The sequence below is a fragment of the Nelumbo nucifera genome, chromosome 2 (assembly GCF_055504915.1).
Source record: "Nelumbo nucifera cultivar China Antique chromosome 2, China Antique-T2T, whole genome shotgun sequence".
In the NCBI taxonomy this organism is placed as follows: Eukaryota; Viridiplantae; Streptophyta; class Magnoliopsida; order Proteales; family Nelumbonaceae; genus Nelumbo; species Nelumbo nucifera.
Genome location: NC_142650.1, coordinates 87845576 through 87917664, shown reverse-complemented (window position 1 = coordinate 87917664; position 72089 = coordinate 87845576). Strand labels below are relative to the sequence as shown.

Here is a 72089-nt window from a genome sequence, read left to right as displayed (position 1 = left end):
GAGCAATCTCACCGGGTTCCTCCCTGGAGACTCCCCACTTTCTTCTCCGTTTTAGTCCGCCTATTGCTCCAGTCAAAGGCAAGGTCGTTGACAGTTAGGACCGGCTGGATTGCACACCATCAATTGGCACCGTTTGTGGGAAACGCTTCTAAAAGCCTCCCTCTAAAACTCTCATAACCTCTTTTTTCCAAAAACCCCAACACTCATGGCTTCTTCCAGCAATGCCGGATGTGGCACGGAGATGAACACCACCGAGGAACAACTTCAAGTCCCCGTGGTGTGCATCGGACAGTTCACCATCCCCCTTCCGGTGGATGGGATCCCCAACCTGAATGCGCCACAAGCAGTGGCGCCCGTAAACCTTCCTGCCATGAACGTCCCCTTTCCACTCCTTGTCGAAACAACCTTTACTGAACCAACTGTTGTCCCCCTGGAGACCAGCCAGAACCAGTTGGACGACATGATGCAATGCATGCGGGCCATGCAAGCCCAAATGCAACAATTCTAGCAACATCAGCTCCAGCAGCACCAAGTACTGCACCACATCTCCTAGTATCACTATCAGTAGCAGTTCCCCCAACTGCCTTTGAACCAACCACTGCTTCCACCTCGGCACCCTGCTCCAAAGCCGGTTAAGCCCTCCCCTCAGGGTGGACGCCGTCACCGAGGAGAGGCCTCCCAACCTCAGAACCCCCACAAGAGCCAGACCTCATCCCCGGGCCGAGGGGAAAGAAAGATCACCCCTGCCTCGCAGCTCGCCGGCGGGTCAGGCACCTCGCCCGCCAAGTCAGTATCTCGACACTCCAAGTCTGAGCTCCCGTTGACAGAGAATCAATTCAGCGTCCTGGCGGCAGACTACCAACAGCCCAGGCCCATCGAGCTCGGCAACACAGAGGCCAGCAGCGCCAGCACCAGGCCCACTCAGCAATGAAGGCGCCGGCGAAGTTGTCGAACTGCCACTCGTGTCCTGCCCGAGCTCAGAGGTAAAGAAGAGACGAGCTCGGACGAGGTAAAAGCTGCCCCAATTCTCTCAGTTTCTTCCCCCCTCGCATCAAAACTCCTTGCAGTCCCTATGCCCAGAGACTTCAAGCTCTCGCCTTTGGACAAGTATGACGGGTCCTTCGACCCCAACGACCACGTTGATGCTTTCCAGTTCCAAATGCACCTAGCTAGGGCCAGTGAATCGTGCATGTGCGTGGCCTTCACCACCACCTTCAGGGGGTTGGCCCGCACTTGGTACAGGAACCTGGCCCCCGGGTCGATAAGAAGATGGACCCAGTTCGTGCAGGTCTTCACTGCACACTTTGTCACCAGCAAATGATGCCCCAAAACCGAGGAAAGCATCTTTGGAGTAGTCCAGAGGGAAGGAGAGTCCATCCGGGGCTACATCAAGCGATTCAATGATGCGTGCTTGCAGATACCGCGATTGAACCCCGCGATGCAGCTTGCGGCGGCCAAAAGAGGAGTAACCCACAAGGAGTTCAAATGGCACATGGTAGCTAACCAACCCGTAACTGTGGCCGAATTCCTCAAACTCGCGGATAAGTTCATGAGAATAGAGGAAGGGATCAACCAAATGACCAAAAGCGGGATCGAGAAAAGAAAGAGGGAAGGTGAGCCCTCCAACCCAATCGACAAAAGAAAAAACCTAGCGCGGGAGCCGAAGCCGAGCCAACCGTTCCGAGCTCCCTTAGCAGTTCGGACGGACGACACACCATTAAACACGAGGCGGACCGAGATCTTGATGACGATCAAAGACGCCCCATACGTAAAATGGCCACCTCACCTAAAGGGGAACCCAAACGAGAGAAATAAAAACTTGTATTGTAATTTCCATAGAAATCACGATCATAGTACCAAATAGTGTAATAATCTCCGGGACGAGATAGAGGGATTCATCTGTCGCGGATACTTGAGAAATTTTGTACAGCATGATAATTATAATAACATAAGGCAGATCGACAAGGGGAGCGCGAAAGGGATGCCCCCGAATCCAGTACCAGGCCAGCCGAACCGTTGCAACGACAGCCTCCAGAAGAGAGGCCAGTTCGGGGAACCATCCATGTGATAGTGGGAGGTTCGGTGGTAGCAGGTTGTACTTCGGCAGCGACCTGGACGTCAGTTCGCGAAGCAGCCCGAGAAGACCAGAACCCTCCAAAGAGGCCGAAGACGGAAGAACCGATCTTCTTCACGGAAGACGATGCGCAAGAGGTCCACTACCCCCACGATGACGCACTTGTCATAAAACCAAGAATCAACGGCTCAGATCAAAGCCAATCCGACGGCCCGTAGTTGCGCTGACCGCACGTCTCCTGAGACCGAGACGTGACTGGCCACACGTCTCTCGAAACTGGAAGCGCATGTCTCCTCACATTAAAGGCGGCAGCGGCGCGTTTTTAAATTTGAAAAGACGCCCGCTGTCATGTCTCTCAGCGGTGCGCTTTTTGAATTTTGAAATAAGGCGCGCGCTGTCACGTCTGTCAGCATTTGTAGGCAGATTGGCGCGTTCCCGTCTTTTTGGCGCTCGACAAACCCAAAAGAATCTTGACGACACGCACCTCACGCTATCAGTCAACCAATTCGAAGTACGGGACAAATCCAACCGCCACCTCGCAAACTCCCCGCGCCAGGGCAAGACCCTTAGCACGAGGAGTGGGGGGCAATTGATGAAGGAAGATTTGGCCCGACCTCGTAACCACTCAACACGTGGCAAAGGCAACAGCTTGGCACAACAGCTCGCCAAGGCGCGAGCTCCGAAAGGAGGAACCAGCGGTCCGAACTCCCTGTAAAGAGCCCGAACTCCCCGTAAGGAGCCCGAGCTCTCCCTTAGGCCCCGAGCCTTGCGAACACAAATGGCAACAACCTGAACTGCCTTGCCCCATGGAAGTTCGGGCCACACCTCTATCCGAACTCAAGACTTCACCTCGCACACCACTCCAGCACTTCGCCTCCAGGACGCCGAACTAGACAAACCACACTGTACCTAACACCGAAGGAGTCTGTATCCAGGGGCGGCACACCTGACTGACTTGGGATCTGACGCTTGACAGCCGCACTTCAACGGCCACCTGCCACCGCCACCTGCCACCGCCATCTCCAGTTACAGAGACGGCTCTGACAAAAAGAGCAGTGGCGGTTCTGCCCCAGCAGAGGTGATGACACCCGAACTGGCAGAAGCACGGAAGTAATCATACCCGACCTGACAGAAGCTTAGAAGTGAGTACGCGAGGTGGTTATAAAAGGCTCTCTACCCCCCAAGAACGAGGTATGTGAACTTTGCGCCATCTGTTTTTATCTTGCCTTTGAGAGAATACTAATTTGAGCTTTGGAGCAATCTCACCGGGTTCCTCCCCGGAGACTCCCCACTTTCTTCTCCGTTTCAGGCCCCCTGTTGCTCCAGTCAAAGGCAAGGTCGTTGACAGGTAGGACCGGCCGGATTACGCACTATCAATAATCATTTCAAACACTTTTTTTTTTTGAATTTTGTACTTAAAGAACCAATAAAAATATCAACAAACAAATACTAATAAAATATAGGATTAATATATGTAATGAAAGTTGAGTTAAGATCTAAGATTATGAAGTTCTTCAAGATTTTAAAGGATGGGAAGAAGGTTGGGTTGGGCCCAACCCGAGCCCAGCCTAACTTGAAGTTGACTTTGGGTTGGGTTAGGGTTGAAGGAATTTAGTTAGGGTTAGGGTTAGGGTTGGGTAGGTCAGGTTGAAGGTCGGATTCGGGGTTTAGAACTTAGGGTTGGGATAGGGAGAAATTGCACGCCACGAATAAGTTGTGAAAGATTAATAAGTTTCTAGAATAAAGAGATCTTTGTACGCCACCATCACAAGGGAGAAATTGCACGTTCACACAGTCATGGTGGTGGCATTTGGAAGACGAGTGGGAGAGAAAAATATTTGAAGAACATCGGCTTCGAAACCTAACGAATTAGTGGTTCCACCTCAAATGAGGAATGGTGATTGTAGAAATACAACTAATGAAGCTGGAAAAGACATATAATTAAGGGATCGAGAATTAACTCAAACCATATTTATATTAAAATGGAAAAAAAAGCAAGAGAAAAACCTGAAAATTAGTTTTTCCACATCCACAGTGACACTGGCAGCCAAGAAATCACAAAAACCAAACAGATTCAGAGGATAAAAAATACAAACCACAAAGGACCAAACTTATTGTGGATTACATGATCTCAACCAGAACTGCTTCAGACAATGCCGAATGGATGGTTGAAGCGGACGAGGGCTATCGAATTGGTGGCCAGAGCAATGGGTGGTGATGGTGCTAACTGAGAATGGGAGAGGCTGAGATTAGGGCTCGATTAATAGGGCTGAGCCACCACGATGAACGGTGTGGTGAATAGTGACTTCGGTGGTGGGAGCTACGGAGAGTGAGAAAGTAAAGGTTGAGACTAGGGAGAGAGAGGGAGTAGTGTCAGAGAGTATGAGAGTAGGGAGGAGAGGGAGAGCAAAGGCAAAGAGAGTGAGAGGGTTTTCAAATCAAATAAACCCCTCTCATTTGGGGCTGTCAATGGGTCGGTTTTTCCAAACCAACTGAACCAAATCTAATTGATTTTGCCAATACAATTCTGTCCCAATCAATGTAATATTTGATTCAATATTTTTTGAACATTATAGAATAAATTAATGCAATTTGATAGATAATTATATGGAAAATACTATTTTATTAATTTAGTATCCATTTAAAATTAATTAAATTCATAAATTCAAATTTTATTTATAAAAAATATATTTGAATTAATATATAGTCATTTTCAAATTAGCTATAAATTAACCTTATAATTAATTAATTTCAAAACTAATTGATAAATCTTTAAAAGTTAAATAATAACAATAACAATAATAATAATAATAATTAATATTATTTAGACAAAGAAAATGTGTTATTTATCCTCAACCAAAACGACTGTTGCTAAAGGGCAACCTCATTTTTCTATAAACTATAGACATGGATTTTTACTTAATCTGTGGCTATAGCTACAAATAGCCTCATGAACATATTGATATTTCGCTACGGACATTATGTTCGTAACTATAGGTAAACTTCAATCTTCTACAACTTGTAGCCACGAATATTACAATACGTGGCTATAAATAGGTTTTAGCCACGGGCAGCATGACATTTAGCTACGGACGTCTGACTGTAGCTATATATCAAGTTTTAGCTATGGATAATTTATGTCTGTAGCAATAATAGCCTATGCTTTAGATATGCTTTTTATGTAAACCCATTTTCTTGTAGTGTGAAAACCAGATCAAAGTTAATTTAAAAAATATGTATAACCAATTATCAATTGACTTGGTGATGACCACTAAATTTTTTTACCACTTATCCTTTTAATAGTTGAAAAGGAGCATAATGACATAAAAGCTTCCCCCTTTCTCTTTCTAATTGAAATAAATGAAGCTTAAAGAGAAATCTATACTCATTGCACTATAGGACAGAAGAAGAATTACAAATTATTCACAAACCTTTCTTTTCTTCTATATATTACATACCTCCCCATGCTTATCAGATGCTTGGTGGTTTCTTAACAATCAAGAAACAACAAAATCTCAACTTAAGTAATAGCTATAGATTTCAATATGGCCATGCCTCCATGGAGACAACTATATAGACAGCCCTTAATACAAGAAGGCACTGGTGAGGAAATGGATACTAATAGTTCTGGAGTTGTTCATAGGCATTCCTTGAAGAAAGTTTAGTATACTTATATGAGCATCAGCAGAACTACGTATTCGGTGTGGTAATGAAAACTTCCACATTTACATTTCAACAGTAGAATAGGCTCATTGTGCACCTTATTTTCTTCCCTAATTGTTTGTTCCCATTGCTCAGTTTGGAAGGAGTACAAATACAAATATATACAGTGCAAATACATATAAAATAATAGAAAATACAAGATTTTGCACTCTACATATTTGTATTTGTACTCCTTCCAAACTGAGCCCATGTTTCTATCTTATGTTGCAAAAACAATATTGGTCCATCCATTTACTCCTGACCAAGGTTGAGATTTATCCTTAGCTCCTCATTCCTTCATGAAGTTCCTTATCTACATCCTCCCACCATCTTTTGGATAGAGAATAGATATTTGAGAGGGCAACATATGTAGCAATAACGACCATATAAATTCATTTGGGTGGACTGGTATTTTCACTATGCCACTGTGGCTTCATGTAGTGAAGACTCCTTCAAATGTAATATGGTTGGACTATAAATTTGACATTTTGAGCAACTTTTTGAATTTCCTTTTGCTGCTTCAGCATATTCATGTAGTGCTAGCTAGGTCTCTCATCATGGCATTTCACAAATCTAGGGTCTCATACTGGCATTTATCAAAGACTTCTTGCCTCAGTTGTGTATCATGTTTGGAATACATATCCACCAAGCTACTTTTCTTTTTTTTTTCTTTTTTTTTTTTTGAGAAAGGTAACCATTTCATTAAGAGAAGAAAAGCAAGTACAAAAGAGGGCCTAAAAGAAAAAAGAAACTAGGTCCACTCAAAATTGTGGAAAACTATCTGCATTATTCAGAACATTTCTCTCTGAACCAGATTTAGCTAACATATCAGTTCTTTGATTGGTCTCTCTTGGAATCCATCTGAAGATACATCCCAGGGAAGAGTTAATCTAATGTCTAGAAGAAAAGGGTTTACATGCCAAGGGCCTGTATCAGAGTTGGTGGTACATCCAATCACAATTCTCGAATCACCCTCAACAAGGATTCTAGCTGCATGGATTTAGCTAATTCGGGACCCATCAACAGAGCTTTCACTTAAGTTTCTAATGAGGGGTAATTTGACCCTCCCACACAAATAGCAACACGTGGACATTGTCAATAACACAACGTCAAACCAACAGACCAGCTCGACGGATCTGTTGGACATTTTTTGTATGCCTTTAGCTTTAATCAGTTTTGATGTACTTTTGATATTTAATGTAAATAAATAAAGTACATATTTAATTCATGCTGTGTGGTATGCTTCTGGGTAAGACCCTAAAACTGGACACTCAATGAGACTTGTGTTGGTTTTAAATGTTCATAGTCGTTGGATAAGTCTGGGGAGATTTATCCTGCCAAGACTGACATTGGTGTGCTGCCAACTGTTGGGGCGGCTTGTCTCAGCCCCTAGGGTGAGACCCAAGGCACACAGAGTGTAGGATTACTTGAACCCTTGAACCGGACCAGATTTCCAATATTGCCCTGGACCTTGGAGATTGATGGGCAAAATTGGAAAGTTACACCTGACCCCTAGACCCGATTATGGTACTGCACTAGGTGTTGGATCGGGTTGTCTTTGATATGCCAATCAGTGAGATCCTTAGTGGGGGTCAAAACCTGGGTATGTTGGGACAGTCTGAGAATTCATCTGAGTGGGTGATCATAGTGACGGGATCAGCCCCTTTGTCGGACAAAGGTAATGATCGGAGATGCACTCTCTCTGATGGAAATTGATGGTGCGTGATCCGATCACTCCTAGCTAGCACTTGCGTGGCTCCCGAAAGGTACCTGAGATGGAGAAGAAAAAGAATCCCCGGGGGCTTGCCCGACGGAAACACTCCGATGCTTAAGTTAGTATTCTGTAGGAAAAGCAAGGAGAAGATGAAGGCTAAGAGTGCAGATAGCGTGAGAGTCGAAGATCATACCTCTCTTCCTTGATAATAAGCTCCTTATAACAAAAATCCGTTGCCTCTAGCCCACTGGCCTCTGATAGGGCAGGTATAACTGCCACTGTCAGCCTGCCGCAGCCGTTACTAGCAGGGGCTGAGGTGGCACGTGCGGGGCCGTCATCGCAGGGTACATGCCTATCAGGTGTGAGGCACCCTCTAAAGGTGGCAGGCACGATGCTGTCTGACAAGGGATATGGCTGTTGAACCCAGATTTGTCGGGTACGATGGTCGGGCAAAAGGTCTTCCTGCGATATGCCAAACTACCCTTCCGCGAGTTACCCTGTGTCGGGCTATCTCGTAAGCGGCGAGCTGCCTGTGGCAAGCTAAGCCGAGCTGTCTGGCCCAAGGTGACTTCACCTCGGGTATCTATAGGCGGATCGGCGTGTTCCTGTCTGGTAGAAGCTTCCTGAGGAGTGCCCATGCGGCTCATTCCCGAGCTACTTTGTAGCGAGCTCGGAATACTTTAGGATTACCTTTAACAGAATTGGTCCTTGGGATGACTTGTCTGTTTGGGAGCTCGGGCGAGCTAGTTCCCCTAGCTCGCGAGCTAAAGTTGCCTCAGAGTATCCCTTCAAAGGTAACTTGGGGAACCCGGAGCTCGCGTTGTGGCGAGCTTCTCCTTTTGTGAGCTACGATGTAGCGAGCTACTTTATGGGCCTGTCACTTGGTCGCACTAGGCTGCAATGCTGAGCTGTTGCTCGTGCTGAGTCAGTGTCCACGTGTCACCGTTTCATAGGTCGGGTCAAATCGTCCCCCATCAATTGCCACCCACTCCTTGAGCTGAGAGCATTGCCTTAGCGCGAGGAGTCCATGAAGCGTGACGGACTGATTTGATTGAAATTCAAACTTGATTGACTACTCACATTAAATGCATCCGCGGGAATCAAGAGATTTCCTGACTTTTCAGACTTTTCGGATTCCCAAAACGTGCTGAAGTGGCTCTTAATTTCGAGCATCGTGCAACCGTCATTGCCTTAATCGTGGAAGACGTGCTGCCAATCACCTTCAATTTTCAGAAGGCGTGCGGTCAGTGCGCCTGCAAGCCGCTGGATTTTCTTTGATCTGGGCCATCAATTCGGAGACGTGAGGACTATAAATAGGAGGGCCCTCTGGGCCTCGTTTCCCTTTATGCCATTTTGCTGTCTTCGAATTCTGAGGTCGCGCACCTATCAAGTCTACTCGAGTTCCTCAACTTATTTCATCTCGTCCCCTTTCGGTGAGTCTTACTTATTGTCAGTCATGTCGGGATACCTGTACCATGTCCGTCACAAGGGCGGTGACCGGGACGATGATGCTCCCTCGAGCTCGGGGGGAGTTTGGGAGCAGGTTCCGGGGGCCAGGGAGGTCTCTGGCGAAGGAGCGTCTACTTCGCGGGGAAGGGAGCCCGATACTTTCGGCCCTTCCTCCTTGACAGAGGGGAGACTTAGGTCTCTGATTAGCTATTTCCACCTCCCTAGGGACCTTCTCTACTGCATCCCCACTAGTAACTTTCCGTGGGAGCATGGCCCCAGTGATATAGTCATTTACCAGGAGCAACTCGAGGCTAGCCTGCGTCTCCCCCTACACCCCTTGATAGTGGAGGTGCTAAACCACTTCAATGTCACTATTGACCAGCCCCATCCCAATGCCATCAGAAACTTGGTTGGAACGATATCCTTGTGTTGGGAATACAGTCTTCCCTTGAGTCTGGACATCTTCTCCGCTATCCTCTGTATAAAGAATGCCACTCCCGGGGCCCCGCCGGAGAGGGGTCTGTACTACTTCTCACCCCGTCATGGCTACAAGCTCTTGCATGAGCTCCAGAAGAAAATCCCCGCCTGGAAGCGGGATTATTTTTTGGTCCGCAACCCCGAAGGGTGGCCCTTCCCTACTTCTTGGAGGGGCGCCATCCAGGACTCCGGGGTCAAGATGGACCCCAAAACTCAGAAAATGATGCTGTCCTGGGCATCAATAGGCTTCCTCTGTTCGGACTACTTGGCTGAGGAGAAGCTTGTGCTGGCCGGCCTGAGCCCGAGTAGGTTGTCCTTTTAGGTTGTGTGGTTTTTGTCACGACATTGTGTCCATATGCATATATATCTCGTTCTTACCGAACTAATACTGTGACTTCTCCTTGGCAGCCATCATGTCTGGTATCGACTCGCGCCGCCTTCTTTCAAGCAACTAGGGGCGCAAGGTGAAGAGGTCACGCCCCGACCGAACTCCCACCTCGGGGGGTACTGAGTCCGGATCTGCCGAGCCGACTTTTTCCTCCCCTCCGCCTGAGAACCCGCCGCCTGAAATCCCGGCACCTCTATCCGAGGGAACCAGTGGGGATGGCCTCAGAGGGGGCGAGCTCCCACAGCAGGGGGTGACTCCCCGTAACCCTCTCCAGCCATTCCCTTACCCTCCATTCCCAGTGGGGAACTGGGAAGGGGTGAACGACTACACCGTGGCCTGCCGGAGGAGCTGGAAGGCGATTAACAATGACGAGGTTGCCCAATGGGGGAATATGGAGCCCGGGGACCTCACTGCATTCGCCTCCTCCCACTGCAGGTTGGTAAGTGATTCTTTCCTTTCTTCTCTCATTTTGCTTCCTTTTGCCGTCCTTTGATCTTCTCTCTATTGGCAGGTGAATACTGCCATCCATGCTATGGCTCTCTAGACGCGCATCCACCATGTCGACACTCTCGACCAGCGGGCTACTAATAAGAAGCTCTAGGGCGAGCTCGACCGGATTCGGGGTGAGCTCTATCACACTCGCAAGGGGAGTGAATCTCAGGAGCTGCTCGTCCGCGACCAGGAGGCCGAAATTGCCCGGCTTTCTGAAGAGAGCACACATTACCGGGAGGAGTCATCGAGGGTGGCGGCGGAGAGGGAGCTCCTTCGGCAACAGGTACGGGACCTGGAGTCCACTCTTCTAGATCAGACTCGAAATTTTGACAAGATGGTGGAGGCCAAACGAGAGAAGGCGGTCTGGGATTCAAAGACTCCCAAGAATACCACGACCTCCAGGTGGAATATGGTTCGAGTTTGTACCGCTCTGGGTTTAAGCTCTGTCGGTGGTTGGTTCGGAAGAAGTTCTCCGGGCTCAACCTCGATGGCATCACTATGAAGGGCCCGTCTCCCGAGACGGTGGATCAAGCGGAGGAAGAGGAGCCTGACTCCCCGGAGGACGAGGATGAGGAGGCGGATTCCTGAGGTGGTGTTTTTCCTGGACTTCTGGTGGCTCCCGAGTGCCATAAACCCGGTCTTTCAAAGATCTTTTGTTGGGCGGTTGTGCCCTGTGACTGTTAAACTTTCCCGAGCTGCTTAGCTCGGTTATTGCCTTGTCATTTTTCTCTTTCTCTTTTTTTTTAAATAGTAATGAAAGTTCTTCTTTTTCTTCTAAGTATGGTGTGCACTCTTTATCTTTGCTAAAACGATCTCAACACCCGAGCTATTAGAGTTACATACCCGAAGTAGGACTTCTCGATAACCGTTATTTTGAATTGTCCCTTAAATCATTCAAGGCATCTCTATGGTACACGGCGAAGTGATTACCATGCGTGCCCGAACCATATACTCGTCGGTTATTCTTTAGTTCGATCAACATACCGGAACGAGCTATGCTTGTCGGTGTTTAAACCCGAGCTGCTCACGCTTTTCATACTTTACCCTCATCGTCGAACTGGCTAAGTCCTTCTTGATGTCGAGGTGTTGGTTAGCTCGGTGCCTTAGGCCGTAAGCCGGGGGGAGACTTGTGGTCTACCCTTGAAGTTCGCCCACGTCATGGAGATGACTGGGTCTTGTTGCGCCGATGTCATGTTAGCTCAGCATTTTGGCCCTTAGGCTCTGGGAGCGACTTATAGCCCACTCTTGGAGCTCACCCATGCCATAGAGGCGACTGGGTCCTATTGTGCCGAGGTCATGTTAGCTCGGTATTTTGGCCCTTAGGCTCGGGGAGTGGCTCGTGGCCTACTCAGTTGTTACAGATAGTATTGTCTTAAGTTGACAATATTCCATGCCCGAGGTACTTGTTTCCCTTTGAGGGTCTCGAGCTCGTGCGTTCCTTCCCCGAGCACTCGTTTCACTCGGTAAGGTCCTTCCTAGTTGGACCCGAGCTTGCCAGTGTCGGGCTCAGCTACCATAACTTTACAAAGGACCAGGTCGCCAACGTGGAGGTTCCGCTTCTTGACCCTAGCGTCATAGTACCGAGCTACTCTCTGCTGGTAGGCTACGATCCTGATGTACGCGAGGTCCCTTACTTCGTCGAGTAGATCGAGGTTGGTACGCAGCTCATCTTCGTTCGTCTGATCATTGTATGCTTCTAGTCGCAGCGTAGGTACTTCGATCTCTGCGGGGATAACTACTTCAGTGCCGTAGGTGAGGTTAAAGGGGGTTTCTCCCGTGGCGGTCTTTTCTGTGGTCCGGTAGGCCCATAGAACACTGGGTAGCTCATCTGCCCACAACCCTTTAGCTCGGTCTAACCGTGCCTTCAGTCCGCGGAGGATGGCTCTGTTTGTGACTTCTACCTTTCCGTTTGCTTGAGGGTGTGCGACTGAAGTAAAGTTCTGTCGGATCCCCATGTCTTGGCACCAGTCCTGGAATTTGATGTCATCGAACTGTTTGCCGTTGTTAGAAATCAGTACCCGAGGTAACCCGAAGCGGCACACGATGTTCTTCCAAAAGAAGTTTTGGACGTTTCGGGCTGTAATCGTTACAAGGCGTTCAGCCTCTACCCACTTGGTGAAGTAATTCACTGCTACTACTAAGAACTTCCTCCCACCCATTGCTGGCGGTAATGGCCTGAGTAGATCGATGCCCCATTGTGCGAAGGGCCACAGGCTAGTGAAATACTTGAGGTCGGCAGCAGGTTGGGGGTGGATATTGGCGTGCTTCTGGCATTTGTCACATTTTTTAACGAGTTCAATGGCATCTGCCTTCATTGTTAGCTAATAATACCCCTGTTGAAGTGCCTTTTGGGCGAGGGCCCTGCCCCCCAAGTGTTCGCCGCACAGACCCTCATGAGTGTCACGGAGTACGAGCTCGGCTTCGGTAGGTCGCAAGCAACGCAGGTAGGGGAGCGTGTAGGATCTCCGGTATAGCCGTTCGTCTATCATGACGTATTTGGCTGCCTGGCGCTGCACCCTTCTGGCTGCATTGCGATCTGCAGGGAGGATCCTGTGTAGCAAGAAGCTCACGAGCGGGTCAATCCAGCTCGGCTCTGCTTGAACGACGGGAGCAACCTCCTCTGCCCCCCGAGAATGCTAGGCCAAGGCAGGTCCTCTATGTACACGGTTCTCATGGTGATGTCGCTGGTGCTGGCTAACCTAGACAGGGCGTCGACCTCAACATTCTCCGACCTAGGGATTTGTCTGATGAAGTGTGACTGGAAGTTGAGCAGGGCCTCTCTGACTTTGGCTAAGTAGGCGACCATGGTTGGCTCGCGAGCTTCGTACTCTCCAGTGACTTGGTTGACCATGAGCTGGGAGTCGCTGCAGATAACGATGTGCTTGGCCTTTACTTCTCTGGCTAAGGCTAGTCCAGTTATCTACGTCTCGTACTCCGCTTCATTGTTAGATGCCGCGAACTCAAAGCGTAGCACGTACTCCAGTTTCGTGCCACTTGGGCCGTGCAGGACTATTCTGGCTCCGCTGCCCTGTTGGTTCGAGGAGCCATCTACGTGAAGGATCCAGGGCTCCTCATCCCAGCTCACGCTTGGCCGAACTAAGAGAGATGCCACACTGGCTGCTACCTCACGAGACTCGGACTCAACCAACCTGGGAGCTTCGGGCTCACCCGAACTGGGGACCTCGTGCTCAACCGGCCTGGGAATTTTGGAACTGAATGTGCATTCAGAGATGAAATCTGCTAAGGCTTGAGCCTTAATGGCAGTTCGCGGCTTGTACTAGAGGTTGTACTCACTGAGCTCAATGGCCCACTTCGTCAACCGACCAGAGACCTCGGGCTTAAGTAAGACTTGCCTTAGAGGTTTGTCGGTGAGGACGATAACAGTGTGAGCCTGGAAGTATGGGCGGAGCTTCCGAGCTGCAATTACCAGTGCGTATGCTAGCTTCTCTATCTCTGGATATCTCGTCTCTGCTCCCTACAATACTTTACTAACATAATAGATGGGTCGCTAGACCTGATCTACTTCCTTTATTAGTACTGAACTGACCACTTCGTCGCTCGCTGAGAGGTACAGTTCTAAAACATCACCCTCCTTGGGCCGAGTTAAGATCGGCATGCTGGTGAGGTATTTCTTGAGCTCGTCAAACGCGAGCTGGCAGTCTTGGGTCCATTCAAACCCTTTGCTCTTTATTGCCTTAAAGAATGGCAGATAGCGGTCCACCGACTTGGACATGAAGCGGCTCAGGGCGGCTATGCGGCCATTCAACCTCTAAACCTCCTTCAACTTCCGGGGTGGTCTCATATCTAAGATGGCCTTAATCTTATCCGGGTTAGCCTCAATGCTGCGCCGGTTAACGATGTACCCTAGGAATTTACCCGAGGTAACACCGAAGACACACTTGTTTGGATTCAACTTCATATTAAACTTACGCAAAATTTCAAAAACAGATTGCAAGTCTTGTATTAATTCATGCGAAAATTGGGTTTTGACGACCATGTCGTCTACTTAACATTCTACTTTTCTGCCAATTAATGGCCCAAACAATTTATTTACGAGCCTTTGAAAGGTTTCCCCTGCGTTTTTCAACCCGAAGGGCATAACCTTGTAACAGTATAGACCGAACTCCGTGATGAAGGTAGTCTTTTCTTCGTCTGTTGGGTCCATCTTGATTTGGTTACAGCCTAAATAGGCGTCTAAGAAACTCAACAACTTGTGCCCTGAGGTCGCATCCACCAAACGGTCAATTCTGGGGAGCGGGAAGCAATCTTTTGGGCAGGCTTGGTTTAGGTCGGTGTAGTTGACGCACATGCGCCACTTGCCGTTAGTCATTTCTTCACCAGAACGGGGTTGGCTACCCAGCTCGGGTAATGGACTTCTCTTATGAAGTCAGCTGCGAGGAGCTTCGCGACCTCCTCGTCGACCGCTTTCCACCGCTCAGGGGCTAGGTTGCGTTTCTTCTGTCTAACAAGCCTAACTACAGGATCAGTATTGAGCTTGTGAGTTATAAGGTCAGGGTCTATACCGGGCATCTCTGCCGTGAACCATGCAAAAATATTTAAATTTTGAAGTAAGAAACTTACCTGTTCGGATCGTAGAGGTTCCTGGACGGAAGCACCGATCTGAAGCGTCCGAGCTGGGTGCAGCTCGTTCTTCACCTTGCTCTGTAGGCCACTCTAGTTCGAGGTCGTCGGCCACCTTGGTCTTTCCCTTTAGGGCGACGACATAGCACTTACAGGACTCGAGCTGGTCACCCCGCGCTACCCCCACACCGAAGTCTGTAGGGAACTTCATTGCCAAATGGTAAGTGGAGACCACCGCCTGTAGGACGTGGGTGATCAGCCGACCTATTATGGCATTGTATGGGGAGGGGGTCGCGACCATTAGGAAGTCGTGGTTGAGTTTGACTATGCAGGGTCATGTGTCGACTTCCACAGGTACTGTCACTTTCCCAAGGGGCCTGACTTCTTCTGCGATGAAGCCCACCAAATGAGTGTTCGCGGGCTTCAAGTCACTTCCCTGCAACTGAAGCTGATCGAACGCGGCTTTGAAGAGAATATCTGTTGAGCTACCCGTGTCGACTAGCACGCGCCTGACCTCGAAGTCGTTGATCCTCAGCTTTATCACGAGCGCGTCGTCGTGGGGGTAGTGGGCCCCTCGTGCATCGTCCTCCAGGAAGAAAATTGGTTCTTCTATCTTCGGTCGCTTTGGAGGGTTTTGTTCTTCCCGGGCAGCTTCACGAATTGACGTCCGAGCTGCTGCTGAAGTTTAACCTGAGACAATCGAACCTCCCACTATCATGTGGATGATGCCCCAAACCAACCTCTCTTTCGGAGGCTGCTTCTGCGACTGTTCGGCCGGCCTGCTGCTAGACTCAAGAGCATCCTTACCGTGCTCCCCTCGCTGACCTGTTTTATTATTACCATTATTATTATTTTGTACAAAGTTCCTTAAATATCCGCGACGGATGAGCTCCTCTATCTCGTCATGGAGGTTCTTGTAATTTTCGGTACTGTGACCATGATCTCTGTGAAAACTACAATATAGATTCTTATTTCTCTCATTGGGATTTCCCCTCAGATAGAGTGGCCACTTCACGTATGGGGCGTCCTTGATTGCCATCAGGATTTTGGTCCGCTTTGCGTTCAGTGGGGTGTAATCAGTTCAGTCCACTATAGGAGCTCGGAACGACTGACCCGACTTTACCCCCCGAGCTGCATCTTTTTTCTTTCGGCTATCCCCTTGGCTAGAAGGCTCTCCTTCCCTTTTCCTCTTCTCGGGCGCGCCCTTGCCCTTCTGGTTGATCTCTTCCTCCGTGGCTATAAACCTGTCCGCGAGCTTAAAAAACTCGGATATGGTCGCCAGTTGGTTGACGACCATGTGCCATTTGAACTCTTTATGCATCACGCCTTTCTTGGCTGCTGCAAGGAGCACGGCGGGGTCTAGGCGCGGAATCTGCATGCATGCATCGTTGAACCGCTTGATATAGCCCCGGATGGACTCTCCCTCTCTCTGCACTATGTTGAGGAGGCTTTCTTCAGTTCGCGGGCATCGCTTGCTGGTGACGAAGTGGGACGTGAAGGCTTGCGCGAACTGCACCCAACTTCTTATCAATCCAGGTGCCAGGTTCCGGTACCATGTACGGGCTACTCCTCTGAAAGTGGTGGAGATGGCCACGCACATGCACGACTCACTGGCTCTCGCCAGGTGCATCTGTGACTGGAAGGCTTCTACGTGGTCATTTGGGTCAAACGACCCGTCATACTTGTCAAGAGGGGGGAGCTTGAAGTCCTTAGGCATTGGAACTACCAGGAGCTCGGGAGACAGGGGGGATGGAACTGAAAGGAGGGGACCCTTAGCTTCGCCCGAGCCTACCTCTTCTCTGCCTCCGAGCTCGGGCAGGTTGTGGGTGGCAGATCGGCAAGCTCGACGGGCTCCAGATTCGTGTTGCTCACCTCCGTGCTGTCAGGAATGGTTTGCGTAGGAAGTAGCTTGGGCCGCTGGTGATGGCTGCGGACAAAGGGATCCTGCTTGGAGTCTGCAGCCAGGATCTCAAACCGGTTCTCTAGGAGCGGGGTTTCAAACTTCGACTGCCGAGGTGATGTAGACCTGGTGAGCTGGGGTCCTCCCGACCTGACCGCCCGCAGCGAGACCGGGGTGGCCGGTCTTTCTTGTCTATCGTGGGAGGAAGCCTGGATCTTAGGAGGGTTTTGGGAGGCTTCCCCTTGGCGAGAAGGGCGTTCGTCCTGGTGGTGAGACCTAGCCCTCTGCGAGGCTGGGTGCCGAGGAGGGAGTTGCGGCTGCTGAAGCTGAGGTTGAGGCAGCTGAGGGAATTGCTGCTGGTAGTGGTACTGGGAGACGTGGTGCAACACTTGCTACTGGTAAATCTGGTGTTGCTGGAGCTGCTGCACTTGAGCTTGCATGGCCCGCATGCATTGCATCAGATCGTTGAGCTGGCTCTGGCTGGTCGCCAGAGGGATGACAGTTGGTTCAACAAAGGTCGTTTCGACCAAAGAAGGTAGGGGAACACCCACAGGCGTCGTTGCTCGCGGCATGTTCAAGCTGGGGACTCCGTCCACCGAGAGGGGAATGGTGAACTTCTCAATGCAGACCGTGGGAACCTGGGGTTGTTCCCTGGAGCTTCGTCCGATATTGCTTGAAGAAGCCATGAGTGCTGAGTTTTCAGTAAAGAAAGAACTATGAAGGTTTAGAGGAAGGCTTTTAGAAGCGTTTCCCACAGATGGCGCCAAATGATGGTGCGCGATCTGGTCACTCCTAGCTGGCACTTGCGTGGCTCCCGAAAGGTACCTTAGATGGAGAAGAAGAAGAATCCCCGGGGGCTTGCCCGACGGAAACACTCTGATGCTTAAGTTAGTATTCTGTAGGAGAAGCAAGGAGAAGATGAAGGCTAAGAGTGCAGATAGCACGAGAGTCGAAGATCATACCTCTCTTCCTTGATAATAAGCTCCTTATAACAGAAATTCGTTGCCTCCGGCCCACTGGCCTCTAACAGGGCAGGTATAACCACCACTGTCAGCCTGTCGCAGCTGTTACTGGCAGGGGCTGAGGTGGCACGCTCGGGGCCGTCATCGCAGGGCACGTGTCTGTCAGGTGTGAGGCACCCTCTAAAGGTGGCAGGCACGACGCTGTCTGACGAGGGATATGGCTGATGTCCCCAGATTTTTTGGGTATGGTGGTCGGGTAAGAGGTCTTCCTGCGATATGCCTAACTACCCTTCCGTGAGTTACCCTGTGTCGGGCTATCTCGTAAGCGGCGAGCTGCTTGTGGCAAGCTAAGCCGAGCTGTCTGGCCCGAGGTGTCTTCACCTCGGGGTATCTATAGGCGGATCGGTGTGTTCCTGTCTGGTAGAAGCTTCCTGAGAAGTGCCCATGCGGCTCATTCCCGAGCTACTTTGTAGCGAGCTCGGAATACTTTAGGATTATCTTTAAGAGAATTGGTCCTTGGGATGACTTGTCTGCTTGGGAGCTCGGGCGAGCTAAAGTTGCCTCGGAGTATCCCTTCAAAGGTAGCTCAGGGAACCTGGAACTTGCGTTGTGGCGAGCTTCTCCTTTTGTGAGCTACGATGTAGCGAGCTGCTTTATGAGCCCGTCACTTGGTCGCACTGGGCTGCAATGCTGAGCTGTTGCTCGTGCTGAATCAGTGTCCACATGTCACTGTTTCATAGGTCGGGTCAAATCGTCCTCCATCAGAATCCAAACTGCCGGTAGCTGATTTCAATCATTGGAATTTGTTTTACAAAATTTATATATATGATATATAGATATGTATGGTTTCAAAATGTTTGTAAATGGTTTTAATTCCTGGGATCCATGTGAGTAGAGAGTGCAGCACTGTTCCTTACACTCAAGGGAGAGGTCCTCTCTTGTCGGGCAGTGCTTGATCATTATGGGCTAAGAGGTTGAGTGTAAGGCCATTTAGGATAATACCTAATGGGCTAATCTTGCATCTCCCCATAGTCCCTGGGTTTTTAAAAGATGGTTTGGCCTAGGGACCACTTAGTGTAAGTGTTGGGCCCATAGGGTCCATGTGATGGGCTCAAGGGGTTCACTGGGCTTTTCAGTGAATTCGGCTAGGCCTTGTAACAGAGGTTGGGCCGAACCCATGTGGCTGGTGTGTAGATCAATGTTTTGGTCCCACGCCATACAAAGAAGCCCAGCTGGGCAGTAGTTTGGAAGACTATTGAGCACTTAATACATATTGGGCCTAAAGCCCATTTCGCTCTGGCTGATTTGATCAATCACTTAAGGGGGCGAATCTGAGATTAGGTTACGCCCAAAAAGCTGATCTAATCTACAGATAATATTAAGAAAATTCCTAATCCAAATATAGATTTGGATAAGGGCAACTCCTGATATGATTAGGAGGTTTTCTTAATCATTAAGAAAGAGGAGGAAAACCCTAATTTGAATTACTTGAATTCGAACCCTAGGAGTTTCAGCAGACAACTCTGCATTCTTGAGATAGGATCTCAGATAACCCTAGAGAAGAAAATAGCAGTTCGCCATCTTCTTCTCTAGCATTGTCCTCCAGCAACCGCCACCACCCTTTTCTGCCAGTTCGAGTTCTCAGTTAGAGAAGATCAAGAAAGGTTCTTGATTGTTCGCATGGTGCTCACAGTCTTCCATCGAGTTCTTCAGAAGAGCCTGGTTTGTGGAATGAACACTGCTGGTTCGGCTCCATCATCACTCTGTCATCTTCAGTGGGAGCTGATCTTGGGATCTTCTTTGGGCGTGAACACCAACTTTGGGAGATACTGCTTCTCTAGATTAGGTATAATCCCTCCCTTGTCTTTTGGTTCAAATCTGATTTGGTTTGGTTCAAGTAGGATCCTTGAATTTTGATTCTAAAATCAGGGAATACGATTCTCAGTTGGAAGGAAGGTAGGAAATTTTTGAAATTCGCCCACCCATCCGCAACAGTTTTGGCGTCCATAAGATGAATCCTACCATTCTTTTCAGGATTAGCCTATAGAACCTCATGTAGACCAACCATGAAGGCAGCCGAGTTGGGGTGAGCTTGAGCAACCAACGAGGCGAGCTCGCCTAAACCGTTTCATGATCCCCACCCTCGAGGGCGCCAATATCAGTTCGCCGAACTGTGCGCCACAATTTAATCGAGTGACCTGTAATCGCTGTGCTAATCCAGTAACTGATGCATTAACACATCTCATTTTGTGGAAATAGCTCCGCCAAAGAATGATAGATGTTATCCAAAGCACCTGGACCCTCAGATAACTATAAAAGGACAACGAATCCACCCAGAGAGAGGTATGTGCACTGATACACTCAAGCTCTCTCACACTCTTAAGAGATTTTTGTAACGTCTCTCTGACTTAAGCATCAGAGTGTTCTCTGCGGGTAAAACCTACCTAGGCACTCTCACCCTTCTCTCTCTACAGCGCACTTCAACTCGAACACCCAAACATCAGCTCGGTCATATAGCTTGGCTTTGCCAGATTGGAACCTTGTTTGAACTAAGTCACAAGACACAAGGGAGCGGTCAGATCGCACATCATCAGCTTCCAAAACATACTTGGAATCTGTCCAAATTTACTAGTGGGGTTTAGAAACAACCCTTTGATTCCAGCTCGAGTCTTTGTTGATATTCTCAAACTACCATCAAGGCATCAAATTGAAGAGAGAAGGCTATAGCAGGTCTGGGTAGTAATATAATTCTAGGTCGAGGCACCATATGAGAAGAGTTTAGGATCTCAAAAATGTTTCTGTCCTGATCATTACACTACAAGAAAATTGTCATATACAACGGCTATTTTCACCGATGGAAAATAACCGTCGGTGTAGGTCTACATATACCGACGGATTAGAGTCCGTCGGTGAAAGATATCTATATCGACGGATCTTAAAAATCTATACCGACGTGATATGGCAATTTTCTATACCGACGGATAAGGATATTTATACCGACGGAATAGCATAAAAGTAAAAATGAAAAAAAAAGAAATGGCGCGTGAGGGAATTTGTGTGTTTTTTGGACTCTTTCATTCGCGCCTCTCCCGCCCCCCCTCTCTCTCTCTCTCTCTCTCTCTCTCACTCAATCATCTCTCTCCTTTTTTTTCTCTCTCTGTCGTCCCTCTCTCACTCTCCTTCGCTCCCAAATCATCCCTCTCTCGCTCTCTCTTTCTCAGTCGTTTCTCTCTTTCTCTCTTTCTCTCGCTCTCTCTCTCTCTCTCTCTCGCACTCACACTCTCTCTATGTCTATCTCTCTCACACATGGTTACGCATCAGTAATGCTCTCTATCTTTTGCGGTTTCTCTCTCAGACACATCCACAACATTTGGTTCACAGGTAAATATCTCACTCTTTCCTATCTATGCTGTCTCTTTTTCTCTATTTGTTAGGGTTTCTTCATTATTGCCACCATGTATGCTCTGACTTCTTTGATAAATGCTACGCTGTTAGTCTAAGTACTGAGGAATTCTAAAGGACAACTTCGATTTTCCAAGGAGGTACTAAACTTCTCTCTTGCTGTCTCATTCGCATTCCTCTGTTTTTATATTTTTATATTTTTATATTTTTATATTTTTATTTTTTATTTTGTTCCTCTATTTCGAATGAAAATTATACTAGTTGTTATTTTGTTCCTAGTCAGTCAATTACATTTGTGTCTAAGAATGGTTGGTTAGTTAACCAAATCTCTTAGTAGTTGGATTTTACGTAAGCTTGGGTTTTTCTTTTGCGCAGAATTACCAACCACATAAGATATACTTTTTTTTTGGGTAATGAAATTTGTTGTACAAGGATCTTACTTCTATATTGGGCTGTATACTATAATGGGTAAAAAACCCCTGAAATGGGTAAAAAACCCCAAAGAATGAAAATTTTGCGTATTGATGGGTCACTGATATGTTGCAAAATTTTGATCTTGGTACATACTATAATGTTATTTAACTCTGAAGATTTAAAGTTTATGTATTCTCTTTACTCTTTATGGCATAAGCTTAAAAGCTCAGCAATTTAGTCAAATCCAATTAGGGCTACAAATTGTTTGGATTCAAATAGGGTATACTAAATGCATCAGAACAGGTTATATATACTGAAGAGAACACTGATGTGGGCCCCACTGTGTTCGTAAGACAGCATATGTAGTTATTTGTTTCAGTTATAGTAGTGTCAGTTTGCTAATTCAGTTGTTATTTATTTCAGTTTTTATTTATTTTATTTATCATGTAAGTACTAAGGGCAGATCTGTCCTTTCCATTATGTACTGTGAAAGGATGAGAGATCCATCCCATTGACGCCCAAAGATTGCGGAATAAGGGGGCGAATTTCAAAAATTTTTCTCTCCCTTCAATTGGGAATCCCATTCCCTATTTAGAAAATCATATTTTTAAGGATCATTCTTGAACCATAAACTGAACCAGATCTGAACCAAAAGGAGTAGGAGATGATTGTACCTGATACGGAGAAATAGTATCTCCCAACGAAGGTGTTCACGCCCAAGGAAGGATCCAAAGATTGCTCCCACTGAAGATGGCGCAGTGCAGGATGGAGTAGAATCAACAGTGTTCTTCTCCAAGAACTCTGTCCTTCGCAAGAATCAGCAGGATGGTACGTGAGCACAGTTTCCTTTCAATCCTTTCTCAAAGAACTGATGTCAAGATCCAATTTTGACTTCTCCCACAACTGGAGATCGAACTGGCAAACAGGGCGGCAAGAATAGGGAGGCGGCAAGAGAGTATTTGCAGGGTGCAGAATTCTCTCTTCTTGATTTCAGCATTGAAGAAAATCTGATGTGTGTCTCCTTCTTTTGTTAACCTAAAAAGATCAGCTCCTAATCTCATTAGGAGCTGCTTATCCAAATCATATTTGGATCAGCCTTCTTTTCAGGTGATAAGGATAAACCCTTATCTTATCTGCAGATTAGATTAGCTTTCTCCTAATCTCATTAGGAGGTTTTTAGATTTGAATCACATTCAGATCTGTACTCTTTGAGTGGATAGGGTCAAGACCCTATCCTATCTGCTAATCCATCTCAGAATTCATCCCATTATTAACTAATAAAATGGCCCAGTTCGAAATGGGCTTTAGGTCCATCAAGTTTATGTACCCACTTAACCTTCCTAACTACTGCCCAGTTGGGCTTCCTTGTATGGCATGGGACCCAAGTGTTGATCTACACATCAGTCACATGGGTTCGGCCCAGCCTTTGTTACAAGGCCTGGCCGAATACACTGTTATGGACAGTGCACCCCCTGAAACCCGTCAAATGGGCTCTATGGGCCCAACACTTACCCTAAGTGGTCCCTAGGCCAAGCCACCTTGTAACACCCAGGGACTGTGGGCAGATGCAAGATTAGCCCATCAGGTATTATCCTCAATGGTCTTACACTTAACCTCTCAGCCCATAATGATCATACACTACTCGACAAGAGAGGACCTCTCCCTCGGCTGCAAGGAACAGTGTTGCACTCTCTAATTGTATGGATCCCGGGAATTAAAACCTTCTTGCAAACATTTTAGAAATCATAATAATATATACTTTTATATCTCATATGAAATATACTTTGCAAAACAAATCTCAACGGTTGAAATCGGCTGCTGGCAGTCTTGGTTTCCATCAGTGAGAGTGCATCCCCGATCATTACCTTTGTCCAACAAAGGGGCTGATCCTGTCACTATGATCACCCACTCAGATGAATTCTCGGACTGTCCCAACATACTCAGGTTTTGACCCCCACTAAGGATCTCACTGATTGGTACATCAAAGACAGCCCAATCCGACACCTAGTGTAGTATCATAATCGAGTCTAGGGGTCGGGTGTAATTTTCCAGTTTTGCCCATCAATCTCCAAGGTCCAGGGCAATACTTGAAATCTGGTCCAGTTCAAAGATTCAATTAATCCTACACTGTTTGTGCCTAGGGTCTCACCCTGGCAGCTGAGACAGGCCACCCCAACCGACTTGGTGGCACCACAGTGTCAGCTTTGTCAGGATAGGTCTCCCCAGACCGACCCACTGGCTGTGAACATTCTAAACTAACACGAGTCTCATTAAGTGTTCAGTTTAAGGGTATTACACAGAAACATACCAAGGGAACATGAATCAAATATGCACTTTTATTCATTTACAATAAACTCATAAAGTACATCATTCTGATTGAAGCTAAGGGCATACAAAACTGTCTAACATACTGAACATAACCTATAAATAATAAGAGAGTGGCGGCGGCAGATCTGTTAGAATCTGTCCCTCCTTTCAACCCCTTGTGTTCTCCTGTTTCTCTTCTATTCCTTCTCCTTTCTCTTACTTTTCTTCTGTTTTGTAAACCTAAAACCTATTAGGATTCAAGACTAATTACAGTCTTGATCTTCTACTTGGTATCAGAGCCTATCTACGGCTTCTCATGTGTGTCTAGTCCAGCCGATCACATGAGGACTAGATAGGGCTGGAAGCTTATGAAGAAGTATTCGGCGGTTGAATCTTGGAGATTACCAGGAGAGGTTCGCAGCAGTTGAGGACTTGCCGCGGCTTGCAGAGAGTTGGTAATCAGGAAGAAGCAACGAAGGTTAGGGTTCAGGTAACCCTAGAAGGCAGTAAACCGAAATCCATAAGTAAGTCTTTTTTATTTAGTTTCAGAGACTGCAATCAGTCGAGATAGGTTGGACCTATCTAGAAGGAGATGCCGAACTGTTTTAAGTTTGTTTCTAGGGTTTGACTGTTGGGCCGAAGCCCCCCTCTCAGAGGTGATCAGTTTGCTTGGAGAGTGTAGTTGAACACTTTTTTCAGACCTATAGTTGAAACCCTAATTCTGCTCTCGCAGCAGTGGGCCCCACAGTAGTGATTTCAAAAAATAACATCTCAAATTGACAGGCTGCCTGGTACTGTGCATGCCGATTGATTTCAGATCAGATTTGGGTTGGTTTCAGATCAAATCAGATTTCAGATCACATTTGTGTTGGTTTCAGATCAGATTTCAGACCTGCTTGATTTTACTCTGTTTTCTGGTATAGTGGCTCTAACAATTTGTAGCTATTGATTCTTGATCAAAGATGGAGTTTAAGGGTCAGGGAGAAAGTAGTTTTGGAAACAACAGTTATGGTAGTGTATTTGAAACCGGGTTTCAGATTACAGCTATGAGATTTGATGGGTCAAATTACTTGGAGTGGGCTCAATCAGCCATGATGACTATTGGAGGAAGGGGAAAACTGGGTTACCTCTTGGGAGATGTGAAAGAACCTTCCAAGGAGGATCCAACATACACCAAGTGGGTTCAAGAGAACTATTTGGTTATGACATGGCTGTGTAATTCTATGCAGCCACATATCAGCCAAAATTACTTGTGGGCAAAGACAACCAAAGAGATATGGGATGTTGTGAAAGAAACCTATTCCCAACCCCTTAATGTTGCCAGAGCCTATGAACTGAAGTGAGGTGAACAGCCTTAAATAAGGAGAGAAGCCAGTTTCTGTCTACTTCTCTACCTTGAAATCCTTGTGGCATGAGATTGACCATCTAGAGACCCTTGAGTGGGAGAGTCTCAAAGATGCACAGACTCACAGAAAGCAAGTCGAGACGAATAGGGTATTTGAGTTTCTGATTGGTTTGAATTCAGAATATGACATTGTGCGACAACAGATATTGACAAGAGATAGTATGACCCTTTCTCAAGCATACTCCCTGGTGCATAGTGAAGAGACCAAAAGAAGGAAGATAAACGGGATCTGGTATGTGAACATTGCAAGAAACCCAAGCACACAAAAGATACTTGTTGGAAGCTACATCCTCACTTGGTCCCAGCAAAACTAAGAAATAAGAAGGGTAATGCTCATGTGGTCGTGAACACTGATTCAGCATCCTCATAAGGCACATCCCTAGAGACTTTAGCCGTTGTTCGGGCTGCCCTCATACAGTTGGAAAAGGAAGTTGGGAGTTCAGCTCAGCCATCTCAGTCACCATCTTCAGCTCCAAGTAATATTGACCACTACTGGGTAATAGATTCAGGTGCATCCGATCATATGACTAGCTTGCCATCATTGTTCACTTCTTATCACTTGTCCTCTGGCCGAGATAGAGTATCCATTGCTGATGGCTCTCTTGTTCCCATTTCGGGCAAGGGGGACATCAAGCTATCGGATACTATCTCTTTATCTTCTGTCTTGCATGTTTCTAAGCTTGATACTAACCTTCTTTCAGTTAGTAGTATTACCAAACACATGAACTGTTCAGTAACCTTTTTCCCTGATCGATGTGTTTTTCAGGACTTGGAGACGAGGAAGGTGATTGGGACTGGCCGTGAGACGAACGGGATCTATCTGCTTAGAGAGAGTTCTCGTCGGGAGGAGTCAGTGGATAAGAAGTCTTTTGTTTCCCAGTCTGTGAGTCCGGTTATGCTTTGGCATAATCGATTAGGTCATTTGTCTTTTCAGTCTTTGAAGAGTCTGTTTCATGCTTTATTTGAGTCTATTGAGTTATCAAAGTTGAGGTGTGAGAGTTGTGAGTTTGCCAAACATTGTAGAACCTCTTATTCTTTAAGTAATAAAAGGAGTAATTCCTTTTTTGATATTGTGCATACTGATGTTTGGGGGCCATATCATATCTCTTCTATGGGTGGGTACAGATATTTTCTACTGTTTGTTGATGACCATACCTGCTTTTCTTGGGTCTATCTGATGCGTTCTCGGGATGAGGTTCCTGCTTTGACCCAAAACTTCCATCAGATGATTCTCACTCAGTTTGGGGCCAAAATCAAAGTCCTTAGATCTGATAATGCAAAGGAATACTTTGCTCAGCCATTGACCTCCTACCTTCTTCGCCATGGAGTTATTCACCAGAGTACTTGCCCTTATACACCATAGCAGAACGGCGTTGCCGAAAGGAAGAATATGCATATCTTGGAGGTGGCTAGAAGCATTATGTTTACTTCCAATGTACCTATTCGCTTCTGGGGTGATGCTATCCTCACAGCAGTTTATTTCATTAATCGAGTTCCTTCTCGGGTTCTTGATATAAAAACCCCTTTTTCCCTTCTATACCCAGACGAGGAGTTGTTCATTGTTCCCCTTAAAACCTTTGGTTGTACCTGTTTCGTTCAGCTTCTCGGGCCTCATCATTCCAAGTTTGAACCTAAGGCCTCCAAATGCATTTTCCTCGGTTATGCACAAACTCAAAAGGGTTATTGCTGCTATGATCTGGTTTCAGGGAAAAGGTTTGTCTCCATGGATGTCACCTTCTTTGAGGAGACACCCTATTATCCTAGGGTTTCTCCTCAGGGGGAGAGCAGTGAGAGTGGGGCTCTTATGAGTTTCTTTCCTCAGGGGGAGAGCAGTGAGAGTGGAAGTGGGGTTGGTGGAAGTGGGGCTGTTTTGAGTGGGGCTGTTCCTTTACCTATTCCACTGGGTAATGAAGGTTGTAGTGGTGAGGGTGGTTAGAGGGAGTAGGAGTTGAGAGTCTATCACAGGCGATACAGGCAGGTTGATCCTAGTCATCGGCAGTCCCGGTCAGCTCCAGTTCCTTCTGCGGCTCCAGATCCAGAGCCTATTGAGACACCTCCCACTGTTGCCACTTCTCCTCTTGTGGATGACCTTGATCTCTCTATTGCCATTCGCAAAGGGAAACGACATTGCACCACTTCTACAGCTCACAGCATCTCACAGTTCTTATCCTATGATCGTCTATCTCCATCTTACCGGTCCTATCTCACTTCCATTGCCGATGTCCCTATTCCAAGAATAGTGCAAGAAGCCTTGTCAGTTCCAGAATGGAAAGATGCAATGCAAGTCAAAATGGATGCCCTATTGAAGAATAATACTTGGGCACTGGTTGACCCACCAAAAGGAAAGAAACCGGTGGGATGCAGATGGGTGTTCACTGTGAAGCATAATGCTGATGGCTCTATTGAAAGGTACAAAGCCCGGCTGGTCGCAAAGGGGTTCACTCAAACTTATGGTATAGACTACTTGGAGACCTTTGCCCCAGTAGCCAAGATGACCACCATCCGAGTTCTGTTATCCCTTGCAGCAAATCATTCTTGGCCCTTGTTCCAGATGGATGTTGAAAATGCCTTTCTGAATGGAGGCTTACAGGAAGAGGTCTACATGCAGTTGCCTCCTGGATTCTATGATACAGAGACAGGTAAGAAGGTTTGCCGACTGAACAAGGCATTGTATGGTTTGAAATAGTCACTTAGAGCCTGGTTTGATAGGTTCAGATTAGCCCTTGGAAAGTTTGGTTATGTACAGGTCCAGTCAGATCATACACTATTCATCAAGAGGGTGGAGTCCTCTCTAACACTACTTGCAGTATATGTTGATGATATTGTGGTGATAGGAAATGACAACCATGAGATTGAGTCCCTCAAACATCTCCTTCATCAAGAGTTTGAGGTGAAAGATCTTGGTGCACTACGGTACTTTTTGGGTATTGAGGTTGCTAGATCCAAGCAGGGGATTTTTATCTCTCAGAGAAAATATGTTCTATATCTGTTGGCGGAAACTGGAAAGTTGGGTGTTAAGCCTGCTGATACACCCATTGAACAAAATCACAAGATTAGTGTAGAGGGCGGGGAGCCTTTTGAAGACAAAGTTATGTTCCAATGGTTGGTTGGAAAGCTCCTATATCTCTGCCTCACTCGGCCAGATATTAGTTATGCAGTTAGTGTTGTTAGCCAGTACATGCACTCCCCTAGAACTTCTCATCTTCTTGCGGCAGAGAGAATATTAGCATACTTGAAGAGATGCCCGGGTAGAGGTATACTGTTCAAGAACAATAATCACATGAGGGTGGAGGTCTATACAGATGCCGATTGGGCTGGGAGTGTTGATGACAGAGGGTCTACCTCTGGATATTGTGCCCTTGTGGGAGGTAACCTTGTCTCTTGGAGGAGTAAGAAGCAGAGTGTTGTTTCCCGCTCTAGTGCTGAAGCAGAATACAGGTCAATGGCTAACGGAGTGGCTGAAATCTTATGGCTGAGGTCACTACTTGAAGAGTTGGGTATTGACTATGAAAAGCCCTAAATGTTGTATTGTGATAATCAGGCAGCTATTAATATAGCCCACAACCCAGTGCAGCATGACAGAACTAAACATATCGAAGTTGATCGACATTTTGTGCGAGAGAGGGTCACATCACAAGAAGTGTGTCTTCCGTATATCACATCTAATATGCAGCTCGCAGATATCCTCACCAAGGCTGTACCAAGGAAGAAGTTAGAGACAGACCTATCCAAGTTGGGAATGATAGATATCTACTCCCAACTTGAGGGGGAGTGTAGAGAATACTGATGTGGGCCCCACAGCAGTGGTCTTCACTGTGTTCGTAGGACAGCATGTGTAGTTATTTGTTTCAGTTATAGTAGTGTCAGTTTGGGTCAATTTGTTAATTCAGTTATTTATTTCAGTTGTTATTTACTTTATTTATCATGTAAGTACTAAGGGCAGACCTGTCCTTTCCATTATGTATTGAACATAACCTATAAATAATAAGAGAGTGGCGGCGGCAGATCTGTTAGAATCTGTCCCTCCTTTCAACCCCTTGTGTTCTCCTGTTTCTCTTCTATTCCTTCTCCTTTCTTTTACTTTTCTTCTGTTTTGTAAACCTAAAACCTATTAGGATTCAAGACTGATTACAGTCTTGATCTTCTGCTTATACCCAGATTCAAATTCAATGCATTTATATTTGGGTTTGAATCAAATCCTAACCATGGGATATGTATTGAAGTTGAACTCTGAATACTATAATAAACTGAACTAGAAAAGTGTTCAGTATATTAATTTTTAATAGAATGAGTTTAGAATGATTTTCATATAATATTTCATCAATAAAAATGACTTTAAATAACTCCAATGAGACTTGAGCCTATACTTTAGGAAAAATACAATATTTTGACCATTTTTACTAATAAAATACATACTCTCCCTGTCTCTATAGATGTATTAGTAGTCATCCACATTTTCTGGTAAATTTGCCACAGTTCTGAAATTGTTAAAGGGTATCCTTAAGACCAGCCCCATTTACATGCTTGAGCTATATATAGTACATTCTCCAGACCAAGCCACAGATGGGCTAGAGGTTAATGCTCAAAAGGTGTCCCTTGCCAGAGGTTAGAAGAGCTACAACATTCTACATTCAGATCCCCTAACTCAGACTTCAAGGATCTGGGACCCAGACTCAAATAGCTATTTTTCTGTTAAGTCTTGTCTTGCTGCCTTTCTTTTATTGAAATGAAGCTCTCATGCAAGGGAAATGGATCTGAACACTAAATATACCAAGTTACTAAGATATACTATGTAACCACTTAAAGGTTCTCTTTTAAATTTCTTTTTTAAGTATTTTGGTTCTAATAGGCATTTTTTCTAGAACTTGGTATCATGTAGAATCCAATCTTACTCATCTAAATATATTCAGTCATAACTTCTAACTCAGTTCCAAGTTAACTTGATAAAGAAAAAAGGCCATTACCCAATGTTGGTCCCAACTAGGTAAGGTCTTGGGAGGGGTGGATTAGATAAGGACATAACCTTTGGCATCTTTTATACAAGTGGCTACACTCAGATTAACCCGCATTTTCGCACTTGTTAATGAAAGTAGCCTTTTTCTCAAAAAAATTGGGTAAGGCGTGCTTTGGCACATTTCCACTTTTTTATTTTTTGATAGATAGCACATTTCCACTTGTGCATTATAAGTTTATAACTAATTCTTTTTCTTTATATCAATAAAATTTTCATGTGTCCATAAAAAAAAAATAAAAATCATTATGAATAAGAAATCAAGAGCTGTAGCTACAGGCTGTCCAAAAAGCAGTAAAGAACTGGCACACAGAAAAAAGAAACAAAAGCATACAAAAAGAATAGGAAGAAAACAAAAAATAAAAAGATCAATAAAAGACCTACAATCATGATCAAATGTTGATAATAATCTTCCATGCATTTGAAAATCTTCTTAAGGAAAAAACATGATAATTTTGGTTATATTTAAAGCTCAAACAGAACATAGGTTACACCTGTAGCTTGGTTTCAATCTCCATTTCAGAGCATTGCTCTGAGTGGATCTACTTGATTACAGGAAGAACTGAGGACAATAGATAGTGGAGATATTACAACTTATCTTGCACAACTATGTCCTGTATCCTAACCTACAATCAGATGCAAATATCATAAATATTTGACCAAGGGCTATGTCATCTCAATTGAAGCTAGAGATAAACATTTCATGAAGCCAAGATGAAAGGAATTTCAGCAACAAGAAACCATCCAAACTATTAATTAGTATGTTTAACCCTAGAACAACTTATTCAAAGGGCTAAACCATTGAATGTCATACCTTTATCAAATTGTCTCCACGTAAGCATGCTTTACAATTACAAGACCCATGGCATGCAGGGCATACCCTCTGGATCTCCTCATATGATATGTCAGGATACCTATAATGTAACCACAGAAACCATTAAACATACAGTTAACCAGGTGGGATACCAAGTTTCTTACACTGCAACTGAGTAACTTCTATGCACCCTTACCTCTTAGCAATGCAGCTATCACAGTATCCCCTCCTATCACATTTCAGACACCAGATTACTCTACCTCTGTCATTTTGCCAACACTGATGGCAAGTTTGCCTACCAGCTTCTTCAGATGTATCTGTACTCTATCTAAAAGGTCCTGAGATACCAGCTATTATCTTAGAGCACATGTTTTTACTGAAGGTATGACCAACACCCATGGTTCACTAAAAATGCCTTTGGTTGCAAATACACTTGACCTGATGAGAGAGAATGGAGTATTGGAGAAGGAACTGGTCCATGGATTTATGGACTCATTGAATCTATTCCTATGACAGCAGCGATGCAGCCTAAGCTGGTGCTCTCTCAGCTTATCAGCCCACTAATTCTTGGACTTGGCTTTTGGCATTATTTACACAAAGTGGCCTCTCTCAGACATAACCTGCATTCTCATGTTTATCAGCCCACTGATTCTTGGACTCATTAAATATATTCCTATGACATGTGCAAAATAGATAACTACTCTATGAAGCTGAAATTGACCCAAAAATGAAATACCTGTAGATTATGGAACTGTCATTGGAATAGAAGTTGGGAAAAACTTAGTTTCTTTCTTTGATTATGGAATTGTCATTAAGATGGTTTATATATGCTATTGTCTAAGGGATTTGGGAAGGAAGCAATACTTCAGTCTTCCATAATAGAAGAGGATATTTTCTAGGCTGATTTGGTTTTTGTCATTCTGATTGCTTGTTGAAACAGGCGGAAACCTCTAAAGTATCTTAGTTGAATCTTTGATCGGGTGGTGGCAATTTATTGCTTTCTACCAGCCTGTGGGGTTGGATCTTTCTTCTTCTTTCCTTCCTAGTGAGGGTGTCATTTAACTTGTCTTTGACTGGCTTGCCCTGTCAATTCTGGGGCCTTAGGTAGGTGGTGTCTTTGGAACCAATAGATCTTCATTAGAGAAAAGGAAAAGAAATAGCATCAGATTGGAAACTACTCATTCCACAAACAGATATTAACCTGTAATCTAGGATTTCCAGATGGTGAGTTGTTACAGAGAATTGGCAATAAAAATTCACGCAAGCATGCTGGATTGTTTCCCTGCATTAAAAGATAAGAAGGAACTTAGCAAAAACAAAAGTTGAAATAAAATCAATCATAAAATCTGTTTTTTGTTCATAGCACTCAAGTTGATAAAGCTTAAGTTTCAGCATTCAAACAACTAGGAAAACTAGAGAATCTATAAGCATTTACCATGTCATGGACAACTTTGTAGATTCAGAATTTAAGATGATGGTTTATTGACAGGGTTCAGAATTGATGATGGTATGAAGTTTTTGATGGATTTGTTGATGGCATAAAGTTGCCAAAGTTAACTTACAAGTAGGGGTGGCAATTTATGGCCCAGTACATCTAACCCACCCATGTCATGTAGCAGGTTGCAAGTAGGGGTGGCAATTTATGATAGCCTCTGTTAATCACCTCATTTAAGATTTCTTAATGCCCCTTGTTTTTCTAAACTATATGGAATCTATCCCCACCTCCAGATGGAGCTATTAATTTGTGTCTTTGGTGTGTTTGCATTATGTACCAGTTTAATTTGCTTCTGTATTTGGCATTTACTTTTTCTTATTGATGACAGTGATAAGAAGAGCACCTCATGAGTTCAAGATTGCATCTTCACAGGTGCACTTCTTCCCATTTTGTTCTAGAAATTTTAGGTATTTATATCAGATCAGTATTGGTGTTTGGGATTTTGATTCTGCCAATTCGTGATATATATTTTTCCTCTCTCTCTCTCTCCCTTGTTTAACTTTGGTTTGATTTGGGCCTTGGGGGACTTTGTAGTCAAAGGTCAGAGAAGACCAAAGTAGGGAGTGCTTTGAGTGGTGCACCGGTAAACACTCTGGTTGGGCTTGCTATTTCCAAATAGATTATTGATGTGCTTGTTATTTAATTGGGATAGATGTTTGTGTTGCATGTATACCAATGGGTGGTTTCCTTGGTTCCTTATTCTCTGTCGTGGATACAGGGCTTCACCCCATCCTCTCAATTCTAATGTTTTGGTTGCACCAACATTTTAAAGATCTCCCTGCTGATCTTCCAATGGTTCCAGCAGTTGTAGTGGCTCCAGACTTGATAAAGCCTCAAGGTTTTGTTTTTTGTTTTTTCCTTTGATCTCTTTAGAAATAAAAAAATTAGGTGACTTTAGATCAAAACTTCCATAAGCTAATTTAGTAGAATACTATTTCCAAATAGATTATCTATGTGCTTATTATTTAATTTTCTTTTCTTTTTATTTAATTTAGTGTAGGTGTTGCATGTATACCAATGGGTGGTTTCCTTGGTTCCCTTTCTTCATTATCAGCCACCTATTTTGGATCTATAGCAATTGAGTGTAAGATGAAAACCTTCCTGATTTGTCTCTGTTTATCAAATCTTAAATTCAGGCAGTATCCAACAGGTTGTCTGAATTCGGGGCAGGAATACCTAATTCAGTGGTGTGCACAACCATTAACAAAGTCTGCATCTGGGATGAAGGGTGATGGGACTTTCTCTGGTAAATGGTATCTCCATTACTGTTGGAATTTGGATTGTGGAGGAGGATTTTTATTTTCTTCTGGTGTGGGAGGAGAAAGAGAGAGATCAAGAGATGGGGTTAGCATGCTTGAAAAGAATCCTTGGGTAAGTGAAAATTAGGACTGTTATGGACCTATTAGAAGCTGTCAGATTTCATTTTGCTAGCTAATTAAAGCCATTCAAAAATGTATATTTCAGACTTCTCAGAGTTTAATTTGTTCATGCATTACCTGCTTCAGTTGACCATTCTTTTTCTCCCTTACAAATTTTGGTTGGTTGTTTTTAATGTTTTCCTTATCTTAAACAGTTTGGGCAAGTTGGTGTTGGTGATAATGTTGATCACTGTTCTCTAGTGCAAGTAAAATTTCCAAATGAATAGGTACATTCCTGTTGGGCTAGAATATTGAGCTCCACGACTTTTTTTTTTTTCTTCTTTCTTTTTTCTTTGACTTCTCATTTGAGGTAGATGTGGTCAATATGAAGTATGGTTTTGTTTTCCTTTAATTTTTCATGAATCGTTGCTGGGCTTCTTAGCAGAAAGTGGTACAGATCTCTTATGGGTGGAGGCATACACTAGCTGTTTCAGAAAGGCAGAACGTTTTCTCTTGGTGAAGAGGTACAAATCGACAAATTGGACACGGAGATCCTCTTGATAGGCAATTGCTTTTCTCAACATGATTGATGTTTGAAATTGAGTCACCCTTTGATTGTTTTTCCCTCCAAATACATCTCTCATTTCTTACATGGGTAATTGTGTCAATCTTGATGCTACAAATTGAAATTATTTTGTCGTTTGTGAATGTGGCATTGCTCTATGGTTTTAGAAATCATAGATCACATCTGAACCAAATCTTTCCACCTAGGGGAGGTCATGAATCAAATTAAACCTAAGCCTACCTAAATCCTAATTACCCCTAGTTCTGATTCCATTATCCTATCTTTCTTTTCCACCTTCCCTTTGATCTTAAACCCCAATTGTGCCAAATTTTCCAATTTTCCCTTATCCTATCTTTATTTGAAATTGTGCCATGGTTTCATATCTGAGTTGGTTTAACTGCAAATTCCTCCACGTCATATCTTGTGACTCATATTAAAATAACTATTGTTGCATATTTACAGGTTCATTTAGCTCTTGAAAGCAAGTTCCACTTCCAAAATACATCAGAAGGTTGATAGAAGGTGATTCAAGATAGTTGTGGGAATCAGGTAAAATAGTTTATTACTTGATGCCTGTAGTTCGCTCTAATGGCTTTGGCTGTGATATTTTTGTGTATTAATTTTATTGGTGAGCTACTCCTAAATAAATCTCTTTATTAGATGATTGACATTAATCATTCCAATTAGGTAATGAAGAAATTTTGAATAATATTGTGTTGATTTTAGATAATCCTAGCAGTTGGAATCAAACTTTCAAGCAATTATAATGATAATGGCTCTCTCTCTCTCTCTCTTTCTCTCTCCCTTAAATTACCCTAGCTCTTGATTTTACTATCTGGTTTTGTTTGTAGGTTTCATCGATCAATGTAGCTTATTCTAACTTTTTACATGCTTTTATAGGTATTCAAACCCTAGATGTTGATTTTATGTACAAGTACAGTTCATTAGGAGCTTTTGCTTAGTATTGTCTGGTTCAAGTCCTCTCTTTGCCTCTCTCTATTTGATTGTTTTTAGTTAACCTTTTAATGCAGTTAGAAAGTGTTGATTTTACTTGAAAAGAAAACTGAATGGAACGAGTATAACATTTCATTTATAGTTGTAGATTATTTATTTTGTTTCTGAAAACTTTTGAGATTTTTCATGCAACTACAACTATCTATTTTGGATTTTTATGTACAAGCTTTTAAAGCTTCACAAGATTGTAGGGAAATATAAAAAAAAACACCTATACTGATGGACTATATCCGTTGGTATATCCTGCACCTATACTGACGGACTACTTCCGTTGGTATGGTCTGAACCTATACTGACGGACTACTTGTGTTGGTATAGCTTGAACCTATACCGACGGGCTAACTGTGTTGCTATAGCCTGAACCTATACCGACGGGCTACTTGTGTTGGTATAGCCTGAACCTATACCAACGGTTTAGCAAATTGTCGGTATAGGTGTCTACACCTTATACTGACGGATTTTATCCATCGGTATAGACCTATACCGACGCTATCTTACCGGACGCATTGGGTGACCGTCGGAGTAGCTCGTTTAGGGCTATACCGATGGATAATATACCTATACCGACGGATTGGTATATACTAGAGTAGAGCTTGCTATTGAGTGGCCATGAGTGTACTCAAAAAAGGATGTGTCTTTTGAGATTGTCCACTGGGGAGCTACTATTCTCAAAGACTCTTATTCCTCTCTTCCCAGATTCCCCACATGACACAGCATGGATAAGAGCTTTTGTAAACACTCTTCCTCTTTTCCCCCAAAAATTTCCTTTTTCTTGAACTAAGAACTTGTGAATGCTATTAGGGGGGGCTCAATAGTAGTTGCCATTCCGACAGAAACCTAGCAAGAATTGCCATATTTATCCAGTCACTTTACAGTTCACGAGTAAATGTCAAAGGTATTGCCACACTTCTCTCGGAAAAGGGAGCACACAAGAGGGGAAATGTATAGTTTTCCTTTCCTTCTCTTCTGAAAAAGGGCATAGGTGTTGGTGCATTCAAGGGTCGCCTCCCAAATAAAAAAGGAGACTAAGGGGAGCCAAACCTTTTTCTCAGGGAAGGGAGGAGGGGGTGGTACCATTTGGAGTGAAGGGATAAGAAAACTTTGCCAAGGGAGATTAAAGCAGAGACATTTGTGATTTCCTGCTCAGTCAAATTTCTACAAAAGTTAAAGTTGTGGGAGAAGCCATTTACATCATAGGTAAGAATTGAGGAGACTAAGGCTTATTGTTTGTTTAAGATGAGATTGAAAAGACTTGGGAAGAAACAACACAAAGGGGTTGATGACTCAACCATAGATCAATTTAGAACTTGATGAGGTTACCATCCCCTAAGTGAACTGAATGAAGTTCGAGAAAAGAAAAGGCGAGGATTGGATGATACCTTTCCAAGGGTGACTAGCTGAGCAACAATGGCTTAGATGGGAGCTACCCATCCCTGAAGCACTTTCACCAAAGATACTGCAAATTGCAGAAGCCAAGAAAACATTATGCTCTTTCTTTAATTTCCAGTGCCACTTCCCAAGAAAGGCTAGATTTCTTTCTTCTAAACGCCCCACACCCAAACCACCATTTTTTTGACTTACAAACAGTCTTCTAATTAACTTCAGATCCAATATGATTGTTTGACTTGGAAATCTTAGCATGAATAGTTTCTCCCTTCTCAACTACAACAACATTCACAGATGAGCATAGGGCATTGGAAAATCTAGAATCAATGCTTAGGGGTTACTTTTTGCTAGTTTTTCCAACATGAGGGTGTAAATGTTAAAAACATATTCACTTTCGCCATTTTGAGGAAAGCCAAAGATAATAACAAAACCATGTTAGAGGAATGAACTTGATTGAAGACAAGGACTGGGTCATATTAAGAACTGAACTCCGTTCACATCATGATTAGTGAATTTGTAACATAAGTACTACCAAATGCAGAAAATCCGTAGTTCCATACCTAATATCTTGGGCATGAAGCTGCTTTCCTAGATTTAAACCCTCTACTCTTACCACAATTGAAACAAATGTTGCTTCCTTTGGCTCTCCATTCCCATCTATAGAGCTTCATAAAACAAACCGGTGTTTCTGTTGCATGCTCATTAAGAACATAACCTTGAATTGCCATGATAAGAGCTACATGTTACCAAAAAATGAAAGGAGCTAAAATATTTTTGCTATGCACTCATTTTTGTTGTTCTTCAAAACAAAAAGGAATCCCCTTCGGAGGCACTTAAAACAGAAAGTTAAACAAGAGATCATTAAGAACCTAACTTCAATTCCCATCATTTTTGAACACCCTCAATATTTCTTTGAAATCACCTGTATAATCCACCATCATGAAAGTGTAAACGATAATTTCTGGTTCCAGCCGCATTCTGTATATGCAATCTTAACCAATGCATAAAACAGCTTAACCAAAGGAGTATCAACAACTGTGTCCGATCGCAAACTCTGTAGCTTTGTCAATAGAGCATGTGTGTGCAATGCAAGTGGGTAATTATTTGTTTCAGCACAAGCCTTGAGAACTAATCTCGGCATTGTCTGGTGGTTGAGGTGGAAGATCATATTGACAAACAGATGGAGAGAGGTCATGTGACTGCCTTTCCATGAACATGAATATTACATGTCTATTACAATCAGGGAAGAGAACTTGTTGGAGCAGGAATATTATGATAGAGATGTTACTCTGGTGGTTATTAGTTTCAGATTACAGTCACTGGTTTGTAATGAAGCTATTGGGGTTTTAGTTGGTGAATATTGAGACAACAGAATGAGCTTGGCCAAGGGGAAGAACAAAAACAAGTCAGCATTATCCTTTAGGAACCAACAAGAAGGATCGGATTTTCATCCAACATCATGAACAGAAGTTGGTAATAGTTGATTGAAAAAAAAAAGAAGAAACAATGTGAATTTCTCCAAAAATCTGAAAAAGATGGAAATAGTCAAGAATTTTTGGACCATTTCTCTACGTTCCAATTTTATCGGATGACTCCTGAGAGAGCCTAAAAGAGAAACTAAATTTATTTAAATCGTTCATACCCTTATCACTTAAATGATGTGGGGCTCGAGATGGTGTTTTTGGGAAAATGGATCACCAACTCACCGATTAATTACCACTCCCTCTTAGTATTTTATAGATCAAAAGCAAAATATATTACTAAGAAGCAAAGATATCTCATTAAAAAAATAGTCGACTTATGGTATTTGTTACTTTATTTTTATGACATTCATATCCTTTTCCTCTTAATAAAATTTGGATTAAAGAACTCTTAAACATAAGGGTAATGGAACCTTATTGGTTGAGTGGGTTGACCCGATCGAATAACATGGACCTGACCACTTATCCAATTGGTCCTGATTTTTTTTCTCTTTTTAACCCATCAGGGTGCAGGCAAGGGCTTGAGCAGAGCAAAAGGTGTTCATGGTTCACTTAATTGTAGACTTTTTTTTAAACTCTACCAATTTTTCAGTTTTTTGGAAAATTGCAAATCGAAATCAAACCAAAACTAACTGATCAATTGATTCAATCGGTTTAGTTTTTGACTGAGTTGATTCTTCAATTTTTTTAGTTTTTTAGTATATAATATATTTATAAATAAATATATAACTATATAATATAAATACTAGAAATATGTGTAATATATTATATTATAACTAACATATAGAGCTGGCAATTTTGACCCCAACCCACTTGACCCACTCATTTTAACGGTGGGTCAAGATGGATCACTCAACCCATTAGGGTCAGGGGAAAAGGGTTAGGTGGGGTTGGGTCAAGGGTTACCCCAGCTCAGACCAAATGACGAGGTACTTAGCACAAAAAATTGATACATGACCAAAAAATTGATTCATCAATTGGCGCCGTTTGTGAGAAACGCTACAAAAAGCCCAGTTTTCATCATCCGAAAGGTTAAGCCTTCTTCTTCCAGAAAGCTAAGTTATACTAAAAGTTCTCGCTTTTTAGTTTCCATTTTTTATGAACTCAAAGACTATGCAGGAAGTTGATGGCCAACAGACTAAGTAGCTCTACCAACTTTATTTTAACTCGGATAAAGCCTCATCAGTCCTTTTTGTGAGGTACTCTCTACAAAGATGAACTCTTTGTGGTTTTTGTGAGAGTAGGCGATCAACAAATTGCATGGATGCCCTTTCCGATTGAGCCTTCCAAGGCTCCCATGCGAGCTGGTGACCTAAAGTCAGTAGTGCTGCCCCCGTAGGTCAAGCTCTTAGTAGCTTCTTGTAGGAGTGGGTAACCGACGTCACTAACGAGGCTGATGCAGTGTAGCCGTAGCTCTAAGGCGCCGACCTGGCAAGCTTGGCCCAGGTGCGACCTGGCAGCCTGGCCTAGGTGCGACCTGGCGGCCTGGCCCAGGCGCAACCTGGCAAACTGATAAAAGACCTCGGCATGGGCACATAAGTCCTAGTCGCTTCCTCGGCATGGGCACATAAGACCTAGTCGCCTCTTCGGCATGGGCAAAATCAAAGATCAAGGAGAGTGGACTACGAGTCGCTCCTAGAGCCTAAGGGCTAAAGCGTCGAATTGGCAAAGACTTCAGCACCACATAAGACCCAGTCGCCTCTTCGGCATGGGCAAAATCAAGGGTAAGGAGAGTGGACTGCGAGTCGCTCCCAGAGCCAAAGGAATTGAATCGACGCTTATGAGCTCATCGAATTAGTCATTTCAGGCCAAAAGGAGCAATCTACTCCCTTCGCCGAGTTACTTTCAGCTTGGGAGTGAGGGGCAAATGATGAGGGCGGATTTGACCTTCCAATGATATTGTGATACATGGCACCTCGGAACAACTAGGTGACACCCGGAACCACTTTGGCAACAACTTGCCTTAGCCAAGTTGATGGTGTCCCACCTGGCGGCCTGGCACAGACTCGACTTGGTGGCTTGGCCCTAGCGCGACCTGGCCCAGGCGCGAACTGGCAGCCTGGCACAGGCGCGACCTAGTGGCCTGGCCTTGGTGCGAATTGGTAGCCTAGCACAGGCGCAAGCTGGCATCCTGGCACAGATGCGAGTTGGTAGCCTGGCACTGGCGCGACCTGGCCCTGGTGCGAGCTGGCAGCCTACGAGACGTGTTCGATGACAAATTCGGCATGCATATCCAAACACTCTCACGATCCTTGGAAGTTGGCCCACGTGCCGAACGATCCGAAGGATGGTCAACGTGCATGGCGGCTACCTCAGGGAATCTCAGACAACTTAGACGACTTCTCAGAAATCTCGGATATGGTGCGTGAAGCCCACACCAAACAATGCCTATATAAAGGCACCAACCCCAATGGCGGGGGCAAGTAATCATATTCTAGCTCTCATACTTTGTGATTTTTAGCTCGTAGTCTACTATGAGAGTACTGACTTAAGCATCAGAGCGACCTCGCTGGGTTAGCCACCCCGGGTCCTCTGACATTGGTTCCTTGCAAGTCTTTAAAGAACTACGAAGCTCAACAATCAATCTAGCTCGCCACCAGGCAGCTCGACCCTCTGGTCAGCTCGACAACTAATAGGCAGCTCGACACTCTAGTCAGCTCGGCAACTAATAGGTAGCACGACACTCTAGTCAGCTCGTCACCTAACCTGCCTAGCTCGGCCCAATCAGTTTGGCACCTAACCTACCCAGCTCGGCCCAGTTAACTCGGCACGTAATCTACCCCTAGCTCAGACCAAATGACGAGGTACTTAGCACAAAAAATTGATACATGACCAAAAAATTGATTCATCAATTCTAATTCTAATCTTTGGCTGAAACATATTTTTTTTGAAAAAATTATCATTCTATGTGTTTTCTATAATTTTCTATTTCTACCAAAGGTATATAATTTCTAGAAATTTTTGTTATCATTTTTTGCATCTTTTTCCTGTGATTATTGTTTTTAGTTGAAATATATAAAATTTTGAGTTTTTATTGTTTTATTTATTATTATTATTTTTGATTTTTTTGTCTGAAAAATATATTTTTGAAATTTTTATCATTCATATTTTATAGTAATTTCTATAAATTTGTGCATTTTTGGCATTTTCCTACAAATCTTTCGTATGTTTTTTTGTGTTTCCATACAATTTTTATACTTTAATGCAATCTTTGGCATTTTCTTTAATTTTCTATATTTTTTACAATTTCTCTTTTATATTTTTATTCATTTTTTTATTTTCTAAGTTTTTTTCTACACTTTCTGATGTTTTACAGGAAATATAATTTTTTTGCCACTTAATGTGTTTTTTATGCATTTATTTTTATTTAAAAAATTGATTATTTATGTTTTTCGGTTTTTGTAGTTTAAATATATAGCCATATGCTTTTATGCAATTGGAATCAAGAAAAGGTAAAAAAAGAAGGGTCTAATTTGAATAATTGAATTAGAGGGTCAAATGGGTGAGTTAGGGTGGGTCAGGGTCAAAGTGGGTTGTGACCCTCTTTGACCCATAGAATGGGTGGGTTAGGGTGGGTCAGGGTCAAAGTGGGTTGTGACCCTCTTTGACCCATAGAATGGGTGGGTTAGGGTCAAAGTGGGTTGTGACCCTCTTTGACCCATAAACATGGGTGGCAAATGGGTTAGTGAGTCAATATGGGTGGATTGGTACTCAACCCACACCCAACCCAACCCAATCCATCCATTTGCCACCCCTACTAACATATCATATATCATATATATATATATGAGAAGCATATATAATATGCATGAAATATATATACAGTCGGTTCAACCGTTGTTTTTTCATATTGGTTAACCGAAACCAAATCGATCAGTTCAGTTAATTAGATTTTTTATTCAATTTCATTGGATCTGATTCGATTTTTTGGTTTTCTGGTTTTTTAAGAGCACTTGGGCTTAAATTACTCCCATGAAAAGTTAGCCTTAGCCCAACCCATGATTATCCTAGTTATTGTGTTTAATTTTTTGGGTCCTAGTCTAAATGTGTATCTAATAAATATATTTAAAAATGAGAGACAATGAATTAATGAAAAATATGCATATACCCAATTATTTGCAAATTTGCAAATATGTCAGATAAAATTTGATATATCATAAATCCAAAAAGGAATTTGAAAGTTGATAGAGAATTAGATTACATGATATATCTCTCTCTTCAAAGCAATCAGTTGTTAAGGCTATGTTAATTTGGTTAAAATTATACTCCAAAAAATCACTATTTGAAGAATAAGTTTTGAGCAAAAAATTATTCTATTTTGAAGTTTAAAGAATCAATTCTTAGTGTAAGGGGATCAACCTGAGTAGCAATATGGATCGACAACTGCGACAAGACCAACCAAATCTGGGTCAATTCGACTCATTTTATTGATTGAATATAAGTGCTAAATATTTCAGCACAACAATTAAGGGATGAATATTCTAGAAACTAAAAGAGAAATCTTGAGTAAGAATAAACATGTGCAATGAACATTCTAGAAATAAATCTAACTAAGCATATTCAAGAATGGAAATAAACATGTAATTAATAAAATAATTCTAGAAAGATATTCATCCACATATTTTAAATGTGAAAAAGAACATTTTAAAGTACAAGGGTAAAATAGGAAAAACATAAATTTAAGAAACTTTTGGAATGAGCACCCGCTATAAATAGGAGCCTCTCATCCATTTCAAGGGGCCTGGGAACCATTTCTTGCCCCATCATCTTGATATCAGTCCATTTCTCATCCATATTAGCCTTATCCCATCTTCCCATCTCACCCATCTGTCACTTTGTCCTTCTTCTAACAACGACCTGATCCCTCATTGGAGGGTATGTAGACAACCCCTTCTTAGGGGTTTGGTCACTTATTTATCTACATTTTTTTTCCTTTTTGGTTTAACTAATTCCTTAGACCTCAGAGTACATACCACACATTCACGGCCTTACTTAAAAGTGATTCCTACAATCATAGTAAGGCTGCAAATAGTATCTAATTATCTAAATTAAAATTTGAATTCGATCCTATTAAGGGTGATAATTTGATCCATTTATAATTGGATCAATTATAAATCTACCCGTATCTGATCCGATATGATTCGATTCAATTTAAATATCCATGCTTATATGTACTTATAAATTGCATTATATTTATCATTGAAGTTGGTCTCATTGTTGTATTTTCACTAAATTGTCATAGGTTCAAGTTTTATCTAAGTAATTTTCAATTTATTTTGTTAATAAAATATAATATTAAAGCCATAGCTTATCTTATTAATAATATATAATCTTTTAATCATTAATAGTCCAATATATTTATATTATTTAATATCCGATTATAATCTGAATTCAATTCAAATCCACTATATATCTAATAGATATTATCTGATTTGAATTCAAATATAAACAAATCAAATTTGATAATGCCTATATCCAATTTGATCTCATCCATTTGTGGCTCTAAATCATAGAGCCAATTCTCTCTTGGAAAGCATTTCAAACATTTGCATTTTCCTACTATGGGTAAATAACATCTCCATTGACCAAACAAGAAAAAAAAAGCACGTGCCACATGATACTGATAGTGGACAATAAAGAGAGAAAGTTTTTCTGCTGCATGCATAAAAAAAGTGGGGTACATATAATAATAAGATAATAGAAAAAGGGTGATGATTGGGATAAATTCAATTACCATGAAATGGACTTGCCCTGTATCCAAACTACCCTACACTTGTACCATAATAGATATATTTATTATCATTTAATACATTGATATCGTTTGTCATTTCCCTAGAAAGTACACCATTTTCCATTATCAAAAACAGAATGTACTCATATAGATCATTACCTTAAGAAATTCAATTAATCAGTTTCAACTATTCGTAGTTATTGACATCAATTTTTGTATCAAATTAACAAATAATATGGATACAAATTACAAAATAGATCCTTGTAATAAAGCCAGTGGGAATGAAATCTCTTTGGTTTTGCTTAGTTACATAAGCAACAATGGAGAAAAAAGATTACATAAGCAACCTTTAATTGGTTAATGGTCAAGGCCATTGGCGTGTTTCTTCTTGTGCTTCTCAAATTACTAATTTAGTTTCTTTATTTTGGGCTTTGTGCTTGATTGGTTGTGAAGGATGTTCTCTAGGAAGGGTCTCTTGTGATGGTTTGGTCTTCTTCAAGAACTTGAATCCAAGTGTAAAGTTGAGAAGTTGAGAATTAAGAAGTTATTTCTCTTCTTTTTCTCTCTTGAATTTGAAGTAGCTGGGTTGAGGTTTGTAGGTGCTTGTGATTGTTTGCATTTCTCAAGTGAGTTTGTGTGGCTGAAAGAGATCTAAAAATGTGTAAATGATATTAAAAAGAGCAAAGAGGTGTCTCCCTTCGCATTGCTATTTATAGTCTAGGACCTAACCAATTCCATGTAAGTAAGGTGGTGGGTTAGGGTTAATTCCTAAGCATTTAAATTAAACCCATATTAACCTTGGAGACCATATATAATGTAAATTAAACCCATTGACAATACATGTCTACTGTAATATTCTTGCATTAATAATCTCTAAAAAAATTCAATATATCAATCAAGGGTTAAAATATCAATACGATAGGATTGATCCAGTATCCATGCATATGAATACAAAAATACACTACGACATGCAAGCGATTTGAACCCAAGTCACCCTATAACCAAAAATACACCACGGGGGTTTGACCAAATCCTTTCCACCTTTCTTCCTCCCTTCAGTTCATTCTCCTTAGACCTTCATATGTATATCATTATTTTGACATTAAATTTAATATATTTTATAATATATATATATATATATATATAATATTATTTGTGGGTATTTTAGTTGTTGTTTGATGGATCTTCTTACATAATGGTTAGTCCCGAAACAATTTCTTTCCATCCTGTCACAATGGACATTAATGCAGAACTTAGGAAGGAAGATATACCATCAATCAAGTACTCTTAAGACATCTCCATGATATAGCCCATTGGACAAACTCCAACATATGAGAGAGAATGGTTGGGCCGTGGCCCGTGAGGGGAGGGAGGGACTAAGAGCGAGAGAGTTTAGGATGTGACCTAGTAGAATCTATGGAAGAGAGTTTAGGATGTGACCGAAGCAGTAATGGATCCGTGCAGCGGTGTGGGACCCGCTTTCCTTCCCGCCTGGTTGCTCAGGCATCCGACAGCTCAGGAAAAAGGTATACCAATTATAAAAGAAGGGTTGTTATCTGATTATCTCGCTTTGCTGATTTTAGTCCTTTGAAAAGGAGTTTTTGAACTTCATTTTTATCTCTCTCAGAGTTTACACATCAACTAGTGAAGAACAAGCTCTGAGCAATGGCCGACTATGGAGGAGCGATCTCTCTCTCACAAACCCGGGAATGTCACACCTCCGAAGAAGAAGATGACGAACACAGTGCGAGAAACGGAACACCGTTCATGGGTGGTGGTGGAGTCACGAAGGTGAAAATCAATCACAACAACAACAAAACTGGGGGTGATGTTGGGTCGATGGTGGAGGTTGTTCGGAAGCCAAGAGGCCGACCACCGGGCTCAAAGAACAAACCCAAGCCGCCCATCGTGATTACAAGAGACAGCGAGTGCGCCATGAGACCGGTAGTCCTCGAAGTATCCGCCGGGTCCGACGTCGTCGAAATGGTTTCACAGTTCGCTCGTCGCCGACACGTGGGTCTGTCTATCCTCAGCGGCTCCGGCACTGTGGCCAACGTCACGCTCCGGCATCCCGCCTCACACACATCGACACTCACTCTCACCGGCCCTTTCCATATTGTTTCACTATCAGGCACATTTCTTGGGTCCTCGTCTTCATCGTCTACTTCCTCTTCTACGTCCAAATCTTGTCCTCCCTTTACCATCTCCCTTGCAGGAGGCCATGGCCAGGTCTTTGGAGGGACAGTTGCAGGCTCTCTTGTTGCTGGGAGCACGGTAGTTTTGGTAGCAGCTTCATTTGTTAACCCTACGTTCCACCGTCTTCCAGGCGACGACGAAGAAACCGAGGACGTCAAGCCTGTAAATTTGGTTAGTGGTAGCAGCGATTCTTGCACGACTAACATCCCTATGGCCGTTTACAGTATTGCAGCTCCAACGCCATTGAATTGTCAGATCCCTCCTGAAGTCTTGCCATGGCCTCCCACCTCACGTCCTCCTTACTAAACCTGCAACTGAAACTTCATAGAAGAGGAGAAATCTGAGATACCCATCTTTTGGTTTCCTCAGTTTTGGCCTCAATCTACAGTTATTTCTTTTCTAACTCTTCCGATATTATACTAGCCATCTCACTTCTTGCTTCCATCGTTTCACTTAGAACTGCCTTCCATTAATTTCTCAAGTTTCTCTAGTCTTGTTCTAGCCGTTTTCCTTTCTGGCTTTCACAGTTCATGCTATTTGTTGTGGGTTTCCAAGTTTTCTTGTCTTTTCTCTTCATTTTTCTATTAACCCCATTCACAAAGTTTTCAGGGGTCTCTTTTCGGCTTTGATTTCCTTCTCGAGAAGCTGGGTATTGGTGGTACTGAAGCTGTAGCTGTAGCTGCTGTGGTGCAACTCCTGGTCTGATGAGACTGTCAGTTCTGATATTCTATGTCAGGCTTGAGCCCCTCCTCTCCCCCCTCGGGAAGTGACGATTCTCCACCCCCGAAGCAAGCAAATCAGCACAGACTCACACAGACGACTAGCAGAAATAGATAGAGAAAGGTAGAATCCGAACTTGCAATGATCTTTGCTTGTTGTCCTTGAAAAAGAAAGGATGAGAGAAACAACATATACAGAAACTAACAGGTAGTCTGAAAAGAAGATGTAGCTGCATGTTGCTTCTGAATGTTCTGTATCATTGCCCAACAAGATTAAGACTTCGTGTGTTTACTCTTCTCTGATATTACTAAAATATATACACTGATCTGTTATGCCGGGTTTGGTACTTCTGAATCATCTGTTAAATCTGTCTGAAGATTTTTATATATTATATGATCTAATATTTTATGCGAGAATGCTGAATTCTCTTACCCACCCAACAGTGACAAAATTCTGATCAACTTCCACTACATGGTGGTCTCTTGTCTAGTGGGGTTTGCACGCCTTTTGGATTCTCAACCTTATCCACCATAATTAGAGAGAGATTTTCTTTTCTTTTGAAGCAGTTCCCTTCTTCTTCTTATTCATGAGAGAGAGAGAGAGAGAGAGTGAGAGAGTGGGAAAACTGTGAAGAAGGGGTTGTGACTTGTGAGGATGGTCATGGCGCAGAGCTAGTGGTTCAAGATGGGACTGACCTGCAGGAGGTGAGAGGGTTGGGTTCTCACTTCTTGGTCCAAGTGGGTGCACGCGTGGTCTGTATTGCAGTAGGAAACAGGCGATTCCCTACACGTTTCGTGTGCTGATTGGCTTGCTTGCTGCATTTACACAGTTATCTGAGCAAAGCCAGCATCGCCCCACAAGCTTTCTATCATTCAAACCAAAACAAAGTGGAAGGCTCAGAAACAGAGCTTCAAATGAAACCACAATTTTGCAAGCAACTAAAGATAAAGGGGAGCTTTATGTTCTTTGGTTCTGGAATCTGGACCGTTTGTTTTCAAAACGTACGGTGAGGGATCTTAGAGTGGGCAACATTCTCCGATGCATTTACAGCAGTACATACAGAGGGAGAGAGAGAGACCAATTTATGTTTATGGTACGGAGTAGGCATTAACTCCGACGTTGGTCTTGATCCGGACAGTCCGGTCGTTCATCCAAGTTTGAACTAAGGAATGCATTTAATGCGGGTGACTGATCGAGTGTGGACGAAACTTTGACTCTCCCATCGCCAACGCCAACTCTGCCTTCTGCCTCTGGTGTGCTATTGTCTAAACTTTAAAGGAGGATTCCAAGCAAAAACAGCTTGCCTTCAATGGATTCAGTTCGGATTTCGGAGTTAGAGAGGACACATCCGACGTGCTTGAACCGAACCGATTCATTTATAGGGATTTTTTAGGGTAAAATATTTTACTTTTTTTTTTTTTTATCATTTTAAGCGCAATAAGATGAATGTAAATTTAAATCTAATTCGATCTGAGTCCGATTGTTGGTTTCAGATCTAAATATTAATGGATCCGATTACAGCTCACTTTGCTTTTGGTCTAGATGGTAGGGCCAGGACCGGACCGGAGCATTTATATGGGGGTAGTGCCGTGGTGGCGTACACGTCAAATCTATATTATGTCCTATGCTGAAACGCGGTTGCATCCTTTAACTCCTCATTAGCGAATGGAATGACGTGGCAGATATTGATTGGGCCCACACCATAAGTTTGATGACGTAACGATATGAAAATTTTTGGAGCTTAGCTCTGGTCGTCAAAGAGGCGAGAGCAGATAGCTTGTACCTATTTAGGCGAGAGCAGATAGCTTTTTTTACTTTGTGGCTTAGTTCTTGAATTTGATATATCTTTCTACTAATTAATTGAACCTGTTTTTTTATTTTTATTTTTTAATCTATTTTGTTTAGTGACGAGTAAGTAATGTAATACAACATATGATGATGCCAATGTTAGCCAACTTATTTAGACATGGGCTCAAGAGAACACTTCTATAGACATGTTGGTTAAACAAGTGTAAAAGAGTTGGATGACCGGGGGATGTTTGAATAGTTCATGGCGCTATGGCTTAAGGACTTCAAGGCCCTTAGCCTGGAATCATATGATGGAACAACCGACTTAGTCGATCACCTCGATAGTTTATAGGACCGGATGTAGTTACATGGGGCCAACAATACAAGTCTTTGCATGGCCTTCTTGACCACCTTTCGAGTACAACTCGGATGTGGTACTCGGGACTGGCCATTGGCTCAATTAAGAGATAGAGCCAGTTCGTCGACCTCTTCACCACCTACTTCGTGATGAGCAAGAAGTTTTTTAAGTTGGCGACCTGTCTACTGAATGTGGTTTAGTGACCTGATGAGAAACTCTGAGATTACATCAAGTAATTCAACCTGGAGTGGTTTTAGATACCCAACCTCAACCCAGCCATACATCTTACCGTGGTAGTCAATAGCATTCAACATCCTGACTTGCACTGGGAGGTCGAGTTGATCCCTCTGGCCTCTATGGAGGAGTTCTTCAACCAGACAGTCAAGTTCATGAAGGCCGAAGAAACACTCAGGTCTCGGTTAGAGCTAAGCAAAAAACAAAAGAGATAAGAGGACAAGTCGGGGAGCAGCATGAAAAGGTGGAAGAGTAAGTCGCCAAGGCGCAGTAGGTTCCCTTATAGAGGCAATAGGTCCTTAGGTCGATGTTCTTGCATCCCTCTCGTTCAGAACTAGAACTACACTACACTGAACACGAAGAGAGGGGAGATCCTGATGTAGATAAAGACAATTGGGTACATTAGATGGCCACCTCGAATGAGAGAAGACCCCGACAACAGGAACCTGAACAAGTACTGCCACTTACAATGGGACATTGGCCATGATAAAGAAAATTGATGTAACCTCAAGGATGAGATCGAGGAACTGATCCACCGAGGTTACTTGAAGCAATTTATTAAACAAGAAGATCGACACTGACCTGTCGACCAGCCTAGAGAAGTGCCACAGTCCAACATGGACCAAAACTAGGACTAGCCTCCTCGAGACCCACCACCAGTAGAGCGGCCCATCCGTGGTGTAATCAACATGATCACAGGTGGGTCCATAGTGGCAGGATGTAGCACCTCAATTGGGAAAATCTCAATTCAAGAGCTCGAGCATGAGGATGGGAACCCGCCTAAGCGTCCTTGTGTGGAGGAAGTAATCTACTTCACCAATGATGACACTCATGGGATCTAGTATCCGCATGATGATGCCCTCATGGTCAAGTTAGTGATAAATGACTTTGAGGTAAAGCGAATTATGGTCGACTCCGATAGCTCAACGGATATCATTTTTTTGGAGGCATTTGAGCGAATGAAACTGGAGAGGAAGGGCTTACTACCGACCAACATCTCCTTGGTCGGCCTTAACGGAGAAGTGGCAGCCTCTCATCTGAATAAGAGTATTAGTAGCGGGCTCACCACCAAACCAGGTGCACTTCGACCACATTCCTAGTGATTGCAATTTCCTCGCCCTAAAATACCATCTTGGGCCGACCGATCTTGCAAGCCCTTAGAGCTGTGGTATTGACCTACCATCTGTCGATGAAATTTGCAACATACTATGGAGTTGGAATGGTGTGAGGTGATCAACTCGAGTCTCGGAAGTGCAAATGCTACATGGTCGCACTGAAAGGGAAAGGGAAGCAGACTATCGACATCAACTTGGAGCCACCCTAGAGAATGGCAACGAGAGAGCTCGCATCATGGAGGACACCGTCCTGGTGCCGGTCTCAACTACTGACCCTGCAAAGATAGTGCAGATCGGAGCCTGCCTCACAGAACCACAACGCTATGCACTGGTAAGCTTTTTAATTAATAATTTAGGTTGTGTTTGGCAAGTCTTTCTGCGCGGACTTCAGGTTATTTAAAAGCCCGGAAGCCTGAATTCTAGGCATTTCCCGTTTGGCAATGGAATGATCTATTGGGAAAAAGCTCCAGTGCACAAAAGACACCAACAACCCGAATTTGCACTTTTTTAGGAAGCTTTTACAATCTTTTAGTGCCCCGTCTTCTTTGAACGTGTGGCACGATGCACACGCTTAGGAGAAAATGGGTTATCTTTTCATAAAAAACTAATTGAATGTGTAAGTGGGACCTACCAATGGTATGTGGGGCCCACCTTGGAAAATGTATGTGGGCCCTATATAAATGTGCACACACAGACCCCACATGCATATCCACCAATGGTATGTCGGGCCCATCTTGTAAAATGCATGTGGGCCCTACATACATGTCCACCAATGGTGTGTGGAGCCCAACTTGAAAAATGTATGTGGGCCCTACATACATGTCCACACATGAACCCCACATGCATTACCACTAATAGTATGTCGGGCCCACCTTGTAAAATATATATGGGCCCTACATACATGTCCACACATGGACCTCACACATGCCTACTAATAGTATGTCGGGCCCACCTTGTAAAATGTATGTGGGCTCCTTATACATGTCCACCAATGGTATGTGGGGCCCACCTTAGAAAATGTATGATGGTCACAGGTGTTAAATGAAAGGTTTGTTGGCCCACACACAAGGCATTCATATATACATAACACATCTTTTCTTCACATTACCAAATAGTCTTCTAACTTTTATAGTCTTTCCTAAGATCTATGAAAAATATTTCAACTAGTCTTTGGTCTTCCAAGATCTATTTGCAAAAGCTCACCCTATCTTTTAACTATCAGATCTTGTAATAGATCTTCTGGAAAAGACTTGCCAAACAGGTACTCAGATATTTTTGCTTGGTCGACAATAGAAATGCCCAACATAGACTCCTCTATAATAATTCATAGGCCAAACGTTGACCCTTTAGTCAGACCAATCTGGTAGAGGAAAATGAACCTTGCCTCGGAGTGGTGGAGGATAGTGGACAAGGAGGTAAGGATGCTTACTCTAACTACAACCAAATTTAGATGGATCTAGTCGACTAGGAAAAAACTGCTTTGTAACTAAAATGGGTTTGTAATGTTATAAAGTTACGCCCTTTGGTTTAAAAAACAGTAGGGTGACTTACCGATGCCTTGTAAACAAAGTATTTTCTGATTTGATTGGGAATAAAATAGAAGTTTATGTTGATGATATGGTTTTAAATGGTTGTTGAAACCTGATTTTCAAACTCTGATTTTTTATCTAAACTGTGTTTTTGACATTCTAAGAAAATATAACATGAAGCTCAATCCGAATAAGTGCATATTCGAAGTCACATCGGGTAAGTTCCTCAATGTGAGCATCAGGAAAATGACTCACTTGTCACTTAGGGTAGAAATGGAGTCACCACCCATCAATTTGGGAAATGGAGGTGATGGGACCTCCAGGAATAATATTCAACAACATTTTGGGCACCAACTAACCAGTATGGGTAAGACTTGAATGGGAGAGGGAAGGGGTTAGGCACTCCTCTCCCGGGTCCAATAGGTGGGGCCTACATGGTAACATTAGCCTATGGTATGAAACAAAAATAACCAACAATATAACTTAAGTAAAAGGTAACTAACTTTTATACGAGATGAGAGGAAAGGCTAGAACAACTCTAAATGATATTCTTTGCAATTCAAATTTCTGCTAAAACTAATTAATCCTACATATCAATGCAAACACCAACAAAAACTCTACAATCATGCTTGAGAAAATAACCTAAGAAGTAAAGAAGAAAAACAGCAACCTAAAGCACACCTATATCCATACAAGAATCAAAACTGAAATAGAACTGAACTAACACGAGACCATTATCACCATCAAATCTCAGAAAAAAAGGCAGAAATAGGATTATCTAAACACACACAAAAGCATATAGTAAGTTCAGGTCAGATTGGGTCGAAGAGCAGATCTACGGGGGTGGATCTGATGGGACCTACTCCATCGGTCTGCTCTCCGGCCTCTAATCTTATCTAATAGAAATAAAGCAAAGGCTGGGTTCATAGTTACCTAAGGATGTACTAGCCGATTGCTGGAGGCTACGAACGTGAAGATTTTTGAGATAAGAGATGATGGCTGGTTAGAGGCCTTGTTTCCACCCTTTAAGCGCGAGCAGGTTGAGGATGATCTTTGTTACTCGTCTAACTCAAACTTAGGGAACAAGGGAGGTTCCTATAGATTGAACGCCATGTGCAAGAAAGAAATCACCAGAAGACAGTGGAGAACGACAGACAATGCTAAAATGATGGAGTCTTCACCGGATTTGGTAAGACTTTAGGACTCCAGATGACTAGGCGCTCTGTTTTTCGTAGAGAAGGGGAATGACGAATTAATTAAGGAGGGATGATTTTGTTGGAAAAAATGGCAAGAATCGAAGAAAAAGGGGTGGAGGAAACCAGGATTGAAGGGTATTGCTCAGAAAGAGGAGAGAGTGCCGCCGCTGTTCAATGAAGAGGACGATGAACAGTATTGGTGAACAATAAAATTATCGGATTCAGAGGAAAAGAAGAAGATGAAAGAGAAGAAGAAGAGAAGAGAAGAGAAGAAAGGAGAAGAGAAGAGAAGAAAGAGAGAGGGATCAGAGGAAGAAGAGGTCAAAGATGAGTTCAGATCTGCCACTGCAACTAGATCGAAGTGTCAACCATGCAGTATAAGACGTACGATGAGAATGCTAACTAGGGCGAGCTACAAACTAACCTTAACCTATTGGAGGAAGTTCGTGACTTAGCCTACGTTCAGACTGTGGCATATCAGCAATGAGTAGCTCGATATTATAACGCTGGAGTTAAGAAACGCCGATTTCGAGTTGGCGACTTGGTATTGAGGAAGGTTATGGTACTTAAGTCTGGTGTAGGAAAGATAGGTCCAAACTACGAAGGCCCTTATAGAGTATTGAAGGTATTCGGCGAAGGCACATATGAGCTCGAAATGCTTGAGGGGAGGCAAGTACCCCGTGCGTGGAACGTTGATAACCTAAGGACATATTACCTATGAGTTCAGAAGTTTCGAGTTGCATTTGCAAGAGTAAAAGTATAGACCACCCGCTACGGAGACCTGATCAAACGAACAAGGGGAAGCCAAACCACTTTCAACTCTAAGGCCCCTATCAGCACCCAATTTTTGTTGAGTCCCCTCTTTAACCCACTTTTCACACTCTAAATGCTTGATTAGACCTTACCAACATCTCTAGAATATGGCAAAATCCTAGGAAACTAAGTTTCAACTCAAATAGCCTCAAGTTCATTGTCAAATTCATAAGATTCCCTTTCGATGGCCCCGATTGCACCACACCTGTTATCTAATTAGACTTCATCACATGAAGCAAAGCTGTTTATCATCCCAATCACACCAATTTTCAGCCCTAAATTCCTTGATTTCACCATTCATCCATTAGAGATTCCATTTCAACATATGACAATACGACACTTCTGTAACCAAAAACCTTTGATCCACATGTCCCCAACACAATCAAAACCTCACAAACAGCCTTGCAATTCAAATCCATGCCACTCCACCAAAGTCAAACTTAAAATTCCCTTAAGTCCCTTTGTTAGCCGAAATACTCACAACCTAGATCCTCACGATTCCGATGTCTCTTAAGCCATTAGACACTTTCATTAGACTCTAGGGACCCTAGGATACCCATCCAACAAATTTTAGAACTAAAAATGCCCATTTTGCCCCTTATCTAGGAATATTCCAAATCGACCATTCCTGTCAGCCATTACTTCAAATCATAGATCTCCATTACAACACCACCCTCAATGCACCCAAACCTCACCAAAAATTTCATTAACCACTTGATTTACAATCCAACAAATTTTAGGCCCAAAATACCAATCTTGCCACTCATCCAAAAACATTCCAAATCAACCACTTTAGTTACCCGACACTCTCCAAATCATAGATCTCCATCATGACAGCACTCCCAATGCACCCAAACTCACCATAACCTCCATCAGCTTCCCGATTATTTCATAGATCTACACCCACCAAATTTTAGAGCCAGGAATACCCATTTTACCCCCGATATAAAAAGATTCCAAATTAATTATTTTCGTCGCTCGCTATTCTCAAAATCTTAGATCTTTGTCACGGCAGTTCCCCCGAGACACAAAAATCTTCCTAAAACCTCCATCAAACCCCTGGTCGAAACCTTAATGAAACCTTAACCTCCATCAACCACTTTGCCCTTCATTTAAAAAGATTTCAAATTAACGATCCTTATTAGTCATCACTCCTCGAATCCAGGATTTGCATCATGACACACTAGTTGAAACCTTTGAGCTATACCGAAACCCTCATCAACCTTCTGATCGATCATTTGTCAAATTTCAGATTTCAAAATGACTATTTTACCCTTCATTAAAAAAAATTCCACATAGACCATCTTCGTCATCCAATACTCTCCAAATTCAAGGTATCAATCGTCACACATCATCTGACATCCCCAAACCCCATCAAAACATTCCAATTGTTGATATATCAAATTGTAGACCTTAAATGGCCATTTTACCCTCATAATGATTCTGAATTGAGGGCTCTCATTGGCCGTTACTCTCCTATTTCCAGATCTGCATAGTGGTACACCCTTTGATACACTTGGATCATGCCATCATCTTCCTAAATACCTGGATAAACCCTCCTCCATTATTTAAACCTAAAATGACCATTGTAGCCTTTCATTAGGAAAAATCCCGATATGATGGCCTATATATTGCTTGACACACTCCAAATCATGATTTCTCACTCTGACACACCCTTCAAGGCCATCAAACCCCATCATTTCCCTTTTCGGACTTCTTAGAACCCTTTGGGAAAATTTCATTACAAAATTCCCCATTTTACCCCTTCATCTATGAAGATTCCAATTCGTGCGATCTCGTTATTCAAAATAAACCCTAACATCTTGAGTTTTAATCTTAGACCTTGAATCCTACACATCATACCCCCTTGGACTTGCCTTCTCGCAAAAAACCCCCTTTTGTTTTTTCATTTAAGTTCTTGCACATTTTTGAAAATCACCCCAAAGCCTTCACTAAACCTAGAGCCAATTGTAGCCCTAGATTTCAGGCCCCTTGCTTCTTCACCCTAGGACCGACCTAACCCTCACTTCCACTCCCCCTCAAATTCAATTTTTAAATTGAAATTTAAAACTCCACCTTTTTAGGCCATTAATAGGGAGAAAGGGGGAGGCTTTTGAGGGAAGTTGTCTACTTCCCTTAAATTTGGCCAAAAGGCAAAAGAGTAATCTAGGAAGCCCCTATCCCATAGATTAGGATCGAACCATCCTAGGTATCCATATCTTTTGAAAACCAAGCCCATAACCCTAACCTCTCACACTTAAACCTTAACCAAAGCTCTTCAAATTCGGTTCAAATTTAACCAAACCCTAAACTAAACCCAATTTAGTTCTAATGAAACTAAACCATCCCAACTGAACCAAACCAATCTGGCCTTGTCCCTATTTGGTTTTGAAAATAACATAAACAAAAAACCTAGATAAAGCCTAATTGATTGAACCTAACAAGGGGACTCTGATTCATAACACAGGAGGCTCCCACCGAACTCTCTTCTCCCCACTCTTCCCACCACTGAACCACCTTCCCCATCCATCTCCTCACTCTAATATTCTTCTTCCTCTACTTATCTCCCTCAAGTTCTCTGCATCTCTTCTCCTTCTTCCTCCGGTCTTCTCCTCTCTCCCACTCTTCCCACCAATCTCACATTCAATCTCTTATCCCTCACCACCGAACTCCCTCTCACTCATTTCTTCTTTTCCTCCACCACCAAACTCCACCTTCCTCATCTCTTCTCCTTCTTCCTCCGGTCTTCTCCTCTCTCTCACTCTTTCCACCAAAGCCGAACGTGTTCCTGCTCTCTCACATTCAGTTCCTTCTCCCTCACCACCGAACTCTCCTTAATGCTCTTATTGAACTCCCATCCCTCTTTGCCCTGAGACCACTGAAGCAGAACCTTCTTCCTGATCTCTCTCTCTTACCAAGCTTCCTCTCATCTTCTCCCTTAAGGAAAACTCTAGCCACCGAACTCCCCCTCTTTCTTCTCCCTCAAACCTAAACTAGCTCCCCTCCTCCAACACTACCATGCCAAAACTCACCATCATCTCCATCCGCACTTATCCCTTCAACCGAAATAAAAAAAATAAAATAAAAGAGAAAAAGAGCAGGTTAGAGGAGACTCCTCCATTTGGCTAGAAGAGAGAAGGAAAACGAAGAAATAAGAGAAGGAAGAAGACGTACTTGGCATCAAGCTTGAACCTCTCACTCCCACCAAGTTTAGTGCAATATTTTGGGGCTTCTTGGGCATGAACCGAGTTAGGAGCTTTCCCGTTCGACCAGACCATCAACACTCACCCATTTGCTTCTGCTACTTTAAAAGAAAAGCTACAATAAAAGGTATTCGGTCCTAACTTTTCAAATCTGATTTACAACATTTTTTTACAGATTTTGGTTGTTTTCCATGTTTTCACATGAATAAAATGTTTAGATCAAATTTTTGTGATTTAGATTCTCTTGAAATTAATTTTTTTCCCTTTTTTGACTTTCATTTGAGGATGATTGATGATGATAGTTTGAAGCCTATTCATTCTAATGTTTCTTTGAAATCATATGTGTTTTGTTTGATCTTTTGTAGGTAATTATCCATGCTATTTTGTTCAAAGAATGAAACATTTGCCATTTTTATATTTCTAGCATATGCGTTGTCTTTAGTGTTTCATGCTAATGCATGTATCCTATTCAGATTTCATCATTTGGGGGCTTATGAATTCGATTCAGAGGGAAGTTCATTGTGGGTTGTGTTCCACATGGCTTCATATCTCTTTCCTTCAAGTAGGAATGTGGGAGGCCTTGGATAAAGTAGGGGTAGGGTGTGTAGACACTCACCCCTTTGCTCCTTTAATGGCTTTCCACACCCGGAAAGAGGGAAAGAAGATTAAACCATGTGAGACGACATCCTCTCTATGATAAACCCTTGTTGAATTGGAGGAAACCATTTGTCTATTCATTTAGTTTGATTCTTTTTATTAGGATTTTGATTGGCATTCACAAGATAAGAAAGTGATAGGGGTGCTTCATACCTTCCCTCTCCCTCCCTTGGATGCATAGAATCATGCCTTAATCTTAGTTTAAGAGTTAACTCTTTCTTCGAAGGCCCATCACTCCCTTGTTTAAGTTGTTGATGGGTGGCAGCTCTTTTCATTGCCATAAAGTGATGCCCAATTTCAATGGGATGTTCACAGCTACCAATGCTGACTTGAAAGATGTCAACAACTCGACAGCTTGGTAACTCAACGGACTTAGTTGAAATCGCAAGTCTAGTCACTTTAAGATCTAGGCATAGGTGCAACTCAATAACCTCGGATTGTGTTTTAATACAGCCTATTTTCTAGTGATGAAAAATAAAGGGCGTGAAAGAAGGCATAATGTGTACAGGAAAGACTGATTTATTCAATACAAAAAGGAAAAGAGGGTACACAACTATTAACAAAAAGGGGAAGGAAAAAAAACATTCAATAGCACGTAGGCTCCAAGCACAATAATTTTTTGAAGACATGAACAACCAATAGCTACTCTTCTTCATCGCTTTGTAGATTGTCGTTGACCTCATCTGTTCCCTTGTCCTTCGCCATATCTCCAACCTTTCCAGCATCCTTATCTAGAGTTAGAGCCTCGTGGTCAACCTAAACGGCCAGCTCGTTCGGTACCGACCTAATCGATAGAGTACCAAAATCAAAGTTTGGATGCAGGGACTTAAGGAAGCGGTGGAATAGCTTGAATCCCTTCTTCATAGAAGGAAGGGCATAATCGATCTTTTCTTGCTCATACTTCAATGACAAGCAGAAATGCTCGACTGTTGTGACCTCACCACGGTGAATATCTTTAGTATATTTAGTTTACCACTCTTCCAACTAGACCTGTTCATGGGCCGGGCCGGGCCGGGCTCGGGCCGGGCTTTGACTCTTTATTAACAGAAAACTGTTAGGCCCGAGCCCGAGCCCGAGCCCGGCCCGACCAACGGTCCTATAACTTGGGCCCGAGCCCGGCCCTGATAAAAAGCCCGAAGCCCGAGCCCGAGCCCAAAGCCCGACCTAATAAAAGAACTTCAAAAATTTCCCTATTCAAATGGACATTTTTTATTTTAATTTAGATGTTTTTTCCCCTATTTAAATGAACAATGAGCCTACAAGTGAATCAATGACCTTCTCAAATCAAAAAATTTATTCAAATAGACATCACATAGGGTTTTTACTTAGGTTTAACTATAGGTCGGGCCGGGTTTACTTAGGTTTAACTATAGGTCGGGTCGGGCCGGGCTCAGGTCGGGCTATTTTGGCAAAGTCCGAGCCCGGCTCGAATTTTATGCGGGTCGGGCTTTTTGGCTCGAGGTTAAGTTCGCGGGCCAAAAAGACTATTCAAGCCCGTCCGGGGGTTGGGCCGGGCCGGGCCGGCTTGTCGGGCCACCCGGCCCATGAACAGGTCTACTTCCAACTAACGATCGTTGGTTTACACTTCGTCGGTCAGAGTGGCGATGGGCCCTTTGGATTCCTTCAACTTGCACTACATGCTAAGACTAAGCTCATAGAAGCATTTGTGGTCCTCCTCTACACTGCAGTGGGCTACCTCGGCGCTCAAGCGAGCTCCCTCCTATTGGGCCTATAGGTTCTATGTTCACCTGCACCTTCCGCCTTTCACGCTTAGACATGATGACCTGATTGAGTAAGACCTGTCCCATCAAGTTCACCTACAAAGAAGATAGAGTAGTAGTAAGGCTTGGAAGGAATGAGAAGCAGACATTAGAAATAAAGATCACATACCTGCAGGATGCACTAAGTCATCCTTGTGCCGACGTCAGTAGGATCGAACCCACTGTAGTATTTGAAGTCCTTAGGAAGAAGGATCCCCTCCCCATTTCCAAAGCAACCAAAGGATCAGTTAAACAGTTAGAAATTGAAATGTCAATATTGGGGACAAATCGAGGTATGCTAGAGTGAGAGGGGCATGCGGTGCACTATTCTAGGGCAACCTAGGGTGACGGGGCGCGGCCGAACCTATGGTGACTTGAGTGGGCTCTATGGACATGGTGTTGCTTCCTCCTTCATGGTTGATGACCACAGTCATGTGCACAACATGCCTCTCCTCAGCATCAGCCGACAAACCCTCCTTTGACAAGTGAATTGAGGAGTCAGCCACCCTTTTCTTCTTTCTTGAAGGCCTCTTGATTGTTGCTAGGAGGGAAGCAACACTCGCCATTTTTGAGGATACACACAAAAAAGAAAAGTAAGTTAGATGAGCTAGAAGGTATCTTTCAATATAAAGACAACTGGCGATTAGGCTGACCTATCTATAGGACTTAGGTCAATCTAAACAAGCATAGGCTCGACCAAGAACTGATCTTTCATTAGTCAGTGATGTACACGATGTTGGACCTCAAGACACAACTCTTCATTGAACTCGACCTCGAAAACCTTTCTCACCCTATGTCACCAAATGATGTCCATGGGACAACCAACTTCCCATGAAAGGAAGAAGTACCTACTCTTTTAGTCCTTGACCTTTGTTAGGAAGCCTCCCAGAAGCTTATAACCCTGGCGGTAACTCAAATATAAACAATAGGGCTCATTGAGACCTTCTTTATACTATACAGCCCCGAGAAGACATCTATATCTAGAAGGAAGTCAAGATAGAAGCTGAGGGAGATTGTTCCCACGAGGGTCCGGATGGAATTCAATTGGGGTTGCCCCAAAGAAATACCATAATGAGATTGCAATACGACAATGAATGGATGCAGAGGAAATCGGAGGCCAGCGATCAACGCCTCATCAAAGACACAAACTTCACCTCGACCATGGCTCCATGGGATTTAATCCAGGCTAAGTAGAAAGAAGACAACAAATTGACAACGTCTCCCCCACTCAGCTTGGTGGGGCTGAATTGGGAGCTCAACTACAGCTCTCGCTAAGAAGTTGAAGTCCATGTATGGGAACCTTTCCGGCCAAAGTCCCTTTCGCGGCCCGAGCAGAATAGGAGGACCCCACTATAGACTCACTCGAAGACTTAACTAAAGGAAGAGGGAAAAGGACTCAACAGCCTTTTGGGAAAAGGAAACCATCTTAACCTAACCGAATTTAGCCCGCCGAACTAATAGCGACCCCTAGTAGAATTCGCCTCCAATCACTCACCAGAAAGCTCAAAATAGTTCAAATTGGACCCCTACGGGGACACTTATTTATAGCCATGGGTGTGGAAAATCAATGGATGAGGTGACACGATAACAGATCAACGGTAGAGAAGGTCATGCCACATGTGAGAAAATTTGTGCACCCAATTTTTGTGCCCAATTTAAAATTTGAATTTGCTGCATGCTCATGTCTGCCCTTGAGCTGAGTCGGGTGGATAGGTTGGGTGAGTTGCGAACCAACCGGAAGAGTTACCACGGGCCAGAGATTGGTAGGGAGCTACTCCCTTAATCAAACCAGCATTGACTTGGGAGTGAGGGGCAATTGATGAGGTGGTTTGGCCCTCTAGTGACACGATGAAACGTTCACCTCATACCCACCTTGATGACCTCGACACCACTTTGGCAAGCCGGGCTGTAAACGGCATGACAAAACATCAGCTCAGAGTAAGAGGCGACCTGCTTCTGCCAACCTGACTGAGTTCGATTAGCGACATGCCTGATGGCGACATCCTCATTGATTGGGATATCATCTAAGACTTCCCCATGATCACGATGCCACATCAGAAGAGTCAATTATCACCCTACCCACTTTGAGCGCAACTGGATAGACACTACTTGCTTATGTGGGGTGGGGTCCATCTCTAGGCATGAAACCACCTCCGAACTACTTGCTTACGTGGAGTGAGCCTCACGTCATCTTGCCTATATAAACATCCCCATTCACATAAAAAGTACGCTCGATTTAGCTCTCAGACACTCTAGCTCTCTCGCATTCCTGCAAACACATTATCAGCTCGCTGACTTAAGCATCAGAGTACCCACCTCAGGAAACAAACCTAGACACTCTGATCAATTCTTTCTTGCAACTCAGGCTAGGTGACCTACTTAGTCCAGCATCTGAGCTGTCCACTAGCAAGGAGCACCAAATCGTGCACCATTAATTACAGCATACATTTGGCTCCAATAAGAGAGAGTAGAAGGCATGCAAAAGGCACCTAAAAAATTTTTTGCCAAATATGCATACCGATGGAGATCCATTGCTGCTCATTTGAAGATTCCCATCCTATTGGAAGAAATGGTCGAGTTGTTTTTAAGGACCATAGAGCCATTGTTATCTACATTCATGAAAGTCAGGATTTTAAGGATTTGAAGAGCATAGACATTATTGAAAAGAGAATTGAAGGTGACTTTTGATTGGGAAGTTGTAGTCTAACTGCCAACCCTCCACTGTCTAGTGAAGTAAATGAAGTGTAGGAAGTTGTTGGTAATTATCAAATAGTTCAGTATAGAAGGGTTACTAGAAGGCTCACTCCACTCCCAGTGCCTCTTTCTCAGTTGTTTCCCTGACTACTGCAAGATGGACTTGTAATTCTGCTTTAGACAAAACCCGTTCCAAATCCACATCTTCGAGTGTTTAGATCGAGTACATTCTACAATTATTATTAGATGCCTGGACATCCTACTGATCAATGTGTACCTCTCCGGCTTGTAGTATAGAATCTTATTGGGAGTGGAACTTTTCAGCTTTAGTGGCATACCATGAGTTTTGTTCATTTGGTTTTGTATTCCCTTTCATTTTGCTTCTAATTGAATTTGTAAATTCCCCGAACTATGCTCAGCTTGATCCCTCACAAGGGGTCTGTTGGCAGGTTCGGTAGTGGCGCTTGAGTTTGACGAAGATAATAAAGTAAAAATAAAGTCTCATAATCAAGTAGATAGTGATTAATGATATTTCCTTTAATATGACCTTTTGGTCCTAGACTTCTTGCATTTCATTCGCTCCACCAATAGCACCTACACATATGCACATTTCTATATTTTCCTTTTATTGTAAGTCTACATATGTTATCCACTACTTGAGGTTCGATGCTTTAATAAGGTGAAAGGGAGAGGAAAAAGAATTGAAGAAAGGTAAAACTAGATGAGGTTTAACCTAAAGGTTCCAGGCATTCTACCAATTAATTCTCTATGATGATAATAGGAGTGACCTAATTCTTAAATTACTCATTTTTATCTTAATAAAACCTTCATTACAAAATACTCTTTTCATCATCCCTTTCTTCATTTATTTTGCATAATAATTTCAACTTCTTTGGTTTGGTATTTTGTTCAAAGAAAAATGTTTGCTCCTATTGACGATTGGTTTGTGACCCACCAAGAGTTTGATGAGCTTAAGAAAATGATGGTTGTCTTGGTTCCAAGGTGGATTGGTTGATATCTCTAATAGGGGCAAACCCACTTCACACACCCCATCAAACATACCCTTGTCCTTATCAGCTTTCGCCACATCCGCATCTACTCCCATAGTCTTTAGACCACCACCTCAACTAGTATCCCTATCCCACCAACCATCAGTTCATGGATGTTCATCTGGTGCACTTGTAATGGCTCATGCTCAATTGTTACCTTTTCTTATTTTGAAGGGATATCTTCGGCCATTGAAATGGAAACCACCTCTAGAATTGAAGTTGAGGAAGTACAATGAAAATGCATTTTGTGCATATCACCAAGGGCTTAGGTGTACAATTGATCATTGCTTGCCATTGAAGTTTTCTATTCAAGATCTCATCAGTGAAAGTGTATTTGATCCCACTAGGGAAATCCCAAACATGGCACAACCAATGCCTAAGAAGCCGATTCATTAGAAAATCTCATCAGTTTTGTTGCATTAGGAACTTCTTTTTAGTTATTCCTTTCTATTAAGCATTTACTCTTTGGAAGTTTGGAAATGAAATTGATCATTATACAAATTATATTTCATATTAATGAAAGCTTTTTACTTAGTTGTTTCATTTTATTATCCAACCTTTTTTCCTTGAATAGAACAATGAGTTTTAATAAGGGGACTTTCTAGCCTGGGAAAGAGATAAAGTTGTTGCTTCCCTCAAGAAAATTGTATGAGCATGACTTTCTTGGATCGTAGGTTCAAAATAAAACCGAAGGCCATAATTTTGTGAAATGGAAAAAGAAAAAAAGGAAGAGAAGAAAAAGGAAGCATTAAAGAAAAACTAGGATGGTCAATTGCTATAAAGAATGATGAGAAGAGTGAGGAAGAGAATTTGTGGCAGACATAGTAGTCAAAGCGATAAATTGTTCTCTAGAAGTAATATTCATCTTCATTCCAGCCTTCCCTATTTTACATTTTGTCCTATAATGAAGCCCTCCTTGATCATTGGATGCATAACCCATAATATTGAAATACATGAAGAGCATTTTGTTTAATTTATGACTATAAGAGTCTTAATTGAGAAAAATAAAAGTACAAGTGCATAATATTGAGTAAAGCCCTATAAATTGATCCAAGCATCTGATACCCATTATAGTTTATGTTTCTTGAGCCTTTTATCCTTTGTTTCGGAATCCTTTTCCTCGGTCGGGTAGGTCACGTTTCATTCTAGTCAGAAGTCCTCCTCAATCCTTTATACCTTGGCAATTAGCACTAGACAAACTTAAGAGGACTAGCAAGGAAGGGATTGCCAAAAGAGAGAGAGAGAGGAAAAGAAAAGAAAAAGAGAAATCAAGCCTGGTGGTCCTCTAAAACTAGGGGCCAAAATGGTCCAAGAGAAGAATCTCCTCATTGGAAATACCATGCACCGAAAAGTTGAATAATCAAGCAAGTGAAGTGATCAATCACCTAAAATGCAATAGTATTACTAATCAACCCAATTTGATCAAGTTTAGATTCATCCCTCACTTGAAACTTGTGGTAAGCACCCTTTATGATGAATCATAATCTTCTTGGTGCAAAATTAAGTAGTCATCCCCTTTGTGAGTGGTCCTTAATTGAACTAATTTGCAGCAACTATCTTCCTATGGGTGTTTCTCGATATGAATCTTTGATCGGAATCATTGCATATCCAAGTATGGTAAAAACCTCTAATGGAACTCCATTTTTGAGTATCTGTTGCTTTGAATCATCTAAATGTGCCACTTTGCATTATGTGTTGTCTTTAATATAGTTTTCTTAGTAACATGTATACCCTGATTTTAGAAGGTTTCTGATACCTAGGATGGGTCATTTTCTCCAAAAATATAAACAATTTACACATTATATGTTCTCTTTAGTATGTTTTTCTTGGTGACATGTATACCCTGATTTCAGAAGGTTTCTGATACATAGGATTGGCCGTTTTCTCCAAAAATATAAACAATTTATACATTATGAGTTGTCTTTAGTATGTTTTTCTTAGTGACATGTATACCTTGATTCTGTAAGGTTTATGATAACTAGGAGGGGTCGTTTTCTCCAAAAATATAAACAATTTACACATTATGAGTTATCTTTAGTATGGTTTTCTTAGTGACATGTATACCCGAATTCCGTAAGATTTTTGATACTTAGGAGGGGTCATTTGGAGGGATCAAGGTAAATTAAATGTTTCACTTTTGAGGCTGTTTGGATAACACCGCATCGGGTAAAATTCCACCCATAATTAACAATGCCAGGACTACCACTTATTTGGATGACTAATTAATATTTAATTGTTGATATATACAAAGTACAAACAAATTAAAAATCTAGAAATTTATTTGGATGCCTAATCAATGCCACTTCTGCTGCTGCCTTTGTCCCAGCTTCTACACCTGAAATTTGTATTAAGAACACAAAGAGGGAGAAATTCGTCAGATGCATCTAGACAGGATGTACCATTACCAATATAGAATGTATTTGTAGTCTTCCCAAATTGTGTTCCAAAACAAAATGAATATGAGAAAAAAAGGCAAAAATTTAACAAGTTGGTGATAAGCATTGATGTTGACCAATGAACCCTTTGGGAAAATTTCGTTACAAAATTCCCCATTTACCCCTTCATCTCTGAAGATTCCAATTCATGCGATCTCGTTGTTTAAAATAAACCCTAGCATCTTGAGTTTTAATCTCAGACCTTGAATCCTACACATCATACTCCCTTGGACTTGCCTTCTCCCCAAAAAACCCCTTCTGTTTTTTCATTGAAGTTCTTGCACATTTTTTAAAATCACCCCAAGGCCCTCACTAAACCTAGAATCAATTGTAGCCCTAGATTTGAGCCCCCTTGCTTCTTCACCCTAGGACCGACCTAACCCTCACTTCCACTCCCCCTCAAATTCAATTTTTAAATTGAAATTTAAAACTTCCCCTTTTTAGGCCATTAATAGGGACCTTTTGAGGGAAGTTGTCTCATTCCCTTAAATTTGGCCAAAAGGCAAAAGAGTAATCTAGGAAGCCCACATCCCTTAGATTAGGATCGAACCATCCTAGGCATCCATATCTTTTGAAAACCAAGCCCATAACCCTAATCTCACATAGTTAAACCGTAACCAAAGCTCTCCAAATTCGGTCCAAGTTTAACCAAACCCTAAACTAAACCCAATTTAGTTCTAATGAAACTAAACCATCCCAACTGAACAAAACCAATCCGGCCTTGTCTCTATTCAGTTTTAAAAATAACATAAACAAAAAACCTAGATTAAACCTAATTGATTGAACCTAACAAAGGGACTCTGATTCATAACACAGGAGGCTCCCACCAAACTCTCTTCTCCCCACTCTTCCAACCACTGAACCACCTTCCCCATCCATCTCCTCACTCTAATCTTCCTCTTCCTCTACTTATCTCCCTCAAGTCACTCATTTCTTCTTTTCCTCCACCACCAAACTCCACCTTCCTCATCTCTTCTCCTTCTTCCCCTAGTCTTCTCCTCTCTCTCACTCTTTCCACCAAAGCCGAATGTGTTCCTGCTCTCTCACATTCAGTTCCTTCTCCCTCACCACCGAACTCTCCTTAATGCTCTCACCGAACTACCATCCCTCTTAGCCCTGAGACCGCTGAAGCAGAACCTTCTTCCTGATCTCTCTCTCTCTTTCCAAGCTTCCTCATCTTCTCCCTTAAGGAAAACCCTAGCCACTGAACTCCCCCTCTTTCTTCTTCCTCTAACCTAAACTAGCTCCCCTCCTCCAACACTTCCATGCCAAAACTCACCATCATCTCCCTCCGCACTTATCCCTTCAACCGAAATAAAAAAAAATAAAATAAGAGAGAAAAAGAGCAGGTTAGCGGAGACTCCTCCATTCGGCTAGAAGGGAGAAGGAAAACAAAGAAATAAGAGAAGGAAGAAGACGTACTTGGAATCAAGCTTGAACCTCTCACTCCCACCATAGTGCAATATTTTGGGGCTTCTTGGGCATGAACTGAGTTAAGAGCTTTCCCATTCGATCAGACCATCAACACTCACCCATTTGCTTCCGCTACTTTAAAAGAAAAGCTACTATTAAAGGTATTTGGTCCTAACTTTTCAAATCCGATTTACTACAATTTTTTACAGATTTTGGTTATTTTCCATGTTTTCACATGAATAAAATGTTTAGATCAAATTTTTGTGATTTAGATTCTCTTGACCTTAATGTTTTATTTTTTTATTTTTCCCTTTTTTGACTATTTCATTTGAGGATGATTGATGATGATAGTTTGAGCATGGTTCTCGTATGATTGCCTAGCTTCTTGAATGTTTTTTATATAGATTAATTCGTATTGAGCTTTCTCTTGGTTATTACTTCTTGGACCGCATTTGAAGCCTATTCATTCTAATGTTTCTTTGAAATCATACGTGTTTTGTTTGATCTTTTGTATGTAATTATCCATGTTCTTTTGTTCAAAGAATGAAACATTTGCCATTTTTATATTTCTAGCATATGCGTTGTCTTTAATGTTTCATGCTAATGCATGTATCCTATTCGGATTTTCATCATATGGGGGCTTATGAATTCGATTGAGAGGGAAGTTCATTGTGGGTTGTGTTCCACATGGCTTCATATCTCTCTCCTTCAAGTAGGAATGTGGGGGGGCCTTGGATAAAGTAGGGTTAGGGTGTGTAGACACTCACCCCTTTGCTCCGTTACGGGCTTTCCACACCCGGAAAGAGGGAAAGAAGATTGAACCATGTGAGAGGACATCCTCTCTATGACAAACCCTTGTTGAATTGGAGGAAGCCATTTGTCATTTCATTTAGTTTGATTATTTTTATTAGGATTTTGATTGGCATTCACAAGATAAGAAAGGGAGAGGGGTGCTTCATACCTTCCCTCTCCCTCCCTTGGATGCCTAGAATCATGCCTTAATATTGGTTTAGGAGTCAACACTTTATTTTCTTTCTTACTACTTGGGAGGCCCATCACTCCCTTGTTTAAGTTGTTGATGGGTGGCAACTCCTTTCACTTCCATAAAGTGATGCCCAATTTCAATGGGATGTTCACAACCCCCAATGCTGACTTGAAAGATGTTAACAACTCGACAGCTTGGTAACTCAACGGACTTAGTCGAAATCGCAAGTCTAGTCACTTTAAGATCTAGGCATAGGTTCAACTCAACAACCTTGGATTGTGTTTTCATACTTAGCCTATTTTCTAGTGATGAAAAATAAAGGGCATCAAAGAAGGCATAATGTGTACTGAAAAGACTGACCTATTCATTCAAAACAAAAAAGAAAAGAGGGTACACAACTATTAAAAAAAGGGGAGGGCGGAAAAAAACATTCAAGAGCACGTAGGCTCTAAGCACCATAATTTTTTGAAGACATGAACAACCAATAGCTACTCTTCTTCATCGCTTTGTAGATTTTCGTTGACCTCATATGTTCCCTTGTCCTCCACCATATCTCTGACCTTTCCAACATCCTCATCTAGAGTTAGAGACTCTTGCTCAACCTAAACGGCCAGCTCGTCCGGTACTGACCTAATCGATAGAGTACCAGAATCGAAGTTTGGATGCAAGGACTTAAGGAAGTGGTGGTATAGCTTGAATCCCTTCTTCATAGAAGGAAGGGCATAATCCATCTTCTCTTGCTCATACTCCAGTGACAAGCAGAAATGCTCAACTGCTGTGACCTCACCATGGTGAATATCATTAGTTTATTTAGTTTACCACTCTTCCAACTAACGGTTGTTGGTCTGCACTTCATCGGTCAGAGTGGCGATGGCCCCTTTGGATTCCTCCAACTTGCGCTACATGCTAACACAAAGCTCATAGTAGCATTTTGCAGTCCTCCTTTGCACTACAGTGGGCTGCCTCGGCGGTCAAGCGAGCTCCCTCCTATTGGGCCTATAGGTTCTATGTTCACCTGCACCTCCCGCCTTTTACGCTTAGACACAATGACCTGATTTAGCAAGACTTGTCCCATCAAATTCACCTGCAAAGAAGAAACAATAGTAGTAAGGCTCGAAAGGAATGAGAAGCAGACATTAGAAATAAAGATCACATACCTGCAGGATGCACTGAGTTATCCTTTTGCCATCGTCAGTAGGATCGAACCCAATGTAGTACTGGAAGTCCTTAGGAAGAAGGATCCGCTCCCCAGTTGCAATGCAACCAGAGGATCAGTTAAACGATTAGTAATCAAAATGTCAACATTGGGGATAAATCGAGGTATGCTAGAGTGAGAGGGGCTCACGGTGCACTATTCTACGGCAACCTGGGGCAACGGGGCGGCTAAACCTATGGTTTCTTGAGTGGGCTCTATGGACATGGTGTTGCTTCCTCCTTTGACAAGTGAATTGAGGAGTTAGCAACCCTTCTCTTCTTTCTTGAGGGCCTCTTGACTGTTGCTAGGAGGGAAGCAACACTCGCCATTTTTATGAAAACACACAAAAAAGAAAAGTAAGTTAGATGAGCTAGAAGGTATCTTTCAATATAAAGACAACTGACGATTAGGCCGACCTACCTATAGGACTTAGGTTAGTCTAAACAAGCATTGGCTCGGCCAAGAACCGATCTATCATTAGTCACTGATGTGCAAGATGTTGGACCTCAAGACACAACTCTTCATTGAACTCGACCTCGAAAACCATTCTCACCCTATGTCACCAAATGGTGTCCATAGGAGAACCAACCTCCCATGAAAGGAAGAAGTACCTACTCTTCCAGTCCCTCACCTTTGTTAGGAAGCCTCCCAGAAGCTTATAACCCTGGCGGTAACTCAAATATAAACAATAGGGCTCATTGGGACCTTTTTTATACTATACAGCCCTGAGAATACATCTATATGTAGAAGGAAGTCAAGATAGTAGATGAGAGAGATTGTTCCCACGAGGGTTCGAATGGAATTCAAGTGGAGTTGCCCCAAAGAAATACCATAATGAGAATGCAACACGACAATGAATGGATGTAGAGGAAATTGGAGGCCAGCGATCAACACCTCGTCGAAGACGCAAACTTCACCTCGGCCATAGCTCCATGGGAATTGATCCAAGCTAAGTAGAATGCAATTAAAATCATTCGGAATGTAGAAAGAAGACACCAAATTGACAATGTCTCCCCCACTCAGCTTGGTGGGGCTGAATTGGGGGCTCAACTACGACTCTCACTAAGAAGTTGAAGTCCATGTATGGGAAACTTTCTGATCATAGGCCAAAGTCTGTTTCATGGCCCGAGCAGAATAGGAGGACCCACCTATAGACTCACTCGAAGACATTTCTAAAGGAAGAGGGAAAAGGACTCACCAGCCTTTTGGGAAAAGGAAATTGTCTTCACCTGATCGAAATTAGCCCGCCGAACTAATAGCGACCCCTAGTAGAATTTGCCTCCAATCCCTCACCAGAAAGCTCAAAATAGTACAAATTGGACCCTTGCGGGGACACTTATTTATAGCCATGGGTGTGGAAAATCAATGGATGGGGTGACACAATTTCAGATTAACGGTGGGGAAGGTCATGTCACATGCGAGAAAACTTGAATTTTAAAAATTTGTGCACCCATATTTTCTACCCAATTTAAAATTTGAATTTGTTGCATGATCATGTCTGCCCTTGAGCTGAGTCGGGTGGATAGGTTGGGCGAGTTGCAAACCGAATGGAAGAGTCACCATAGGCCAGAGATTGGTAGGGAGCTACTCCCTTTATCAAACCAGCATTGATTTGGGAGTGGGGGGCAATTGATGAGGGGTGGTTTGGCCCTCTAGTGACATGATGAAATGTTCACCTCATTCCCACCTTGATGACCTCGACACCACTTTGGCAGGCCGGGCTGTGAACAGCATGACAAAACATCAAGTCAAAGTAAGAGGTGACCTGCTTCTGCCAACCTGACCGAGTTTGATTAGCGACATGCTCGATGGTGACTTCCTCTTTGATTGGGATATCATCTTAGACTTCCCCATGATCACGATGCCACATCAGAAGAGTTAATTATCACCTTGCCCGCTTTGAGTGCAACTGGATAGAGATCTCTAGGCATGAAACCACCTCCAAACTAGACGAGCCAGAGATCTCAAATGCGCTTCATGAGCCTCACAGCAGCTTGCCTATATAAAGATCCCCATTCACATAAAAAGTATGCACGATTTATCTCTCACAGACTCTAGCTCTCTCGCATTCCTGCAAACACATTATCAGCTCGCTGACTTAAGCATCAAAGTGCACACCTCCGGAAACAAACCTAGATCCTCTGATCAATTCTTTCGTGCAACTCAGGCTAGGTGACCTACTCAGTCCAACATCTGAGCTGTCCACTAGCAAGGAGCACCAAATCGTGCATCATTAGTTATGGCATAGATTTGGCTCCAATAAGATAGACAGTAGAAGGCATGCAAAAGGCACCTGAAGAAATTTTTGCCAAATATGCATACTGATGGAGATCCATTGCTGCTCATTTGAAGACTCCCATCCTATTGGAAGAAATGGTCGAGTTGTTTTTAAGGACCATAGAGCCACTGTTCTCTACATTCATGAATTATCAGGATTTTAAGGATTTCAAGGGCATAGACATTATTGAAAAGAGAATTGAAGGTGGCTTTTGATCGGGAAGTTGTAGGTTGACTGCCAACCCTCCACTGTCTAGTGAAGTAAATGAAGTGTAGGAAGTTGTTGGTAATTATCAAATAGTTTAGTCTTCAGGTCGAAAGTGTCCTTCTTCTCCTAGGAGATCAGATAG

The 72089-nt window shown here is 42.8% G+C and overlaps 1 pseudogene across 11 annotated transcripts; it reads left to right on the top strand.

Annotated features, from left to right (window-relative positions):
- Positions 1 to 20835: 20835 nt before the first annotated feature.
- On the top strand, positions 20836 to 48937 carry LOC104606060 (AT-hook motif nuclear-localized protein 28 pseudogene; annotated as a pseudogene). 11 transcript variants are annotated; one of them, XR_016083125.1, is made up of 10 exons: positions 20836 to 21120; positions 21235 to 21281; positions 32916 to 32959; positions 33306 to 33425; positions 33588 to 33671; positions 33758 to 33958; positions 34161 to 34232; positions 34391 to 34469; positions 34973 to 35059; positions 45750 to 48937. The product of XR_016083125.1 is annotated as an AT-hook motif nuclear-localized protein 28 pseudogene, transcript variant X6 (transcript). The 11 variants fall into 11 exon arrangements; XR_016083126.1 differs by having other exon boundaries at positions 33583 to 33671; XR_016083122.1 differs by lacking the exon at positions 33588 to 33671 and having other exon boundaries at positions 33724 to 33958.
- Positions 48938 to 72089: the final 23152 nt, after the last annotated feature.